The sequence below is a fragment of the Chenopodium quinoa genome, unplaced genomic scaffold (assembly GCF_001683475.1).
Source record: "Chenopodium quinoa cultivar QQ74 unplaced genomic scaffold, ASM168347v1, whole genome shotgun sequence".
Classification (NCBI taxonomy): domain Eukaryota; kingdom Viridiplantae; phylum Streptophyta; class Magnoliopsida; order Caryophyllales; family Amaranthaceae; genus Chenopodium; species Chenopodium quinoa.
The window spans coordinates 2,510-74,598 of NW_018742864.1; the positions used below are offsets into that span (position 1 = coordinate 2,510).

At 37.5% G+C, this 72,089-nt stretch overlaps 1 protein-coding gene and 1 long non-coding RNA gene across 3 annotated transcripts; one reads left to right on the plus strand and one right to left on the minus strand.

Moving 5' to 3' along the window:
- The first annotated feature begins 17,344 nt into the window (after positions 1-17,344).
- LOC110726166 lies at positions 17,345-22,889 on the plus strand. Of its 2 annotated transcripts, none has more exons than XR_002512330.1 (4): positions 17,345-17,548; positions 18,916-19,046; positions 21,886-22,000; positions 22,658-22,889. It is a non-coding gene; the product is annotated as an uncharacterized LOC110726166 (long non-coding RNA). The 2 variants fall into 2 exon arrangements; XR_002512331.1 differs by having other exon boundaries at positions 21,891-22,000.
- A 4,158-nt stretch (positions 22,890-27,047) lies between these two features.
- On the minus strand, positions 27,048-29,937 carry LOC110726155 (protein FAR1-RELATED SEQUENCE 5-like). Its single transcript, XM_021905619.1, has 4 exons — positions 29,660-29,937; positions 29,430-29,523; positions 29,009-29,293; positions 27,048-28,471 (listed from the first exon to the last, which is right to left on the minus strand). Exons 3-4 carry the CDS (start codon positions 29,057-29,059, stop codon positions 27,461-27,463), a joined length of 1,062 nt encoding a protein of 353 aa, XP_021761311.1. The 5' UTR covers positions 29,060-29,293; positions 29,430-29,523; positions 29,660-29,937; the 3' UTR covers positions 27,048-27,460.
- Positions 29,938-72,089: the final 42,152 nt, after the last annotated feature.

Below are 72,089 nucleotides of genomic sequence, written 5' to 3' on the forward strand. Positions count from 1 at the left end.
TTGTCGCCTGATCGGCTTAGAAATCTTCCCAAGGCCGCCAGACAACCTGTTAACTTCTGAACCTCTCGGACGGTACGAGGCGACTGCATGTCAATGACCGCCTGTACCTTCTCAGGGTTCGCCTCTATTCCTCTCTGGTTGATAAGGAATCCGAGGAATTTCCCAGACTCAACTCCAAATACACATTTCTTGGGATTGAGCATGACATGGTGCCGCCTGAGTGTGGCGAAAGTTTCTCGGAGGTCCGTCAGATGATCTTTCTGAAGTTTAGTCTTAACAATCATATCATCAATGTATGCCTCGACGTTTCTCCCAATCTGATCAAAGAACACTGTGTTTATCATTCGTTGGAATGTAGCCGGGGCATTCTTAAGACCAAACGGCATGACCGTATAACCGTATAATCCCTGATCAGTGACGAAGGCCGTCTTCTCCTGATCTTTCTTCCACAAAGGAATTTGATGAAAACCAGAATAGGCGTCCATAAAACTCATCAAGGCATGGCCGGCTGTTGAGTCGACCAGGTTATCAATTTTGGGCAGAGGGTAACTGTCTTTGGGGCACGCCTTGTTCAAGTCTGTGTAGTCTACACACATTCGCCAGGTGCCATTCGGCTTTTTAACAAGTACCACATTTGCAACCCAATCTGGGAAGTAACATTGCCGAATGAACCCTGCATCAAGTAATTTTTTGACTTCGGCGGCGGCCGCCTGACCTCTTTCTTCACCATGGTTCCGCTTCTTTTGCCGTACCGGCTTCTTTTTCGGATCCACAGCGAGTTTGTGTACTGCCAGATCAGGACTAATGCCTGGCATTTCATGGACTTCAAATGCAAAGATGTCCTTGTATTCTTTCAACAGGTTGTGAAAGTCATCACCAAGGTTTCTCAGAGCAGTCGTCCCAACTTTGACTGTTCGGTCAGGGCGGGAGTCGTCTAATATCAGGTCCGTATGCTCACCAGCCGGCTGAGGGCGGAACTCATCCGGCCGGTCCTCTGCCAATGATTGCTATTTTCTTGCCTTTCTGGCGGACTCTGTCTGGGACGCCTTTCTTTTTCTGTCGCCTGTTTCTTGAACAGGCGCACTTTCCTTGACATTGTCAAGGTCTGTTTTTTCTCCACTTGACCCAGTGGCCTTAGCAGTGGGTTTGACATCCGAGAGATAGCACTCTCGGGCCATCCTCTGATCTCCCCTTAGGGAGCCGACTGTTCCATTGTCCCTTTCAAACTTAAGCAGCATAAGTGACGGGATTATAACAGCCTTGGCACTATTCAGGGTTGGGCGACCCAGAATCATGTTGTAGGCAGAGAGTTCCTCTACAACTAGGAATCGGACTACCATGTGTCGTCCTTCCCCTTTTTCGCCCAGGCGGACGGGTAGATCAACTCGTCCCAGTGGGTGGACGACTCCTCCTCCAAACCCTATTAAAGGGTGGGAGGCCGGATGTATGCAGTCCGTCTGATATTTCAGTTTTGACAGACATTTGCTGCTGATGAGATCTGAAGAGCTCCCAGTATCTATGAGGATTCGACCAACTCTCTGGTTGGCCACTTTACATTCAATAACGAGAGGGTCGTCATGCGGCCCCCTTATTCCTCCTAGATCCTCTTCAGTGATGACAATCTCAGGAAATGTATATTTGGACGGTCGTTCTTGGTGAACGGAATTTACATCTAACCGCCTTATATTATCTTTGTTGCCCCTAATAGTGGGGCCGCCTCCTGAGAAGCCGCCTGCAATGGTGTAGACGACTGCATCATCTGTATCGGAACTGTCGGCCTGTTGATTCTTTTTGGCCGACTGCTTTTTTGAGGAAGTATTCCCCGTAGATTTCTTGACATAAGTGTCAAGATCACCTTGATCAGCCAAGCGGTCTAGGTACCGCATGAGACTAATGCAGTCATTGGTGTGATGACCAATGTCATCATGATAAGCACAGATTTTGTCTTGGTTCCGGTTGCTCGCAGAACCCTTCATGGGGAGCGGTTTCTCAATTGAGAGCCGTCCCTTTATTTCTTTTAGGATAAACTGGTTATCCTTGTTAAACACATACTTTGGGGAGTATGGTTTGAATTCCTTTTTCTTCTTGGCCGGCTGTTTAGAGGAATCAGCCGCCCAGACCCCTTTTCTTTTTTCATCTTTGTTGGACGACTGTTTCTGTCGTCCTTCTCTATTGTCGAACCTCTTCCCGTCCGACTGTTTCATTGTACACAGATCAGTCGCCTGTATATAGGCTTCTGCTTCAATCAAGGCCTCTTGAAGAGTCGCCACCCTTTTTCGAACTAAATCAAATTTGAAGGTAGACCCGTCTTTGAGACCTCTAAAAAAGTCAGTATAAGCTACCTCATCCGGTAACCCTTGAATCTGTATTCTCATCAGGTTGAACCGCCTGATGTAGGAACGAAGCCCCTCCTTTTCACCCTGCTGAATTGTTCCCAAATCAAGGGTCGTTTTCTTCGCAGGGATGTTCATTGCAAAGTTGGAGGCAAATAAGTAAGCAAGCGTCCTGAAACTGTTTACACAACCAGTCGGCAGGTTGCCGAACCATTGCTGTGCAATTCCCTTGAGAGTTGCTGGGAAACACTTGCACCAAGTGGGATCATCCAACCCTTGAAGGTACATCAGGTTGGTGAATGCCATCAGATGGTCTTCCGGGTTAGTAGTGCCATCATAGGCGCCTACTAAAACATTTTTTACTTTGGCCGGCTGAGCGGCTTCAGTAATTTCCTTGGAGAAGGCCGACGGCTGTTCACCAAGTCTAAGCAGCCGTAGCTGCCAGTCCATAGGTTGGACGTTTTTTGCTGCAGGTCCACCAAATGGAGGTGGCTGCATAAAATATTGTTGTTGCGGCACAAATGGCAAATTTGGCACCGCCTGCGCACTATGAAAGCCAGACTGACGGGAGGTGCCGCCTGACTGACTCTCATGGTACGACTGAGTTGGCCTCATCGAGGCATTTCGCAAACTGTCCTGAAAATTTGAAGTAGAAGCCGACTCTGATAATCGGTCACTCTTCTTCTGCTCTATCAGGTGCCGAGCATCTGTGAACGTTTGCTTTGACCCGTCCGCCTGAATATGACGAACCGGTTTCCTACTTCCCGTAGGATAACGGAGTTTTGTGAAATCAAGAGCAGACGGCTCCCGCTTCTTAGATTTAGGATGGGGAGTCGCCTCTCGCCCTTGAACTGGCTTCCTCTTCAGTGAAGTGGAAGGTTTTTTGGCCGCCTGCTCTTTGACTGAAGCAGGCGGTTTTTTGTTGATCAACTCTTGGACCTCTCCCTTGAATCCCCTCATGAAGGTCATGAGTTCGTTCCTTGTGATGGGAGCAGACCCATCAGTCGGCTGTTGCCGAGCAAGCGGTGCGCCTGCTGGCTCGCTTCCTGTTTGAAGATACTCCCGTTCCCTTATTTCAGTATGACGGGTACGGCGGGCCCTTAGGGTCCCGTCTGGAGCTGTATGAGTTTCAACTTCAAATTCACTTTCGGTATCATGGTCCGACTGAACTTGAGGGTCGTCTAGGGGACGCCTCTCTTCTGGGGTCGGTACAGACTTGGATGCCATCTCTGAAGTACTCTCCCCACAGACGGCGCCAAATGTTTCGGGGTTTTCTGATGTCCTGCGGGAGAGTTACAATTCCGAGACTGGAACCGGACGCCTGTACCTGCAAAATAACGGAGACTCCTGAGAGCTCCGCCTCCAACGGTCAAGTTAGTACCTGATTAAGGAGTAATTAATACAGAAATTAAAGTAATAAGGTCTCTCTAGGTGAGAGTATTTAATGTAGGTAATCTGCTTTGCTAGCGAGATCAGCCGGTTATTAGTGTGTTCCGTAATGTATTCGGTCCCTGATTAATGAGGATTAATCGAGTATTTATAGCCTTGGGAAGCGTGCAACTCTCTAGGTTTAAGGTAAACCTAGGGCCGAACGGGCTTCTAGACTGAAATGGGCCTTGATGGCCGGTTGTCCCATTTGGCATGGGTGGACACGTGGCGTGTCTTAAGTGGTCCGTGGAGGACGCGTGGCGGATCCTGGTTGGTCCACTTGTCAAACGGCGCTTGGTGGATAAAAATCCCCTAATCAACAATAATGTTAATCAAAATTACGCACATGAAATACTTAGAACTTTTCGAGTCTCATCCACTCATTCTAAATCATTGCCGAAACAAATTCAGGAATTAAAATAGAAATCCTCCCCAGTGGAGTCGCCAAAAACTGTAGGGAATAATTTCAAGCCTTTAAAATCCCACTGCTTGAACCCCACTGTGATCATACACTAAAGTACGGTGGCGTCCAAAAAGGAAGAAGATAGAGCAAAAGAGTCGTCAACAAGTTTTTAAGGAACTTGTAAACCGTTCATAGGATGAAGGTTACACCCCTTAACGATTCAAGAGATCGTCAACTCCATAAGGTCATGAACCAAATAAGGGTTCGGGGATGATGGTACAAATCCAACCTAAAAGAGATTGAACCTGCCCTAATAATAGGCCTCTACTTTATTCTGATCGTATTCATGTGCGCTTTCTGACTAACATACAATCAATAGATCAACCCTAAACCTGTTTAATCTATGTTGGTTGAATTTAATGCACAAATAAACTATTATTGGCGATCACTTGAATTATAATCACAATTAACCTAACAAGATTATTAATATCTTATTAAGCGTGGTTGCAAATACCAATTCCCTTTAACCTGCAATAAAAGGTGATCAAGCAATAACAATAAATAATGTACATATCAAGCAACATAATCAATAATCAATAATTATAAATATTAAGAAGAGCATAGGAAGCATCATACTTTTAATCATACTTAATATTAAAGATACCCTAGACATGATACTAGGAATCATAAATAACAATCTAAGCATGATGTCTACATCATGATATCAATTAAACCATTAAAGTACTTACTTGGATGCCTCATACCTCTTTCTAATTACAAAATACACGCGTTAGTAACTTCAAGGAAAAATAATAATCGAAGCAATTAAATTAAATAATTGAAAGAGAGATTTGGGACCAAACCCTCAGAAATCAAAACCTTTCACGTCTAGGGCGAAGGCAACTTCGAATATGGCTAGGTGTTTCTAGATCTTGTGAATGCGGAATTTTGTGTGAAAAAGCAAAGTATAGAAAAGAATGAATGAAGAATAATGTTATTGAAAATTGATGAATGAAGGATGATGATGAATGAAGAGAGTTAATGAATAATGATTGTAGATGATAAATGAAAACGGAGTTTATTAAAACTTAAGAATAAAGAGAATTGGTGAACGATAGATGTAGATGATGAATAAAAACGGAGTTTTAGATACGATATTTATAGAGAAAAACATCCAAAAAAAGATAATTTATCAAAACAGATTCTGGAGATCGAAAAACTAACTTGGCGCCAGCCCTGACTCATTGGCGCCAGGACCAGTGGCTAGCGTCAGGCGCCAATGGCTGGCGTCTGGAGCCAATCCTGATTCCAGGTGCCAAGGCCTGGGGTTGGACGCCAAACCAGATTTTAACGCGTTTTCAAAATCTGATAAATTTACTGTACTGGAAGATAAAATAATATAATTTCAGTCGAAAATGCTATTTGATCTTGATTAAAACTCTGAAGAATCCTAATTGAATTAAGAATGATAAGACCTTCTAGAATGTTCTAGAAGACCAAAACCATTCCTAATTACATTAGGAATGATAAATCATATTAGGCCCTCCCCTAGATCATTGGGTCGTACTTAAAACTCAAACCGGGCTCAGTTTAGTAAATTGGCCATAAATTCCTCAATATTCATCGGAATTGGGCTTATAATATATCATTGGAAAGGTTTTTGCAAGCCCCATCCAACTACACCACTATTGTACCCATATAATGGACCAACCAAACTGGATTGACTGTTTTCTTAAAAATAAAGTTTTCAAAAACAGAGAGAAAAGAAAAGAAAAGAAATAAAACTTTTCGCAACACTAGACATTTCCACACTTTCGTTTCATTCGATTATGATTCGACGTGAAAGGCACTCATCACTGGGTTTGGTTTTGGGGAGACATAAATGGGTGTCTACAATTCCGGACTAAAATATATTAATTCCTGACTTAAAACTATTGGATCCTAACTAACATAAAAATTTCTAAATTAATATACAACCAAACAAGCATTCAATTCCATAGTCAATCTGAGATTAATAACATTAATGCACACATTTAAAAAAACAACACAAAGTACAGAGAACAACATAGATAATAATTGAAAATAAGGATATAAATGAAAATTCATATATAAAATCAGTTTCATTCCTTACAAAAGTGTTGTGATTGATATGACAATGTGTTTCAACTTCCACTCACATTTTCATCTGCAATCACAAACATTGTAGTGCAAATGTGTTCAAAAACTTATATATTCTAAAGAAGGATTTAAATTAAACATAGTTAAACTTATATATTTGCATCATATATCCTCTCCAAATGATCAATAGAATGTTTGTCATTATCATAATCATAATCCAATTCTTCAGACAATTGAACTGTAGAGTTGGGCTCATACCATTGCTCAATTCTCCTAGCTTTTTCCTTCCTCCTTCGTGAAATTTTCTTCTGCTTTGAACTCTTCTTTCTATTTCTTTCCTCATCCTCCCTTTGTTTCACTCTTTTTGCCATCTTCTTCTTTAAGTCTTCTTCTTTGAGTACTTGATCAAGCTTATCCTTCTTGCTTAAAATATCACTTAACATGTCCTGCATTTCATACCGAATTTGCTGAAGATATATTACATACCATTCACACTCCGCCAACAATTTCTTCTTTGCTTCATTATCATCCTTGCTTTCTTGTATCCTCTTCTTAATGTCTATGCAATTCTCCACCATGTTTCGATACCCATCTTCTGATCGAAGACAACAATAGACAACTTGAATTAAATGAGCAAAAAATTTGACTATCTCCCTTAGCCTACGATTATCTCCACAAGTTTCTTTGTCATTAGAGGAAGAAGCTTTTGCCATTGTTACTTTTAAGGGGGAAACAGAAGAAAATTAGTTGAATTCCAGTCGAAAAACAAATAAGGAACTGTTTTGGGTGTTTTTTGTCCCTCGGGAGAGTTATGTCACAAAGATTGGTCTGGTTGAGTTGTACCTGCAAATACAACAGAGACTCCGGGTGGTGGAGCTCCGCCTCCGAAGATCAAGTTAGTAACTTGAAAGGGAATAAAGAGTACGGAAATTTAGGTGGGGATCTGCTTGGATTCCAAGCTCAGATGTTTCTCTGATGAGAGAGAAAGTAGGTGTAATAAATGATTGAATGTGTTCCCAAAATGGGGAAATATCTCCCTATTTAAAGGGTCGTTGGTAGGTGTGCCCCTATCTAGGTCACTTGACCTAGGTTTTAGTGGGCTGCGCCGAATTATATTGCTTATTGGGACTTGGGCCCTAAAGGCCGCCATTTCAGAAGCTTTTCTGAAGGGGACACTTGTCAGGAGGCTATTGGGCCACTTGGGCTATCCTAAACTTGACACGTGGCCTCCTCTCATTGGTTCACATGCCTAGGGTATTTTTACCCTAAACATTTCACGTGAATGTCACGTGATGCCTGTGACTCGTGTCCACCTATCAAAGGTGAACAGTAATAACGAATAGTAAAATTTTAAATTCAAACGGGGATTCCCCTGTATTCACCTTCTATAAATAGAAGTTTACCCCCCTTTCTCTCACTTCATTTCATTGTCATTTGACTTTCTAGAGAGAGAAAGAGAGATTTTTAGAGAGAGATTCTCTGCTTCTGTCTGCGTCAAATTTTTCCGCATTTCCGTGTGCTAACCTTGCAACACCCGGTCACCGTCTGTAGGTGTTTTCAGATTTTTCAGAGTTAAACACAAGGTAACCGCCTGTACCATTTTAGCTTTTCTTTTCCAATCTTGTATACATTCTTTTTTCCGTCTGTATACATAGTCTTAGAAATAAAATGAGTTCTCAATCCACACACTCGGTACTGCCTAGGAACCTCAGCCGGTCTCAAGGAACGGCTGAGTCTAGAACAGGGGGTGCCTTTTCTAGACTGTCGGAACTGTTGTGCTCATCTCCGAATTCCTCCCTCTCTGTGTCTGTGCAGGACATAATGGCCAGAGTCAAACAGACGGCCAGAAAGTCTAAGAGCCGGCGCACTATGGAAGTGCCTACCGACGAGGTTGTTCCGGCTGGGGAACATGAGGATTTGGAGGAGAGCGGCAATTATGATGAAGAGGCTCCCCCGTCTTCCGGGAGCTCAAGCGTACGTGAGGTAGACGGTGAAGAGGTCGCCTCCTCTAATGGATAGGGAAGGATCCGGCGGTGCTGATGCTGCTGAAAGATCGGGAGCCGAGGCTTCTGGCTCCGATCAAGATGATTTCGCGGCTGACTATCAGCAGCCGGCGAAAGTTGCTGACAACCCAAACCCGAAGAAAATTAGGATTCTTCTGGGTGACATAGCCCTGCTGAAGAGTGGCTTCAGGGCTTTCAAGGAAAAGCACCCCTTTGGAAAGGGGTGGGAGATTATCGTCCCGCCTGCTGATGCAATGATGGCCTGGGACGACGAAATAAAGAATGCAGACAACTATTTTGTCTGCTATGAGACGGTAATAGAAGTTGGCCTCCGGTCCCCCCTCCATACCGGGATTAGGAAAATCCTGAAGGGGTATGATCTGGGAGTTTGGCAGCTCACCCCCAACTCATGGGTGAATATTCTGAGCTACATAGCCGCCTGTGAGCTCCAGAACTTAGCTCCCAGCTTCTCTACCTTCGCTCATATGCATTACTTGAGCAAGGCCCCAGGCGGTCATGGGGAATGGTACACTCTTTCCACCTTGCCCCTGTACTTGATGAGTTTGGACAAGGTGTCCAAGTGGTTCGGGTGGAAAGACAAGTTTTATTTAATTTCTTCACCAACCCTGAGAACAACTGGACACTGCGCCGGTACAATCAGGAACCGATTCTTCTGGGCAGGAAATACCCTCTCCCGGCGCTCTTTACTAGGGCCCAGGAGCAAATAATGGAGCCGGGTTTCTTTGAAACCACTAATGAGCCCTTGGGGGATGAGACTTACATAATTGTTCCGAAAAACTAGATCCCCCACCCGGACTACTTCAAGGATGAATGCTTTATGTCCGCCTGTGGGTTAAGCCCCATGTTTCCCAAGGGTAGATCCACTTGCATCCGGCATTTTTGTAGTTTTTAGTTTGTACTTCAAACTTTTTACGATTTTTTCTAACTTTTATTTTCTCCTTGCAGCCGACGCCTTGAAAATGGTTAACCTGGCCAAAACTCTGGCTAAGTCAGCAGTGCAACTGCGCAAGGAAAACGCGCTCTCAAAGAGAGTAGCCGTTGAGGCCAAGAAAGGCAGGGTAAGACCGCCTGACTTTAGTTCTTTCTTTACATTTCTTGCAAAGGTTTTTGCCGGCTGGAAACATTTAACTCTTAATTTGCAGGATACAGCCAAACGCGTTCCACTCTCCATCTCCAAGCTTTTCAAAAGGCAAAGGGAGGATCTGGAAAAGACTCCGGCTGCCAAAACCACCAGGAAAACCCCTCCCAGTCAACCTCTACTGCCAACCCAGATCGTCCCACGACCGGAGGCAAATCTCTTCTGCTATGCAAATTCTGAGTGAAAGCTCAGAATTTTCGCAGAAGAATGCGCCGGATGCCTCTACGACATCAAAGGGTGGCCAACCACCTAATGTTACAGCCGGTGTGGCAACAACTGGGGAGGAGGAGATTCCTAAGCCCCATCCGGAGACCCAAGGTAAGGACAAGATTGAAATACCTTGGCCACTTGACTTCATGAGAGTCAAGACTAAGGTAGACCCCTCAGGGGGTTCAGTCAGCCGCCGACAGTGAATGAATGCCAACTATGCTGCATCCTTCTCACCAAGTACTTCTTTTGGTGCAGATCTTACATCCGACGAGCCGGATCTTGTTGGGTTTGCCAAACGGATGGTGAGGACCCTCACCCGGTCGGAGAAAAATTCCATACCTGATCTGTAGGTGGTGCACTTTGACCGGATAATGGGCCAACTGGTTGAGGTAAAAGATTATTCAACTCAATTTTGATACTTTTTCTTCATTTTTATCAAATATTTCATAATCCGGCTGCCCTTTTTCTCAGGTAATGCTGAGGGTGGATGGGCTCCGGGGCCCCTTCAGGCGGAAGTAAGAAGAGGTAAATGAAGCCAAACGGAGGACCCTTGAAAATCTCAACTCTACTAAATATGCTAATTATATGTGTGATTTAAAGATTAAAGCAGTAGAGTTGAAACAGGAGGAGCTGATCCGGAGCTTGACGGCTGCGAACGATGAAGCTACCAGCCGGGCTAATGACCTTGATCAAAAACTGAAGGATTCCAAGGCTGAACTCAAGGCATTAGAAGACGCTGACAAGGAGAACAAAAAGCTCCAGGCAGACGTCTCCCGACTGGGGGTGGAGATCGTCAATCTAGTATATTTAATATAATCTAATTTCTGACAAAAATAAACCAATTACTGACTAAAAACTATTTAAGCCTGACTATCATGATCTAATTCTTGAAAAAATTAAACCAATACCTGACTAAAATAATATAATTCCTGAATAAAACATACTAATTACTTACTAATATTATCTAATTCCTGATTAATATTATCTAATTCCTGACTAATATTATCTCTTACTTGATGATGATTCCGTACCTGAAAACTTTAATTCCTTACTAAAAAAGTTTAATTCCTTACTAAAATATTGTGTCAGATATCTCTTACTTGATGATGATTCCGTACCTGAAAACTTGGACATCATGTTAGCAGCTTGTGCAAATAAACCTTTGGCCCGTTTACTTACATTTTTGGATGTTTGAGAAGGGGCAAATCGAGACACGGTTCCATATTTACTTTCATAGGTGGATTATAAAGAAAAAAAATCATTTGTCACCTTAGTTTTAAAAGCTTCAACATCATCTTCAAAATTCATGTTACTATAATAAATATCAATTAATAAAAAGGTGCCATCATATTTTTGCCTAGGATCTAAAATAGAAGCAAAAATATAAATCATAGGAATATCGGTGTATTATTTACGCCATTTTTCCTCCATGGATGGAAGATATCCACGATAAACATGTTGAGATCGGTGTTCCGCAAAAAGTTGTGCAAGTAAACATGCATTACTAAGAAAAGAATGAGAACAAGGATTATATACAGAAGAAAAACAATGTGTCATACCATATAGTAATTGTAAAAACTGCATATATTTTTCACAATTAACCCAATCATCTTCTAGTAAAGCATTTTGTGGAAATTTCATATTATAAAAAAGTGTTAAATGAACCTTGTACTCGATTGCCCGACTCAACATTTCATAGGTGGAGTTCCACCTAGTTGGACAATCCGGTGCTATTTTTATGGTTTTTATCCGTTGTTGCCTACAAAAACCTTTCCATTCTTGATATCTCATGTTAGAGCTATTAATAGACATAATAGCATTCCTTATTTTGTGATAAAATGGATCAATTACTTGTGTTCCATCCTTCACACACAAGTTAAGAACATGACAAATGCATCTAACATGAAGTGCATTTCCATCTAATATAACATCGGTCAATTGGTTTTTGACCAAATTCGCACTATATGTCATAGAAGTTGCATTATCGAAAGTCATTGACATGATTTTATCCCTAAGACTATATGCATCAATGGCTTCCATTAAATGATGTGAAATGTTAAGACCGGTATGAGGGTATTCAAGCATTTTGAAATGAATGATGCGTTTTTGTAACATCCACTCATTATCTAACCAATGACAAGTAACACATAAATAGTGGAGTCCGTAACCACCATCCCATGCATCGGCGGTTAAAGAAACTCTACTAGGAAGATTAGCTAATTCATTTACTAATTTCAATTTGTACTCTAGATAACTCTTCATGGCAGCAGATCGAACGGTTTTTCGGGAGATTTTTTTGTGTTTTGGTTGTAGTGCTCGGTTAACATAGTTTTTGAAGGCATCATTTTTGGCGAAAAGAAAAGGTTGTTCCGCATGTACAATCATTCTCCCAAGTTCATCCCTATCTCTCTCGTAATTGTAAATGAAGCCTTGTGGATGGAATTGAGAAATTTTGGGTTGGGTTGGATCACTAGATGGTCCACCACATTTTTTTGTATGTCTATTAAGGTGTCCCGTCCCTCCCTTGGTATCGACCGACAAAATTTTACCACAAGTCCGACACTTGGCCTTTTGTCCATTTTTACTTAATTGATAATGTGACCAAACTTCACTCTTTCTTTTGGTTTGAGCAAAATCCTCTTCGTTACACCACTCTAATATGTTAGGATTTTGGGTGTTGGGCATTTGGGTGGATGGTTCACTCGACCCACAGGCTTGTGTTTGGCTACCTTGGGAAGGAAGAGGAAAAGGAAATTCATGTTGTTGAAATTGGCTTTGTTGAAATTGGGTCCAAGGAGCCATATCATCCATTTGTTCTTGCCCTCCCGTGTTTTGGGGATGAAAGAAAGGCGTGGAAGTGTTTGGAAAGGGCATGTTAGGGGAGGGAAAGGGCATGTTAGGGGGGGCATAGGCATTGAAGTGTTTGGATTTGGTGATTCCCTACGTTTTGACTTGGATTTTCTAGAGGAGGAGGAAGCGTTCGGGTTTGATGCCATGATTAATTAATAATAATAACAATAAAAGTAACAATAACAATAATAATAATAATAATAATACAAATAACAATAACAATAATAATAACAATAAAAGTAACAATAACAATAATAATAATAATACAAATAACAATAACAATAATAATAACAATTCACAACAATAATAATAACAATTCACAACAATAATAATAACAGTAACAATAAGAATTAGTAAGTAGTTTTTATATAAATTAAATTTTTAAAAATAATTATAATAATAGTAGATTACTTGGATCAATGAGATCCCAGGTAGGAGAGGTTAGGAGCGACGTTGTCCAGAGCCCAAGTCCCGCCTTAGACAGATTTCAACAATCCAAATAACCCACAATTAAAATAGAAAGTAGTTTTTATATAATTAAGTAGTTCCAACTTCCAAGAATACAATAATAATAATAATAATAATAATAATAATAATAATAACAATAATAATAATAATAATAATAATAATAATAATAATAATAATAATAACAAGATTAACAACTAACAATAACAAATTAAAATAAAGTTGAGTTAGATCTTACAATGACGCTTCAATGCTTTCCCAAATTTATAATTTCCCGAACTTATAATTTCCCGAATTTATAATTTCCCGAATGTAAATATAATTTTTTTTTTTGGTAGTAGACTAATAAAGGTAATAATAGTAAAAATGTAAAATTTATAAGAGAGTATGAATTTTTTTTTTTCACAAAAGAGAGCAAGATTGTAGGATTTGTAGGAATTTGAGAATTGAGAATTTGGGAGTAAGAAAATTAGAGAATAAGAGAGAAGAGATGAGTTGATGAATTGTGAAAATTTTGGAGGAAAATATGAGGTATTTATAGGGAATTTGGGTGGGAAAAGGGGTGGAAAACTAGCCGTTTATAGCTGTTGAAAAACGGCCATAAACGGCTAGTTTTCCAATGGTATGGCACGGGTCGTGCCGTGCCGGGCCGTGCCTTGCGAGCTCGTGCCGTGCCGTGTCGTGCCCGGCCGTGCCACGTGCCGTGCCGCCGGGTCGTGCCAGCGTGCCGGCCCACGTGCCGGCCACCGTGCCGCCCGGCGTGCCACGTGCCGTGCCCGTGCCAAATCCCACAATTTTGTTCACGGCACGGCCCACGGCCCACAGGTGGGCCGCCGTGCCGGAGTCGTGCTGGGCCCGTGCCGCTCGCGTGCCGGCACGGCCCGTGCCCATGTTTATTTGAAGCTACTGTGAGAAGATGGAGAAGCACTAAAAAGAGTGACAACTTCAGATGTACTACTGAGAAACCAAAAACAACAACAAAAATATTAAAACATGTAGCTGAAGTTTATACTCTAAACTTATACAAGGATTTTAAGTTGGAAGTTGATACAAGTCTAGGAGCATATGCAAGAGAAAAGACCACTTCAATGCAATATGTCAAATTCTTTGATGTGTCTCTTGATGAAGATTATAAGCACATCTATCAAGTCATATATCATTGTCAACACCATAAGTTTGTGTGTTATTGTATGTGCTTCACATAGATCGAATTGCTGTGCTTTCACATCCTCAAGATAATGCTTATGTACATCATACATGCTATACTGGAGTGATACGTTCTGAAACATTGGACAAGGCTTGCAAAATCAATGATATAGGATGAAAATGAATTAGGTACGTACATACTTTTTTTTCTATTATTTGTTAATTAAATATAAAATAAAAATATTATTATTCCTAATTAAATAGAACTTATTCCTGACAAACACTATCTTATTCCTGATAAATATAGTCTTTTCCTGATAAAAAATATTGTTATTTATGATAAAATAACTTATTTCTGAAAAGCATAATCTTATACCTGATTAATATAAACTTATTCTAGATACAAATATTATTATTTCTGATAAAAAAAATGTATTTCTTACAAACATAATCTTAATAATAGAACTTATACATTAATACCATTTTCAGCTTCAGGTAGGAAGCCTTTCATTACCCTCAGCATTAAAAGCTCTAATGTAAAAATTTGAATCATTATCGTGATAAATATCTAGTCTTTCTCCAGCAACAATATTATTGGATGCTACAAATCTTGTCCATCCATCATCAATAAAACAGCCACCACGACTTCTTGTATTTTGTGGTACGCTTATCACTCTTATCTCCCAAAATCTGCCATTATTCCCATGATAGACTCTAACTGGACCTGTGAATCTTAAAGGCAAACTTTTCCATTCTGCAGGAAGCGGCTAAAATAAAAAAAAAACACCAAAAAAGAATGAAAACATTAAATTTTTACTAAAACACAAATCGAATTTATAAGCATAAAGCTTAATGTATTTACCAAACTAGCCCATAAATTGGTCTGAAATTAACAGAACATTTTGCCATATTTGCATAAAAATCAGCCATTGTCTTCAAAATTGTATAGAAGAAATAAAATATAAGTTAATGATATATGATTCAACCTTATATAGAAACAATAGAGGTTATTAACAAAAGTCTTTGTATAGAAAAAATTTAATTTAAAATAGCCTTTAAATAGAGAATAATTATGTATGAATAGCAATAATTAATAGGAAAAAATCATTTTATAAATCCCAACTTTGGGCGGTTGACTTTAAAAAATCCCAACTATGTGTTATCCTGGAAAAATCCTAACTTTCATACCCATTTTCTTTTAGAGGACCCAACATGTCACCAAACCTACTACTCTAGGTTTCTAGGCCACGTGTCACACTTTAATTTGTCCAAAAAATTCAGAAAATTAAAATAAATCAGAAAATTAAAAAAATCAGAATTTTTTTTACAAAAATCAGAAAATTCAACAAAAAAAAATCAGAAATTAAAAAAAATATCTGAAAATTTAAAAAAAAATCAGAAAAAATGTAATATAAAATAAAATAAATTAACAACCAGCAACCCTTACCCTCAAAACCACCAGCCCCCCTCCCCCGCGAAGAATCCCTCCCCTGCCAGAATTCCCCCATCCCGATACTACCTTCCCCGACCCTCCGCCTCCTTTAGTTTCCGGAAAACAACCCTCGCCGTCGAGAAACCCTCCCCCTCCCTAAATCTATCCCGTAAAACCACTCTCCCCTAATCCCCCACACTCGAAAACGCCCCACCTCCCTTCCCCCACCCCTGAGATCGACCCACGGGGAGGGAGGGGGCGTTTTTAGAGGGTGGGGGTTTGGGGAGGGGTGGTTTTACGGGGAGGGGGGAGGGTTTCGAGGGTGGGGGAAGGAAAAAGGGTGGGTTTCGAGGTCGAGGAGGGCTGGGCGCCGAATTTTAAAAAATGACTATGTGACACATGGCAATTTTAAAAAAATTAAAAAGTTAACCTTTTATTCAGGTAACAGGTCATTTGGGTCCTATGAAAGAAAATACCCCTAAAAGTTGGGATTTATTAGGGAAAACGCGTAGTTGGGATTTTTAAAAGTAAAATGCCCAAAGTTGGGATTTATAAAATGAATTTTTCCTAATTAACATGTATTGTAAGAGAAGAAATTATGACTTTAGTAAGATTTGTATGAATTTTTTATGATGCAATCAATTACTTTTTCAAATTTGTATGACTTTTTGATGATGCAATAAACTAGTTTTTTCAAATTTGTATAACTTTTTCATGACTTTAGTCAGATTTGTGTCACTTTTTCATGATGCAATAAATTAATTTTTCAGATTTGAATGACTTTTTTTTCACGACTTTAGCATTTGTATAACTTTTTATGATGCAAGAAAACTTATTCCTGTTAGAAATATTTTTATTCCTAACAAATTTGATCCCTCGACAAACAAAATCTTATTCCTGTTAGAAAACTTATGGCTCATGTAGAAAACAATATAAGTATTGTTATTCCTGATAATAAACTTATTCCTGACAAATATCATCTTATTCCTAACAAATTCAAAAACTTATTCCTAACTTGATGAAATTCTTATTCCTGACTAAGTTTATCTTATTCCTGACAAGCATAATCTTCTTCCTGGCATTTATATTGTTATTACTGACAATTATAATTTCATTCCATAATATATATATATATATATATATATATATATATATATAAATATATATATATATATATATATATATATATATATATATATATATATATAAATATATATATATATATATATATGTGTGTGTGTGTGTGTGTGTGTGTGTGTGTGTGTGTGTGTGTGTGTGTATAATTGAGATCATGTGAGAACCAAGGTGAATAATAAGAACTAGGAACCAATCTCAACCATTAATCAACCTACATCCGACGGCTCACATCTCACCAACATTCATTAATGGCATTTTTGTAATTTTGCGAATTTTTAAACTTTTTTCCTAGTTTTTTAACCTTGAACGTAATTTCATCTACTTTATGACAGATTTCATTTACTTTTACTAACTTTTCATTTACTTTTTAGAAATGTAACTGGAAATCACTTTATAAAGTTGAAATATTACGACAATGCCATTAATGAAACGGGAAGCATATTGACCGTCTGATTATCATGATCTAAGGGCCTAAATTAGTTCCTAGTTCTTATATGTATATATATATATATATATATAATCAAGATCATGTGAGAACCAAGTCCTATAATAGGAACTAGGAATTCATCAAAACCGTTGATCGCTCTCAATCCGACGGTTTGTGTTTCACCCGCCTTTTTCAATCTCATTAAGAGCATTTTGGTAATTTTGCCTGTTGAATGACCTTTCTCCTGTTCTTTTGGCAGTTCTTTTGTTTCTCTCTCCTCTATTGTACTTTCTCTCTGTACCTTCAACTCTCTCTGTAATTTGGGAGCCGGCGCCTTTCAAAGTACTTTCTAGTCGTTTCTCTTGTATCGAAACGGGATTTTCTTCTTCGCTCATCAGTTTTTTGTTGTGATTCTTTGATTTTCATCATTGTTTGAGGTAATTCTTTTTTATTTATTATACTTTTTGCGACTTTGTAAATTTTTTTTATCAATTTGCGATCTGTTTAGTTCGATTTGAGATTTTTTGTTTTTTTGTTCGATTTATCATTTTTTAATTGTTGTTTTTGTTTTCGTTCGATTTTTCAGCTTATTCTTGTTTTATTTAGTGTTATTTTGTTATGATTTTGTTTTTTTTTGAAGTACTTTCTACGATTGATGGTTGATATACTACGATTTGGGTATATTTTGAATTACTTACTGCATTTTAGGGTTTTATATTACGATTTGGTTTTTTTTTTAATTTTTTTTATTTTGAGTCTAATTGTATGATTTTGTGTTGTTTTGAGTCTTATATTATGATTTATTGTTCTTTTCATGATTTCCTCTTTGGTCAAGGTTCTGAAATAAATATTGCTCCATTTACTTTGTTCTATGTTCTGAAGAAACATTCGTATTAGTGTTGCTGTTTAATTCTTCTTAATTTTCTTTCATTTCGTTTGTTTTACTTTTTGTGCCTTTTAATTTACTTTTTGCTTTGTGTCATTTACTTTTTGTGGAATTTAATTTACTTTTTTGTGGTTTTTTAATTTTGACTTGCTGCATCATTGGTAATAGATAGTTTCAAAATTTCAGGGGAATTGTTACTATTCTCCTCCCTGCATCTTTATGTGCGTATGTGCATTCATTATTTAAGGCACAACTTACATGCCTCTAGTTAGTAAAGACTATAGACTGAATGTTACACACATCTAATTATAAATTGTGTTTACTCTATTCTATTATCTTGATGTGCAATTGGGCAGAAGTAAAGGCATGGTTTATCAGATTTTGCTTTCCATGCTTATGTATTGGGCTTGGTCTTGATTTTGATTGTGCCTTCACTAGTATTCCGTTTGATGCTTTTTATAATAACTTTGGCGTTGAACTTGCATCTGAGGCACCCTTTTCAATTCCTCATTTTTTAATGTAGTTGGAAACTGCCCTTGCTAGTGGTTGTAATGTAGTCAGAATTTTTGGCTGGCTTAAGCCTTTGCTAATTACTCTGGGTTATATAACTGATGCCTGAGTTCTTAAAGTAGCTTGGCTAATTGAGCAACTAAGCTTTACAGTGCCTTGCTTTGTGTGACTCATCCATTTGTTAGAATTGGTAACATATAGCACTTCTTTGTTGTTTTGGTTTTATGTCGTAGTCTCTTGTGATTATTTGATACATAATGGGGTACCTCTTTGATGTGCTGTGTTAAGCTTATATCACACTCACAAACTCCTTACCATGCCCAAAAGCTTGAACCTCACAATACGGTCTATTGTAATGTTAGTTATATATATACTTTTAGTGTGATACTACGTATTTGTTTTGTGAAGGTTGCTGCCCTGCCGCTGCTCCCCTGCCTGCCAAGGTTGCTGCTACTCCCCTGCCAGCCAAGGTTGTCGCTCCTACCCTGCTAGCTAAGGTTACTGCTGCTCCCCTACCAGCCAAGGTTTCTGCTTGTCAGGTATCTTCTCTGCATCGCTGTAGTATATCAGGCATATTGGATGTATAGAGTATAGAAAAAGGGATTATAGGGATCTGAACCTTAAATGTATAGAACCAATCTACATGTTATACTACAACAACACCCTGAATTCTTCTGTCTTCCCCTAATGCCTAAGAAACCATCTTCAAACTCATGATTCAGAGTTCTAGACTCCCAGACCCGATTGAGGCAGCTGCCCTTGAAAAGGGTTCAGCCCTTGAAAAGATATGGGTTCAACTCCCACGTAGGTTTATTCACTTTTGAGAACTTTTTATTTACTTTTGAGTGATTTTGTTTTACTTTGAAGGATTAATATACACTAGCCTACTAGCTCAACGGTTAGAGCATTATGCAAATGCACAAAAGATGTGGGTTCGAATCCCACATAGGTTCATTCATTAGACATAGCTATTTTTTTTATTCACTCTACTTTTGAGATTTATTTTTCTTTACTTTTAGAATATTTTGATTCGATTTACTTTAAATTCAATTTTATTTACTTTATAGTCTTTTTTATTTACTACAAAGACCACGATTTTTTTTTTTTTATTCTCTACTTTTGAGACCTTTTTATTTACTATTAGAATTTCAATTTACTTTAAAGACATTTTTATTTACTTTATATTCTTTTTTATTTACTTTAGAGACCATAAAACTATTTTTTATTCACTCTACTTTTGAGATTTTTTAATTTACTTTTAGAATATTTCAATTTACTTTAAAGTCTTTTTTATTTACTCTATATTCTTTTCTTTTATTACCGTAGAGATCACTCTATTTACTCTATATTCACTCTACTTTTGAGATTTTTTTTCTTTACTTTTAGAATATTTTGATTCGATTTACTTTAAATTCAATTTTATTTACTTTATAGTCTTTTTTATTTACTACAAAGACCACGAAACTATTTTTTTTATTCTCTACTTTTGAGATCTTTTTATTTACTATTAGAATTTCAATTTACTTTAAAGTCATTTTTATTTACTTTATATTCTTTTTTTATTTACTTTATATTCTTTTTTATTTACTTTAGAGACCATAAAACTATTTTTTATTCACTCTAATTTTGAGATTTTTTAATTTACTTTTAGAATATTTCAATTTACTTTAAAGTCTTTTTTATTCACTCTATATTCTTTTCTTTTATTACCGTAGAGATCACTTCAAATTATGATCGTGTTTTATGAAATTTGACAATTGAGAAAATACACATAGAGAATAGAGCATCAATATTAGAGGAACTTATTTCTTTGTTTCAACAAGTAGAACATAAAATATGTGGGTTCGAATCCCACCTAGGTTTATTTATTAGATAAAATTAATTTTTATTCACTCTACATTTGAGATTTTTATTTACTTTTAGAATATTTCAATTTACTTTTTATTATTTAATATTTACTTTTATATTTATTATTTTAGATAACCTATGTAGGAATCGAACCTACACCTCTATGCATCCGCATAGTGCTCTACCAGTAGAGCTAATAGGTTTACTTTATTTAACTCATGTTCCATATCTGATCCTATTGTCTAGAATTTACTAGCTCTTGAAATATATTATCACCTGTTCTTCTGATTTTAACTTATGTAGATGTGCGTGCACTTTCTCTGTAGCAACATGTATTCCTTCCAGTTTTAACGCCCCCAAGCATATAATTCACCTTATTCAGCTCCCTCTTTAAAATATTAATCAATCTAAGTGACACAGTAGCCCCTCAAATAGGTGTTGTCAGCACTACACTTTTCCTCTAACATTTTTAATATTGGCTTCTGCTAATACACTATAAGAAATATAATTTTGGGCGACGACATTGTTTTGTATGTGCAACGAAAAACAACTTCATTGCCCTTATCTCATATTTTAGGCAACCAATACGAACTCGTTGCCCATTACAATAATTTGGGCGACGAGTTGTTAGATTTGTTGCCCATAATAACTAATGGGCGACAAACTATTGTTTTTGTTGCCCAAAGGAAATAATAGGCAACGAAAATATAATTTATCGCCCAAAAGATTTTATTATGCAACAAAGGTTCTTCATTCGTTGCCCTTAATCACGAAAAAAACGACAACTAGCTGAAGTCGTCGCCCCAAATACTGAAAAAATGGCGGAAATTTTGTACGCCTAAAATTTGGCCCAAAAATTCTAATTTTGAAAAACCAAACAATAAAAATTGGATATACAGTATACTTTGCATCCCCCATTTCCTCTAGAACCCGCACTTTCTCAACCTTAATTTATCATCTTTATCTTTTTCCTCCATCTTCTTCGCTCTCTCCCAACACCATCTTTATCCTAGATATTGTTAATGGCGACATGCAAGGAATGGACGCCCAACGAAAGATCTAGTAATTGTTTCTCTTTTATTTATTTATTTGATTTTATGTCCCCAATCGTTGACAATCTGGTAATTGTTGCTTCTATATAGATCTGATTTTTAGGAGATGCCAATGTAATTCAATTGTTATTCAGAGAAAAAAAAGGTAATTCAATTGATCTGAAAAATATCATTTGCTCAATCTTGTTTTGTGAATCTATGAGGTTAGTTATTATGTTTAAATGTAAATATTTTGACCCAATATTATAAAACTCAATTCATATACTTCTATAGGATATAGGGGAAAAAAATCTACTCTTTAGTTTTGTGGTACAATTTAAAAGGTATATTGTTGGATACAATTTTAAAATTTTCAGCTATTGAACGGCTTGTTCTTTATTTGTTTTTTAAATATTTATTTTCATTTATTTATTTTTTGTTTCAATTGATGGATGTATTCTGAATACTTACGAAGTATCTTGATTTTTGGGTAAACAAGGATAGAATATTGTAGTACAGAGGCGAGAGTTAGATTTTGGAGCAATGAAACTGCTTTCGATTCTTTTGTCTCTAATAATACTTTTGAGCTCAATACTAGCCATATTCTTCGCCAGGTATAACTTCTTTGTTCATTGTTTATGTTAATCCTATTCTTATTAGTATTTGAGCTTTAATTCATAGTAGTATATCAATTCTTGGCGAATTTAAGTCTTGTATTTGTTTCTTGAAAAACTTTTCTTTACGTTGGGAATCTCGAATTGTACGGTCAATAGTTACATTGCTAATTAAATGGATGCTAGAATATATCAACATATACTCTTGTGAAACTTGATCTTAGAAGTAGGATGCTGCGGATTTATTTACTGCTCACATTTGTGTAGACTACCACTTATAGGTTGATTCTAAAATGATACTATTGTTGATAGAATACCATTTAAGAATGAGATTGAAAGGGTATTGCTCGTTTTTTTTTTTTTTTTTTTTTTTTTTTAAATATTCTTTTGCATCATGCTATGATTAATAGTTTATTTAAAAAGGATGTAAGAAGAAGTTCTATTCACACAAGCAAAATAAAAGCATTATTTTACATTCCATTCCTCACCAGTAATAACTTTTTTTTTATAAAGAAATAGTAGTGCAAGATGGCAAGGTATTTTTTATAACTTGAGAATTTCACTAACTAATTTGTATATGCTTTTACACTTTGATGATATTATACTAATTCTCTTTTGCATGACCTTATGATCTAATATTGGTTTATTGCCTTTCAGGAACTAGAGGTCATTATTTTATTTTGTAACAAATCGAAGAACGTAAAGTACATTTTGGATAAATTTTTTATCTTTATTATGTATAGTGAGTATTTTCAGTGATTGAAAATTTTAACTTTGTATGTATCAATTTCCTTGTAGAACAATATAAATATTGTAGATGTAATTTTGATTTCCTTGGATTGAAGTTGGAGAAGCATGTAATACTTAAAAATGCGTATGATTGTTATTAGGTATTTTTAGAAAATAACACCATAAATTTTGCAAAAAATGGATTATAACACCAACAAAAAAAGAACTTTGATTATAACACCACAAAAAAACACAAAAAATGGATTTCACCATCACTTAACGGTTCTTTGGATGAAAACTGTTAGTATGGCCCTCAAACTACACGTGTCAATAATCTAATGGTTTAAAATAAATTAAAAAACCCTAATAAAAATAAAAAGAAAAAATCTTAACACAACCAAGCCCCACCACCGGCACCACCTGCCCTCAACACCGACAACCCAAACCCAGTCGCCAGCACACCCTTGCCCCCACCAAAACCAGCGACTCAACCCGTTCTCCATCCCCAAAAACCAACCCAGCCACCTCACGCACCGCATCAACCCACCAAAGCAAAGCAGCACTTCGCGCCCCGCACCGACCCACGCTACTACCTCGCGCACCGCACCAACCCACATAACCTCCTGGCGCACTACACCTCCACAGCAACCTCGCGCACTCAAGAGAGCAATTTGAATTCAATTATCGGCAATTATGGTTTTAGGTTATGTCGATTTCGATTGTTTTAGAGGTGGAGGTGGCTGATGCGGTGGTTTTCGGAAAGGGGGAAAAGAGTTAGGAAAGGGTTTGTTGATTTGGAGAAAGGGAAGGGCGTGGCTGAGTGTGACTACCCGTGAAGCAGCGGGTTTCGACAGCAGTGGAGAGAGTTCGGCTGCCGGCAATGTAAAATAGGGTTGCCGGCGGTGGAGTATGGCTGGGTTAGGTTTTAGTTTTTTTTTTGAACCAATAAAGCATTGACACGTGTCCAAAGTGAGCCCCATTAACGGATTCCATCCAAGAATCCGTTAAGTGGTGGTGAAATCAAATTTTTGTATTTTTATGTGGTGTTATAACAAAAATTTGAGATTTTGTGGTGTTATAATCCATTTTTCGAAAAATTTATGGTGTTATTTTCTAAAAAAACCTTGTTACTATTATATTGAATATATTTTTTTATGTCATATCTTTGAACAACTACGAAATGTAAATGTTTGAGTAAGAAAAACAGGTTTGAGAAAGGTGAGAACAAAATGCATTGCACATTGTATAATGAAATTGCCGTTGCATTCAAGCATGGGGCAACAAATAAACATTTCGTTGCCCAAAATGCTTTTCGGCGACGACATTATAGTTGTCCTTACCATTACGCATGAATCTGTGACATCCCCTTTAGGCGACGACAAATAGAAGTCGTTGCCCAAAGTTCATCAGCATAGGCAACGTAATGATGTTTCGTGGCCCAAATATGTAGTAAGGGCAACAACCTAGCCCGTCGCCCAATATCTGTTTGTGCAATAAAAGAACAATTCGTCGCCCAAAAATGCATGGGCGTCGACCCTAGTGTGACGAGCTCACGACGACTTGAAATTCGTTGCACATGTGTTTGGGCGACGAAAAAAGAGTTTTAGGCGACGTTTTTTTTTTGTTGCCAAAAATTATTTTTCTAGTAGTGATATTTAATGTTCTACCTTAATAGAAATCTCAAGATCACCACAATTTCTATCTCTAGTAGCTTTCTTCTTTTCTGTCTCAATGTTGCTATTAACCTCATCTAATTTATAAGCATGGGCAGATTTTTTAGATGAAACTAGTTCCTGCAATTCCAGTTCACCTTATCTATTTTTGATTTATTTACTTTTTAGTGTTTTTTATTTACTTTTGAGTGTTTTTCATTTACTTCAATGTTGTTTAATTTCCTTTGAACGTTTTTCATTTAGTTTTAGAGATAACCTATGTAAGAATTGAACCTACATCCCCTACGCATTTACATAGTGCTTTATCACTTGAGCTAATAGGTTTTAGTACACCTAGTAACAATCTAAAGCATAATCGATAATCTAACTATTGGAAATTTTTTATTTACTTTTGGTATTATTTTATTTACTTTTAATATGAAGACTTTAACGTTAGAGCTCAATATACTTCTATCTAATAACTTGACTAATCATGTAAGGATATAAAAGTTATGAATGCTATAACAAAGTTGTCATAGTCACTAATCACTAAAATCCAAATATTTATTCATACACCTTAGAGCTAATATGAGTTACTTTTTAGTTATTTTGATTTACTTCAAATTGATTTATATTTACTTTTAGAGATAACCTATGTAGGAATCGAACCAACACCTCTATGCATATGAATAGTGCTCTACCACTTGAGCTAATATGTTTACTTTAAAGTCTTTTCTTATTTACTTTATATTCTTTTTTACTTACTTCTAGAGAGAACCGATGTACTTTTCCTATGATTAATAAAAAAAACTGATGTGAATCATGTGATTCTCCTCATATGAGAACAACGCTGATAAAGTAGAGTTTTAATCGGATGAGAACAATGTTGATAAAGTAGAGCTTTTATTGTATGAAAATGTTAATAAAGTAGAAGAAAAACAAGAATACCACAAGAAAGAAAGAAAGAAAGGAAAAAAAAAGATGCATCATTTGCCATCAAAATCAATTTGCAATTAAAACTTATAGGAACAATCAGCAAATGAAAAATCTTGCTTGCATCATTATCAAATTATTAATGCAGCAAAAATCAAACAAAACCCAACCTTATCATTATAGAAAATAAAGTATTATTAAGGCAAAATGGTCTTCTTGCAGAAGTGCAACACCTCCTTTATATATCTAAGAACAATTGGATCATTATTAATAGGGTGATATAGAGTGTACAAAGGCATCATTGATTGTAGAGCTTCAAACTCAAACTCATTTTTTTTTAACAAAGAAACCGACCATATAACATTATAGGGTTAAAAAACACATAGAGTAGTTCATATAGTAGTGACCCAAAATTGTGCTAGTGGATAAAATAAGCAATCATGTAGTCACCCCAGATGTAAAGCAACCAAATCAACTAGACTATAAGGAAAGCAATAAAGCACTGAAAATAGAAAACACAAAAGCTAATGAAGGAGTCTAAGGGAGGCCCTTGGAGAGCAGCAGCATCAGGTCGAATGGGAGTTCAAGCTCGTATTTGATTTACTTTAACTTTTTGTATCTACTTTTATTACTTATAAAGTCAAGCTCACTGTCCAAGGATTATAAGATATAACAGAAGGTTTTGAATTTTATATCATAAAAATTCATAGTAATTTCTTGATTTTAGAAGTAGAAAAGGTAAATTACATTTCTATTTACTCTTAGAAATATTTTATTTACTTTAATTTATTTTGTATCTACTTTCGTAAGCCCATTTATAGTAGATAAGTAATTAATTAATCATCTCTTTAAACTGTACAAATCAATATCCAAAATTCAAATAAAAAAAGTAGTAAGAAAATGTCAAATTCAAACACAAACATCTCACAAAACTCCTCATAATTCATTAATTTACACAAAAATCAGTAACAAAAATAATGGGTGTTGTTATTCATCGCTCCCATTTTACCGGGTAACGCTCCCTTTTTGTTTTGAAATTCCAATTTTACCCCTAATATATAAATACGGTTTTTTCCTTCCCAACCAACATTTATCACTTTCTTACTTCTCTCTCTAACTTTCTTACCCTCTAACTCTCTAAAACACTCTAAAAATTTTAAAAAAAAAATTTCAAAAATTTTTCTTCATTTTTTAAAAAAACAACAATCATCAAAAACACAAAAAAATGGGTGATTCGAGGCGGATTAGGCTGAATTTCGGAGGGAGGAGCTTCGGCGACGCTAGTGGCAGCCGCCGACGAGGTAATTTTTTTTTTTAATTACGGATCCAGGAACTTCCGCCCAAAAATTCCGGATGTTCCATGGAGGATCCGGAAATTCCAGGCGGATCCTCCATGGAACTTCCGGAATTTTTGGGCGGAAGTTCCAATTTTTTTTTTTCGTTCTTTTTTTGCCCGTTAATAATATGGTTTTGTTGATTTTAATTATTAATAATATGGTTTTGTGTTATTATTATTGTTATTATGGTTATTGTTGTTGTTGTTAATTTGTATTTGTTGTTGTTGTTGTTGTTAATTTGTATTTGTTGTTGTTGTTGTTATTATGGTTATTGTTGTTGTTAATATTTGTTGTTGTTGTTGTTGTTGTTGTTATTTTTATTATGGTTATTGTTGTTGTTGTTAAGTTTATTTGTTGTTATTGTTGTTGTTATTATTATTATTATTATTATTATTATTATTACTAAAATCGGATTATTTTCTTATTTTATGTAGATCGAGGGTTCTGGTGCTCGACATGCAATATCAAGATGTCTGAATGCGTCTGTTAGGAGACAGACATCTCGATCTACACCGCTTCAGCCCGAGCAGCAGCAATACGGGTCTACTAGTGGTTGGTCGGGAGACCAACAGTCTGGTAGTAATCGGCCCTTGTACCTTGCAAGTGGAGCACCCATATCTGACGAAGAAGACGAATGTTCGGCTAGTCATGCTGGTGACCGGGATGAAGAATAGGACCCTCAGGATTTCCATATGGTATATAGGGGTCAGTTTGGGAGATTTGTTGGTAGTGGATCGAGTCAGCCTACTTCCAGCTCTGCAGAGGCAAGGTAAGTGCAGGAACCGATGCCGGGTGGGCCTGAGGATGGGTCAGTTATCCCTAGTTTTGGCGGTCACGTGGCACGGTATATCTGGATGGAGCAGGAGCGTAGTGTTTTGCGCTGTTTCTCTCAAAGCCGCACATAGTCCAAGATCACTGTCTAAAATAAATACAGATGGCTCTTTATCAAACCCAATCAACTCCCTTAATCTTTGCAACACCCACCAATAGCTAGCCGTGCACTCGTCGCGCATGAAAACATATCCAACTAGAAAATTCTGGTTTGTCGGTGTCACGCCTACTATCTCAAAGAAAGGCATGTTATATCGATTGGTCTTGTAAGTAGAATCCATACCTATGACATGTGGGTATGTGCGGAGTATGTTGACCATGATCGGGTGCACCATAAATGCATGTTGCAAAACGTTGTGATCATCGTTCGTGACCCAGTAAATGTATTTACTCTCTCTCGCCAGATGAAGAAATTGCTGAACAACTCCTCTTCCTTCGGACATCTCCATCCAGAAGTCATTTCGACAATTGTAAATGTGTCGGATGTTTGGATGATCATCAGGAAATTGCTCGGCAATAGAGGACATGATGTTACGGGGAGCAACCTTGGACTTTGTCATGTCCCGCACAACCCGTTTTGCACCCGGACTCAATCCGCTCACTTTACGGTGACCCTCTGGGTACACAATCATTGGGTGGTTATGTGTCCTGGTGTGATCATTTTTCTCAATGATTTTCCAACTTTCGGTGCTGACATCATAATATATCTTGATGTAGAATGGACAACCATTAGCTTTGGTTTTGGTGTCCTTCCGTATCGCGTTCTCCAAATCTCTCAGCTTGCTCCTTCGTGACCGATCACATCGCAAATACCGATACGACCGACCATCTCTGGTTTTGTTATAAGACGATTTCACCAATATAAATCTCAATTTTATGGAAACACCATCAGCCCATGTAACTGCATCGTCAAATGTAGGAAAAAATGTATCGGTGACAAAATTCCCACTATAATTCACACTGTCACCGCCTTCCTCAGATTCCATATCCTATACAAATTAAACAAAACATGGTTTATGTCAAAATAATAATAATAAAAACAATAATAATAATAAAAACAATACTAATAATAATAATAACAATACTAATAATAATAACAACAAATACAAAACAATAACAATATTAATGATAATAAAAAATTAAACCAACAACTACAAAACAATTTATAAGACCACAACATTAATTAATAAATAATAATAATAATAATAACAAAAAAATTACATTAATTATCAACTAAATCACAACAATAATCACAAGACCACGAAAAAAAAACATAAAAAAAAAACTTAATTAACATAAAAAATATTAAATATAAAATTTTTAAAAAAATTAAATATGAACAGGGACATCCGCCTAAAATTTCCGGATGTCCCTTGGTACATCCGCCTAAAATTTCCGGATGTACCATGGAACATCCGGAATTTTCAGGCGGATCCCAACTTCCTCTTGAAATTTCCGGATGTTCCATGGTACATCCGGAAATTTTAGGCGGATGTCCTAATTGCCGAAAATAAAAAAAAACTTACAGAATGATCCGACGCATTCTCCGGTGTACGTATGTTCCACTCGCCGTCCATGACCCAAGACCCATCGAAATTTCACGATTTTTTAAAATATAAAATTTAGGTGGTCGAGGGGACCGATTTGGTTGCAAGGTCGTGGGGACCGATTTTGGGAGGCTCGGGACAGCAATGTCGTGAAGTGAGGGGACTGTTTCATGTATTGTGTCCAAATGGGGAACAAGGTCCTTTTTATAACACAAATTGCATAAAGAGCATAGTGGTCCATTCAAGTCAAATAGGGAGCGTTACCTGGTAAAATGGGAGCGACAAATAGCAGTTGAGAAAATAATTGAATAATCATACAAAATTAATTTGCAAGGAACTGTAAATTACTTCAATTGTTTAGCTAAAAACTAATATCAAACTTATAAAATGCTAATAATACCTAGCTTTGAGCTTCATATTGCAGATTAATGATGGATTCATTGTTGCCGAAGAAATTGCACTTGAGAAATCGGATGAAGTCCGAAATTGTATAACTGAAAAAATAAAATTAAACGTTGGCAAATACAATTTTGTGATAAATCAAATTTTAAAAACAGTTCAAACTCTATAACCCTCTAAGATTATCACAACAGTATAAATTTGGCATAAATTAAAAATTTGAAATTATACCTAGTTTTTCGACCTTTCATCGAGTGATATATTTCAAAACGAGCAAAAATCAATGAGTAATTTCATCACCAACAGAAAATAACAAACGAGAAAGAGAATTTATGGCAGTTTTTGAGTAGAAGAGTAGTTATCAATGGCGATTTTTAGCGAAAATGGAGTGAGGAGAGAGAAAATGCTTAAGGAGAACATAGAATTGGAAATGGTGTCAGTAAGGTTGAAGAGAGAGAAAATCACGGTTGATTTTTGGTGAAATTCATCTAATTTGTTTGAAATAATCACAACCGCTCATCATGCGCGAATTTAAGTTAGATCTGACGATTCACATCAGTTCTCAGTTCTTATTATTTAATTAGTTCTCATTATAACTTGGTCTATATATATATATATATATATATATATATATATATATATATATATATATATATATATATATATATATATATATACCTGAGAAATATTATCTTATTCCCAACTACCGATCATTCTTTAATAAACACTCCTAGGAGATAGTTAATAACAAAGAATTTCTACAACCTTGTAACAATATGTCAAGGGAACGAAGATACATAAAAAATATTGTGATGATGTTTTGGAACAAATGTACAAATCTGGAAGAAAAGTGTTTCAAACAAATGAAGAAAAAATTCGTGAACTTGATGAAGAAGAAGAGAGAAGGAATACAGTAAAAGATCCAAAACGAACAAAAACAAAAGGAAGGCCAAAGAGAACAAAAGAATTAGAGGACATTTTGAAAGAAGAAGAACAACAACTAGAGATCCAAATGAGTTTGGTACAAAAACTCCAAATCCACAACTTATTTAATATAGGGTCATTCATCAAATAATTTTTTTTATTCAAAATAATTGTAAAATTAAAAATACTATGTTCTGATATTTTGATTATGATATTTTTACTTTTTAATATAAATTAAGTTTTGATATGTTTTTTCTTATTCCTGACAGAAGTAATCTAATTTCTGAATAAAAAACCTTATTCTTGACTGATATAATTTATTTCCTGGAAAAAATGACTTATTTCTAGAATAAAATAATCTAATTCCTAACTTTTATTTTCTTATTCCTGGTAAAAGTAATCTAATTTCATTCTAACATAAACAATCTTATCTTGACTGAAATTATCAAACAAAAGAAACTTAATATCTGACTATAAAAAGAAAATATATACATATAAATAATCGTAAAAACAGCTTACAAAAACAAAATTTATATGTAATTATACTTAAATATTATCAAACAAAAGAAACCTAATATCTGATTGCAAAAAGAAAATATATATACATATGAATAATCGTAAAAATATAATTATCTAACTTTCAAAATTTAACTAAATTCTATTTGCCTCTATTTTGCTGGATGTATTTTTTTTTTTGTGTTGCTCCAACAAGAATCTCCTCTCCTTTTCTTTCTGTATGACAACCTTTTCCTGCCTATATTTACTCTCAAGATTTTTCCTTGCAGGCTGATGTAGACACCCATTTGTGTCTCCCCAAAACCAAACCAGTGATGAGTACCTTTCGCGTCGAATCATAATCGAATGAAGTGAAAGTGTGGAAAGTCTAATGTTGCGGATAGTTTTAATTTCTTTTCTCTTCTCTCTGTTTTTGAAAACTTATTTTAAGAAAACAGCCAATCCAGTTTGGTTGGTCCATGATATGGGTCCAATAGTAGTGTAGTTGGATGAGGCTTGATAAGAGCTTTCCAACGATATATTATAAGCCCAATTCCGATGAATATTGAGGAAGTTATGGCCAATTTACTAAATTGGGCCCGGTTTGAGCCTTATATGCGGTCCAATGATTTAGGGGAGGGCCTAATAGATTTATCATTCCTAATGCAATTAGGAATGGTTTTAGTCTTCTAAATTCTTCTAGAAGGTTCATTTCATTCCTAATTCAATTAGCGTTGATAAATTGACTTTTGTTGACTTTTCAGAGTTTTAATTAAAATCAAAGAGCATTTTTGAGGGAAATACGATTTTATCCTCCTGTACGGCAATTTTTATCTGATTTTAAGAAAACGCGTGAATTTCCAGATCAGCGCCAAACGCCAGTTGTAGCGCCTGGCGCTATGCTTGGCGCTAGCATTGGCGCCTGGCGCCAATAGCCAGCGTTGGCGCTGATCAGGTTTTACGTGCGCCAAAACTCTGTTTTGATATTTTATCTTTTTGGCTGATTTTCTTTATTAATAACGTCGTAAAAACTCCATTTTAATTCACCAACTCTCATCAAGATTCTCTTGATTACTCTCTCTCTCTCTCTCTCTCTCTATTTTCTAAACTAGCTTCTCTCAAATATAAAAATTTCGCATTCATTAGATCTAGAAACACCTAGCCATATTCGAAGTTACCTTCGCCCTAGACGTGAAAGGTTTAATTTCTGAGGGTTTGGTCCCAAATCTCTCTTTTAATTATTTAATTTAATTGTTGTTTATTATTTTCCTTGAAGTTACTAACGTGTGTATTTTGTTATTACAAAGAGGTACGAGGCATCAAAGTAAGTATTTTAATGGTTTTTATTGATGTTATGATATAGATGTTGGGGTTTGGTGAGTCCAACTCACCGCGGAAACAAACCCCGACCCAAGGAACCACTCGCAATAATTAAAATCATAAAGCATAAATAAATAATTACTAAGAAAAGATAACGAATCTTACCCTCGAAGCGAGCTTCGCCCAAAAACCGGGGCTCTTACTTGAAAGCTACGAGCACGTCAAGCGCCGCGCCTCCAACGGTATCCACCCGCAAAAGGGCGAACACAACTTTAAGGTCTACTACCTGGGGGTTAGCGAGGTCCGACCAAAACCCGAGTGTTATATGAGTTTAAGAGTTTTTCCAATATTATGGAATGCTCTTTTTAACTCCCACTTAAGCATCATTTCCTATGCCCAAAGTTGGGTATTTATAGGGAATGATGGAGTATGAAAATCTCTCCCATCAATGTGGGACAATGAGATTTTCTCATTTTATTTTAAAGCTAAAATAAAATTATTAAGCAAACTAGTAATAAATCAACAAGTGTCAAGCATACATGAGAGAGTAGGTGAGGACCACTTGGAGATGGGGACCAAACTTGCTCCCCACTCTCTCCCTCACCTTGTGCCACATGGCAACCCACTTGCTCCCAACCTCCCCCTTATACACGGCCCTATGGCCCGAGCCAAGCCACGAGCCAAGCCCGAGCCCGGCCCGAGCCCGGCCCGTAGCCAGCCCGTAACCAGCCCGCATCTGGCCTGCACCCAGCCCGCACCTGGCCCGAGCCCAGCCCGCACCAGCTGCTGCTGTGGCATGGTGCGGCTGCGGCTGCTGCCGTGGTGCGGCGCGGCTGCTGCTGTGCCTAGCCGCGGCTGCAGCACGGTGCGCCGGCTCGTCTTGCCCCTAGCATTCGGATGCTCGGGGCACTCCGATGCTAGGGTATTTTCGGGAATATTGTTGATTTATTATTATTTTGCGTGTCTCGTCTTTTATTATTTAGACTCGACTTCCGACGATCGGTTTCGACGCTCTAAGCTCGAAATACCGACGTCTAATTATTTAACACTCGGGCGACGAATTAATTTCTTCCGAATTAATTCGTCGAGTTGGTTCGCATATATTTGCTTGGGTGTGACCCGAGGGGTTCAGTCAAGATTAAGCTGTAATATTAATTATATTAATATTATTGATCGGAAGCGACCTCCACCCAGGCATTCCGATCACTTGACCTTACTGAATATATTAGCTTTGAAATAATTCTGAACCCGCTATCAGAATAATACACTTGTTCGAAGGACACTATTCCTTTCAATCTCCCACTTGTCCTTCCGGACAAGTGTGCATTTAGTGTATAGCCCTTATCCTATGTCTCTTCATGTGTCTTCATGAACTACAGAGTAAGATTACTAGTCATCTCTGTTACGTCCAGAAGTGTTTCTCGAAATCCGAGTTTGACTGTCAATAAGCAGATGATTTCTAAAATCCATCTGAGCACGGCCATGCATTTTTCACAGTCTCGCTCTTCGAGAGGCCTTGTAAACAACAAGACATGTTCCCTATTGTTAGTAGGGGGACATTTCCAGTTTTGTAATGTAGCTTCTCTTACTAAGAGGACTCACCCGCCCAATATCTGTCTTTATAATCCCCAGTTACGGCGAACGTTTGGCGGATACCAAAGCGGATCAGTACTCAAACAAGAGATCTCCCACTACTCATGGTCAAAGGAAAAGAGTTCCGATAGTAATAATGAGAAAATACTTATGACGATTTTAAATCTCTTAAAGTATCCTCATAGGTCGATCCAGTATGGTTCTAAACCAATACCTGTGCAAATGATTTATATCCTCATAGCACAAGAAACGGTGCTATAAATCATACTACACACTAATCTCTGATGGTCATCAATCGTCCACAAAATATGACCTTGATTAGGGATAATTTTCGATTAAAATATTCAATGTTCACTTTAATAGGTGTTTCTTTATCCAAGCCATTGACTTGATACCCTATTTTGAATATTTATTAAAATCGAATGGACTCATTATTTAATTCTAAACCACAATTAAATAGAGACGGAGTGATTTAAAATGCATGAAAATTTTAATTACTCCAAAACTGAATGGTTCATCATAGTGCTTTACATCAACATTGTTCAAAATTTGATTAAAACACTATAAAATGGAATTCAAAGCCAGTTCATGACATGTTTGATTCCCATTGCCTCAATGTGTTTGTTGTGCTTCACTTGAGGCAAAGGTTTAGTAAGTGGATCGACTACATTGTCATCCGTTCCAACTTTGCAAATTCTGATTTCACCTTCTGACTTCCATTCTCGAATCATGTGAAATCGCCTCTGGACATGTTTGACCTTCTGATGTTCTCGTGGCTCTCTAGCCTGAGCAATAGCTCCATTGTTGTCACAATAGAGGTCTATTGGACCCTTGATGGAGGGTACAACACCAAGTTCATCAATGAACTTGCGAATCCAAACTGCCTCCTTGGCTGCCTCAGATGCTGCCAAGTACTCGGCTTCAGTTGAAGAATCAGCGGTTGTGCTTTGCTTTACACTCTTCCAATTAAACGCTCCTCCATTGAGACAGAATATGTATCCTGATTGTGACTTAAAGTCGTCTCTGTCTGTCTGGAAGCTTGCGTCGGTATATCCCTCAACAACCAATTCATCTTTACCACCACAAACCAGGAATTTATCTTTGTTCCTTTTCAGGTACTCTAGAATATTCTTGGCCGCAGTCCAATGTGCCTCTCCTGGATCTGATTGGTATCGGCTCGTAGCACTTAAGGCATACGATACATCAGGCCTAGTACATATCATGGCATACATGATCGATCCAATAAGCGAAGCATATGGAATTCGACTCATCCTTTCTCGCTCATCAGGTGTCTTTGGACACTGCTTTCTGCTTAAGGTTATGCCATGTGACATGGGTAGGTGCCCTCTCTTGGCTCCTTCCATTTGGAATCGAGCCAGTACCTTATCGATGTAAGTACTTTGACTCATTCCAATCATCCTTTTTGATCTATCCCTATAGATCTTGATGCCTAATATGTACTGAGCCTCTCCCAAGTCTTTCATTGAAAAACATTTCCCGAGCTAAGTCTTTACAGACTCTAGCAATGGAATGCTATTTCCAATGAGCAAAATGTCATCGACATATAAGACTAGGAAGGCGATGTCACTCCCACTGACCTTCTTGAAGACACAAGACTCATCTGGATTCTTGATAAAACCAAACTCACTGATGGCTTCATCAAATCGCAGATTCCAACTTCTGCTTGCTTGCTTTAATCCATTAATGGACTTCTTAAGCTTGCATACCTTCTTAGGATTATTCTGGTCGACAAAACCTTCAGGCTGTGTCATATACACAATTTCTTCCAAAATCCCATTGAGGAAGGCGGTTTTGACGTCCATCTGCCATACTTCATAATTGTAATATGCAGCAATCGCTAGAAGAATTCGAACGGACTTAAGCATAGCTACTGGAGAAAAGGTTTCATCATAATCAACGCCGTGGATTTGCCTGTAACCTTTTGCTACCAGCCTTGCTTTGTAAATGAATACATTTTCATCTTTGTCGGTTTTTATCTTGAAAATCCATTTACATCCGATAGGTGTATAACCTGCGGGTAAATCAACCAAGTCCCATACTTGATTTTCAAACATGGAGTCCATTTCGTATTTCATGGCCTCTTGCCATTTTGCAGAGTCGGGGCTCGTCATAGCTTGCTTGTAGGTTGCCGGCTCATCTCCATCCACTACTAGGATGTCCAGATCTTCGGTTAATACAGCACCGAGATATTTGTCAGGTTGAGATCTTGGCCGAGTCGACCTACGTAGGGTAATGGATTGAGCATTTGCATTGTCGGGTTGACTTTGCATATTTTGACTTTGACCAATGTCAACAACTGCTTGGTAAGCACTTTTATTGTCAACTTGTCCTTTTTGCTCGTCCTCTCGAACTTCGTCGAGTTCGATTTTCCTCCCACTTGTCATTTTGGAGAGATGCTCCTTCTCCAAGAAGACACCATCACGAGCAAAAAACACTTTGTTCTCGGATTTGTTGTAGAAGTAATACCCTTTGGTTTCTTTTGGATATCCCACAAAGTAAACCTTGTCATATTTCGGATGAAGTTTGTCAGAAATGAGTTTCTTGACATATGCTTCGCATCCCCAAATCTTGAGAAAAGACAACCTTGGCGGTTTGCTTGTCCATAATTCATATGGAGTCTTTTCCACTGCTTTTGACGGAGCACGATTTAGAGTGAGTGCCGCAGTTAAAAGTGCATGTCCCCAGAAAGAGATTGGAAGTTCACTAAGACCCATAGTAGATCGGACCATGTCTAACAAGGTTCGATTCCTCCTTTCAGATACTCCATTCCATTGAGGAGTTCCCGGAGGCGTCAATTCTGAAAGTATTCCATGTTCTTTCAGATGGTCATCGAACTCTTGGCTCAAATATTCGCCACCTCGATCCGATCAAAGCACTTTGATTTTCTTTCCGAGTTGGTTTCAACTTCTTTCTGAAATTCTTTGAATTTATCAAACGATTCAGATTTGTGCGACATTAGATAGACATAACCATATCTACTAAAGTTGTCCGTGAAGGTTATGAAATACCGATAACCACTCCTTGCGGGTGTACTCATTGGTCCACATACATCGGTGTGTATTAGTCCCAACAAGTCACTGGCCCTTTCTCCTAACTTGGAAAATGGTTGCTTTATCATCTTGCCTAATAAACATCCTTCGCAATTCTCAAAGGATTCTAAATCAAATGAGTCAAGAATGCCTTTTTGTAGAAGTTTCTTGATGCGTTTGATGTTAATGTGGCCAAGGCGACAATGCCACAAGTAAGTTTGACTAGACTGTGTAGTCTTAGCTTTCTTTGTAGGATTATTAACGTTATAAATTTCCTTTTCTAGTGATAACACATAAAGACCATTTTCTGAATGTGCCGTACCATATAAAACACAATAAACATTGTCAAGTTCCAAAACTAGCCCCGTGGGCAAAATGAACATGATTGGTCTTTAACTCGAAATTCAAAACCTTTGGCGTCCAACGCCGAAATTGAAATGAAGTTTTTGGTAATGTTGGGAACACAATAAACATTGTCAAGTTCCAAAACTAGCCCCGTGGGCAAAGACAAACTAAGAGATCCTATGGAAATAGCACCAATCCTTGCTCCATTTCCTACCCAGAGCTCGATCTCTCCCTTTGCTAGCTTCCTAGTGTTCCTTAGTCCCTGTGAATTGGAACAAAGGTGTGAGCCACATCCGGTATCTAATACCCATGAAGCCGAGCTAGTGAAGTTAAAGTCTATAACGTAAATACCTGATGTAGAAGCAACGGTTCCGTTCTTCTTATCTTCCTTGAATTTGAGGCAGTCTCTTTTCCAATGTCCCTTCTTCTTGCAATTGAAGCATTCGGAATCAGACTTAGAAGATTCTACCTTTTTCTCCTTGTTGTCTTTGGTAGCTTTCGGCTTAGGCAGAAAGTTCTTCTTCCCTTTCCCCTTGAAGCCCTTCTTCCTTTTGCCTGCCCCTTTGAACGGCTTACCCTTCTTGATCATTAGAATATCATGCTTTCCCTCATCCTTGAGTGTCTGCTCAGCTTGCTTCAACATCCCATGAAGCTCAGTGAGGGTTTTCTCCATGCTATGCATGTTGTAGTTCATCTTGAACTGGTCATAGCCTTTGTAAAGGGAATGAAGAATGATGTCAATAGCCATTTCAGTTGAATACCCCGCATAAAGACTTCCCATGTTCTCAAATAATCCAATCATTTTGAGCACATGTGGGCTGACTGGCTCTCCTTTCTTGAGCTTAGTCTCAAGGATCTGCCTGTGGGTTTCAAACCTTTCAGTTCGAGCCTGCTCTTGAAACATATTCTGTAACTCAGAAATGATCTCATAGGCCGATTCCTTCTCGAAGAAGGTTTTCTGAAGTTCAGGAGACATAGTGGCTAGCATTACGCACTTGACATCCCGATCTGCTACTTGCCATCGGTTAAGGGCCGCTTGAGTTACCTCCTCATTTGGAGAGTCAGACATTTCCTCATCAAGGACATACTCTTTCTGTTCTTGCATAAGAACGATGCGCAAATTCCTTTGCCAATCAAGGAAATTGGTACCACTCAAATTCTCTTTGTCGAGAATTGAGCGTAATGAAAACTGATTGTTTGGGGTTGAAGACATGATTCTACAATTGAAAGAATTTTAATGAAAAACCATTCAAAATACTTAAATAAGATTGAATTTTATTCATGCAAATTTTCAATACTTATTTAACGTCTTACTCACACGTAAAAAATGTCCTATTTTTTGTGAAAATAAGGCGATTCCAAGATCCGAAGAAACAAAGACTGGTTAAGCATGCTTTTGCTTGTCTTAAACACTCAATCTTCTTGGGTAAGCATTGCCTTGCTAATGGCTCTAAGCCACTCTTGGTTAGATAATCGTCGCATCTAATGCATCTTTGACGATGTATCTCTTTTGCCACGGTATGTGAGGACTCCTCACCCATACCGATGAGTTAAACCAAAACCAACGTGCACACCCGGTGTGCCTTATGCCCCTTGGAGAAGTGATGACACCTCGCTTTGGCGTAGCCTACCATCACTCTCGTTCGGTTAATAAGTGTTGTTTGGAAAGGCAAGTTTGACTCAATATTGTTAGGGACCTAGGATTTCTATGTTGGTTGATTTAAGTGAACTTAACTAATCATCGCAACATCAAGAAAACCTAAACATGCATCTAACGAATAATTCACACATATATATAAGCATAAAATATAAATCGAAATTATAGATGCATATTAGCAACTAGCATGACCCCTTGAGATCTTCATACCTTCAAAAGGTCTTCATTTGCAATTCGAGGCTTTGTCTTCCAAGATACGCCGTCTTCAAGACTTAACCAAACTATGCAAAAACTAGTGTCTACAACTAGGAATAATCTAAATATTAAAGTACAAAAATACTTAACGGTGCGTAGACCGTATTTAGATTTACAAAAATACATAACGGCACGTAGTCCGTATTTTCTATCCTAGTCGGGTCCCACTAGTTGCCATTTCATAAAACCTGTGAGAGAGAATATATATATTCCATTCATCCATTCACTATTTGTGAATGGCCCATGCAATTTACAAATTAAAACAAAGTAAAATGCATTTAAACAACGCGCGCACTAGTAACTAATCTAGGTGGTTAACCCGATTAACACGCCTAATTAAAACTAGTCAAAGTTGTTTAACCGATTATATAAATTACGTCATTAATAATTGAAGCTCCCACTAAATTCCGCATTTCCTTAATTAATCCAATTAATTAAGTCGGTAGCACCCAAACTTGTCAAAATGAAATTTTGCCAATGCCGCTCAAAACCGAAGCCTAACCTCCCAAAATTTTAATTAAAATAAACAAAGTTAATTAAAATAAGTAAAACGGCAAAATAAGCAACTTCAAGCCTACTATGGCAAGCCACCTCACCGCACCAAGTATATAGACACGCCAAGACCACGAACACACGGCCCACGGCACACGGCCGCGAGCTGCTGCCACGGCACAACCGCGCGTGGCTGCTGCAGCCCGCACCTGCTGCCGCGCGTGTGCTGCTGCCGCACGTGTGGCCGCAAGTAAGGCGGTGATGCCACCTTGGCAGCCACATATGGGCTGCTATGCAGCCCGGCTCGCCAAGGTGATGCAATGCCTCGTTTTGCGTGCCACGACCTCGGGATTTGATTCCTTTTCGCAAGACAACAATAATTAATTCTAAATTAATTTTAGAACTAATTTAGAGAGCAAAATAAAATTTTAAACAAGTCTAACTTAATAAAATTTTTAAAGTGCAAATAACCAAAATAATTCCAAGAACCATTCTTAATTAAATTGGTTTAGCTTGGTGCAACATAAAATTGAGGCAATTTCTCACTTTTAATTTAATCAATTTAAATTAAACTTGAGAATTTGACAAAGTAAAGGGAAGTTGGAAAAAATATGAACTTTAATGTTCAAATGAAAATTCCAACATCTAAATTTTGTGAATCCTTGAAAATTATATCTTCCAACATGAAGATAACCAAATTTCTATCACAAAAATCGAAACTTTATGTTTCCAAGCAACTCAAAATGATTAAAACATCAAAGTTTAACACAAAATAACATGGAATTTAGTGGTTTTTAAAGTTTCAATCACTTATCACAAATAAAGATTGAATCTTTAACACTTATGGAAGCCTCAAAATTAAAACTTTCACACTAAAAAGCAATTAGTTTGCAATTATGTGAAAATAAATCAACCTTTAAGCATCAAATACTACCAAGTAAGTGTGCTTTAAGGGGACATAAAATTGCAGAAAATAATGCAAATAATCAACCATATAATCAACAATTTATGCCATTAATTTCAAGGTTAGAAAAGACTTAAAATTTATCGTCAAAAACGAAAACCCCCTCGAAAAAGGCATTTTTGGTCAGAATTTGGCTAAAATCACAGTCCCCTTTAGGGATAAAAACCTTTTCAGAACACGTTTTCCACCCAAAATTCACTATTCTTGGGCGAAAATCTGGGTTCTGGGCCCAAATCGACATTAAAAACGGGATTAAAATAAATAAAACCGAGCTACTAATCTAATTAGCAACTTAAACCAGAAAATTAAGCCAAAATAAACCTTGAAAAGCATGATTATAAAAATAAACGAGCGGGGCTCCGATACCGCTGTTAGGGTTTGGTGAGTCTGACTCACCGCGGAAACAAACCCCGACCCAAGGAACCACTCGCAATAATTAAAATCATAAAGCATAAATAAATAATTACTAAGAAAAGATAACGAATCTTACCCTCGAAGCGAGCTTCGCCCAAAAACCGGGGCTCTTACTTGAAAGCTACGAGCACGTCAAGCGCCGCGCCTCCAACGGTATCCACCCGCAAAAGGGCGAACACAACTTTAAGGTCTACTACTTGGGGGTTAGCGAGGTCCGACCAAAACCCGAGTGTTATATGAGTTTAAGAGTTTTTCCAATATTATGGAATGCTCTTTTTAACTCCCACTCAAGCATCATTTCCTATGCCCAAAGTTGGGTATTTATAGGGAATGATGGAGTATGAAAATCTCTCCCATCAATGTGGGACAATGAGATTTTCTCATTTTATTTTAAAGCTAAAATAAAATTATTAAGCAAACTAGTAATAAATCAACAAGTGTCAAGCATACATGAGAAAGTAGGTGAGGACCACTTGGAGATGGGGACCAAACTTGCTCCCCGCTCTCTCCCTCACCTTGTGCCACATGGCAGCCCACTTGCTCCCAACCTTCCCCTTATACACGGCCCTATGGCCCGAGCCAAGCCACGAGCCAAGCCCGAGCCCGGCCCGAGCCCGTCTCGCACCCAGCCCGCATCTGGCCCGCACCCAGCCCGCACCTGGCCCGAGCCCAGCCCGCACCAGCTGCTGCTGTGGCGCGGCTGCTGCTGTGGCATGGTGCGGCTGTTGCTGCTGCCGTGGTGCGGCGCGGCTGCTGCTGTGCCTAGCCGCGGCTGGCCGTGGCTACAGCACGGTGCGCCGGCTCGTCTTTCCCCTAGCATTCAGATGCTCGGGGCACTCCGATGCTAGGGTATTTTCGGGAATATTGTTGATTTATTATTATTTTGCGTGTCTCGTCTTTTATTATTTAGACTCAACTTCCGACGATCGGTTTCGACGCTCTAAGCTCGAAATACCGACGTCTAATTATTTAACACTCGGGCGACGAATTAATTTCTTCCGAATTAATTCGTCGAGTTGGTTCGCATATATTTGCTTGGGTGTGACGCGAAGGGTTCAGTCAAGATTAAGCTGTAATATGAATTATATTAATATTACTGATCGGAAGCGACCTCCACCCAGACATTCCGATCACTTGACCTTACTGAATATATTAGCTTTATAATAATTCTGAACCCGCTATCAGAATAATACACTTGTTCGAAGGACACTATTCCTTTCAATAGAAATCATGCTTAGATTGTTATTATGATATTCCTAGTATCATGTCTAGGGTAACTTTAATATCAAGTATGATTGTTATGATGCTTCCTATTTTCTTCCTAATATTTATATTTGTTAGTATCATGTTAGGGTTAAAGCTTTGATTTTATTGTTTAGTGACATGCTAGGGTTTGTTATTAATCTTGTTAGTATCATGCCTAGGATCTTGCTATTATTATGCTTTAACATGATTTATGATTATTTTTATGATTTATGATTGTGATTATTATAATTATTGATTATTATGATTATTATGTTGCTTGATATTTATTTTTTATTGCTTGATCACACCTTTTTATGCATGTTTAAAGGGAATCTATACTTGTAATCACGATTAATAAGATAATTAATAATCTTGTTTAAGGTTAATATGATTATAATTCAAGTGATCGCCAATAATAGTTTATTTGTGCATTAAATTCAACCAACATAGATAAACTGGTTTAGGTTTAAACCTAATGATTGCATGTTAGTCAGAAAGCGCACATAAATACGATCAGAATAAAGTAGAGGCCTATTATTAGGGCAGGTTCAATCTCTTTTAGGTTGGATTTGTACCTTCATCCTCAAACTACCAGTCATGGTTCCAGACCTATTGGAGTTAACGATCTCTTGGATCGTTAAGGGTGTAACCTTCACCCTGTGAACGGTTTACAAGTTCCTAAAACTTGTTGGCGACTCTTTTGCTCTATCTTCTTTCCCTTTGGACGCCACCGTACTTTAGTGTATGATCACAGTGGGGTTCAAGCTAGGGGATTAACGCTTGAAATATTCCCTACAGTTTTTGGCGACTCCACTGGGGAGGATTTCTATTTTAATTCCTGAATTTGTTTTGGTAATGATTTAGAATGAGTGGATGAGACTCGAAACGTTCTAAGTATTTCATGTGCGTAATTTTTATTAACATTATTGTCATATGCAAAAAAAAAGATCTCATTGGAAAGACCATCCGTAATGAGTTAAAAACATAGGATAATACGCGTAGGAAATTTGAGAAATATCTTTCACAACTAGGACCGAAATAACACTGCGCGAAACTGGAAAATTTTATCGAGCACAGAAAGCTGCTGAGGCATGTAGGAATTAGCGTCAGCAACCAGAGCATTGGCGCTCGAATTTTAACTGTAGCGCCAGACGCCAGCATTGGCGCCAGGCGTTACAACTAAAACTTGGCGCCAAATTCTTCCAGTATCGAGCTAGAAATATGCGTTCTAATTTCGACCAGTTTTTCGCATTGTTTGCTCGATCCTACTTCCTGATTGAGTTTTTCTCACTTTTCTGAAACCCATATGGACATAACCATATGGGAATTCATGCTCCATCTACCTGATTGAACGCTCTGAGCAACAAAGGGTACATCCGAGAATGTTGAATTCACCAAACCATGGAAGCGAGTTTTTCTAAAACTCGCGGTGTCCCATCCACTCGCGCCAACCCTTCACGGTTAGGATTCCGCGCGGTGCATCCAGACAATTAACCATGGACCTTCTATTGACTAAACCATATCCTGAACCTTTAGAGAACTAGAGCCATGGTTAGGTTGCAAAATCATTGCATCATATTGTGCCTACTTGACTAATTGTGCATTATTTGTTGTGCATATATATGTTTTCTTAAGCGTTTGTTTGACTTGTGTTGAGATTAAATAAATTAATGACTTAAAGAACTTTTCCCAATTAATTAATTAATTAATTAATTAGAGTCAATAAATTCTAATATTTTAATCAGAATTGACCTAATACGACTTTAGGCATACCCCTGTTGATTAATAACACCGAAAACAGTCTCAGATTGAAGTTCCAGCATTGGCGCCAAAGTCTAGACTGTAGCACCACTCTGTGGAGTGTGGCGCCTAGCGACAGCTCTGTCGTATGGCGCTACACTACACAGTGCGACGCCAGTCCTGTCGTTTTGTCGACAGTTCGGATTATTGGTCGAGTCATCACCTAGTGTCTAATTAACCAGTTTACTAAGCAATTCGGTTAATTTTCTCTGTCAATAACACTTTGTTAAGTCATTAATCGAGTTTAGGCACTAAGTCCCATGGTCATAACACGAGTCTTAACATGTCACCTACACTCACTAGTCTTAGCACACACTTCGAGTATATATCACCATGAACATGTCTTAGGTTCATGCACGAGTCGGTCTTTTCCGTCATTTGAGTTGGGGGTACATTCTATTCTTCATATCCCTCCATCTACATCATTTTTCTTCACATTCTATTCCAATCTTTCTTCACTTCCTCCATCTATTGCATGTTGAATAGAGTTTGAGTCAAATAATTAACAATGAATATCCCCAAATTCCTTTTCCACAGTACTTGGTCGAGGAGAGAAGGGCGATTAATCAAGGACAACCTCTTTATTAAAGTTTCACTTTTTGATAAACCAATTCGTCAAAAGAGGAAGGCTAAAAAGATAATGGCAAGTCAAGAAGAGGTGAATGAACTTAGGAATCAATTGAATGACGTGACTGAGGTGTTAAAGGCATTAACCCTCAAAATTAATGACCCTGTGAAGCAACAACAAATGAATCTTATGCAAGAAAGCTTGAGCAAGCTATCTAGTGACTATAAATTTCAGGGCATTAGTTCACAAGGGGTCTCGCTGAACAAGGAACTTCTTCCGCATAAGTTCAATGCCACTGAAATCCCTAAATTCAAGGAAACAGATAACCCTTACTTTCATCTAAGAGATTTTGAAACTATAATGAACATTCAGGGTATTGATAAGAAGGTTTTCCCCTCTCTGTTCCCACTATCGCTCAAGACCGTTTTCCAGCAATGGTTCTTTTCTCTCGAGAAAGAAAAAATCTCCACTTGGGAGTCCATAGAAAACGCTTTCATAGATAGATATAAGTGCAACATCCAAGACGAGACGGACCATAGACAACTCGAGATGTTAAAACAAAAAGAAAACGAAGGGTTCACTTCTTTCTTCAACAAATGGAGGGAAACTTCCGCTAATATGGTCAAGGCTCCCACTGAAAAAGAATCTGTGAGGATGTTTATCAAGAATCTCCAAGGGAAGTATTCAAAGCACTTAAAGTATCAACACAACTTGAATACTTTCAAGGCTGTCTATAATATAGGCATTGACATTGAAGATGACCTTCTGAAAGATAATAGTGCGAGAGGAAAGAAGAACGACCATCCATCTCCTTCCTCTTTCATTAATGAGGTACATGCCACGAACGCCTCTAAATCACGAATCCAAAGGTCAAAAAGAGTGTTCACCCCACTTGGTATGAGTTATGAAACAACTTTCGAGAAGCTACATCACAAAGGACTAGTCATGCCCATAGGGCCCATCAAAGATCTAGTTCCAGAAGCAAGGCCACCCAAGTGGGACCCTAATAAGCACTACAAATATCACCAAGGAAAGGGTCACGACACTGAGGAGTGTTGGAAACTCAAATAAGCTATTCAAGATCTGATCGATAATAATGAAACTTCCGAGATTCTAGCCATCGAAGATGATCAAACATCCTTTGATCCATCACTTCTTATCACACCTGTAGGAGAGCCCATGATCGAGATAGCTTATAAAACCTCTCTCGATAAAGTGGCCATGATTGGGGAGGATGAAAGTCTTTTCTTAGATAATACCAGGGAAGACTCGTCAAGTCTAAAAGAGGGCGTTTGAAAATTGCAAGATTTTGTTGCCATGCTCTTGAATGTGGTAGAAGGATTAGCAACTCGGGTGTAGACACCTAAAAATGTCTCCCCAAAACCAAACCCGATGATGAAAAACCTTTCATTGCCATTATTGGTCGGGTTGAGTATTTAATCTTAGAGTGCTTAAATCCATATTTCCATTTCATAAACCAACCCAATTCCTATACCATTTCCGCAAACCATAATTTATTTTCCTCTTTTCGTGCCTTTAAACCCAAAATAATTCATTTCGTGTCCTTTAAAATCATTCATTTCGTGTCCTTTTTATAAAAACGTTTAATCCATTTTATTTTGGTCCATAATATGGGTCCAATGATTAAATATTTGGATGGGGATTTAAAATAGCTTTCAAACGATATATTATAAGCCCAAATCCGAGTTATAACGAATACGTTATGGCCAAAATATTAAACTGAGCCCAAACTGAACCTAAGCCCACCTTACCTACGACCCAATGATCAAGTGGAGGGTCCAAATGATTTAATCCAATTACTAAACCAATTAGGATTAAATAGTAGCTTCTATAAGTTTCTAAAAGATATTAATTATCCTTTTTGAAAAGATAAGATTAAAGAGTTTGAAATTGAAAAAAACTTTTCTTTTTGAAAATCCTATTTTTATCCGAATTGAAAGACATTCAAAGATAGACAGATATGAATTTCGTGACTCATATTTTTTATCCAAATTTTATATGTTTGGATGGCCCTTGAAATTATCTTTCCATTGATATATTATAATATCAATTCCGAGCTATAACGGAAAAGATATGAATAAAATGTCAAACTCTATCCAAAACTGACACCGTCTCACTATTTCGGTCATATCTTTTATTCTATAAAATATTTTAATCGGATTCTAATTGGGTTAGAAATTATAATTCAATATATTTCTAACGATATCTTATTCATCTTATTCCGAATTTTGGATCAAAAGATATGATAAAAACAAAAACCGCAAAAACTGCTGTCTATCGCAAGAGTTTTATCCAATTCAAATTCTTATATTTTCTTGATTCTTCGACCTTCTTTTTTCTCTATAAATAGAGTTCCTATCTCCCCTTTTTCAATAATCAACAAGGTTGATCACAAAATAATTCTCTTCTCACTCCTTAGCCTAAACACTAGCCATCCTATTTTCTCATAATACTTCCCCTAAGCGCTCCAAGGAGTCCATACAATATCCGAAGTTCTATACTTAAACCAAGGCGTGAAAGTTATACTTAACTGAGGGTTTGGACCAAATTAAATCTACATTTATTTAATTTAATTTTCATTTGATTTATATTTTTATTGAAGTTACTAACAATTTATTCATGATGAAGCGATTTAAAGGAACGCGCGGAATGTGAGTAATTAATTAATTTAATTATTCTTATTTTATTTCCATATTGCTAGCATCATGATTAGGTTATTATTATTATTTGATTTGACTAACGCTATTATTGTTGAATTGCTTTCAATATTAATGTTTATTCTATTATTTTTTATGATCACCATATTGCATGTTAAAGGGAATATGTAATTGAAAATCACGACTAATAAGATAATTTGGACAACCGGTTTAGGTTCCTTTTTAATTTTGTTATTTAATCAAGTGATCACGATATTTTAGAATTATGTGTTGCAGTAATATTCAACCAATTTAGCATAATAATAGTTTGGAGCAAATTGAATTTTTGTTTGTATGCCTTTGAGATCGCAGGAATCATTTTTCACTATAAGAATCGAGTAGAGGCCAATACGGCGAATGTGTCTCCATGACTCACTTCGTACCATCATCCCCGATCCTCCTTTCGTGGTTTCGAACCATATGGAGTTAGTAATATCATGGATTATGAATGAGGTGTAACCTTCACGGGTCAATCGTTGTTGCCTTCGTTGTCCCTTATTCGTGGTTTCCTTTTATGATCTGTGAACGGTTTACAAGTTCCTTAAAAACTTGTTGGCGGCTCCCTACTTTATTTGTCTCTAATCGTTGTCCCTAATCGTAATGTCAATTCCCACTTCCTTTGAGTGCCAAGCATATTCACACATGCTTTAACGTAGGCGCACTTCAAACGACGCCTACAATTTGGCGACTCCACTGGGGAGGATTCTTGGTTATTTATCGATTTGAGTGATCGGTATTTAATTAAGATGAGTGGATGAGACTTGAAAGATTCTTGAATTGTAGTCATGCGATTTAATTGGCATTGTAACATATGCATATGGTTTTTTTTAGGTTACCTATTTTGCCACAATAGTACGTGTTCTACGTATGTGGCTAGCCCGGGGGATTTGTGCTCTATCAACCCGAAAACGCTCATGGCAATAAGGGTTCATCCAAGTTTTTAAATCCACCCAAACCATGGAGTCGAGTTCGATTTCATCAAAAACTCGCGGAGCCGCCTGTTGGCATACACCCTCAAGGGAGGCTGCCTTGCTAACGCATCCAAACTCTTAACCATGGTAGCCTTTGACACCCAAAAGCTTGACCATAGTCGAACATAGAACTTGACTTTAGGTTGCAAACTTCATTGCATCATGCGTGACAATATGCTTATATGTGCATTTTTTTATTGACTTTTTTTAATCAAACCCTTTTTATTTTTTTAGAGTCGAGTCATAGATTTTTTTTAAAATTTGAGTCAACTCGGATTTTTATTCCCGTATACTGCACAAGAGTCAACTTGTTTTGGTCATAGACGGAGTTCTAGAAAGAGTTACGTGTCGTTACACCTATGGATCTGTAGCCCCGAGTTTTATCTTTGATTTAGAGTTGGTTTCGTCCAAATCAGAGTCACAGATCAAAAGTTATAACCGATATACTACAGCATGCCCAGTTTAGATGTCTTTTTAGCGTTACTTTTATTTATTTATTTTTTTTAAAAAAATCGTGTCAAGCTAGTCTTACCCGGTCCCTTAATCCATGTCAACTCGTATAACATAGAATTATAGATTTTTTATTTTTTATTTATTTTTTTTATACCCATGAGTCTTAACTCTTCTAGAATTCTAGTCCTCTTCCTAGTTTCTTGTGATCGATTTTTGTGCTAACCTTAACATGTGTTCTTTGTCTTTGATTATGGTTGATCTTATTTATGACTAATGATTGCCAATGGACCGTTTTCACCTAGTAAATAGCATAAACATTAAAATTGGACAAAATTAATCAAGTTAGTTTGTCTTTTAGTCTTCCGTGCTATTTGGTCATTGGGTCCTTTGTTTTTCACAACGTTCTTATGTCTAGCCATACGATCATACCACGAGTCTTAATAAACACACCTAATCATACATGTTGAGTCATTGCACACACTTTGTCTTCGAGTAATGCACTATATTGTTTATGATCGTATATTAGGACCATGCATGCGTCATTTTCCGTCGTAATAGGAATGAGTGGAGTATTTCCCATCAGATTTCAAAATTGTTTCATACACTCTTCCTTTCCAATCCAAGTATTGAGTGAATGAATTAAGTGAAATCATCCTTACACAGTACTTGAGTCTAAAATCACTAGGCAATAGTTGGAAGAATAAGGGGAACGTCACTCCTTCCTTCTTTCCTTCCAATCAAAACATCAACAACATGAAACTATTTTCCTCAGCAGGTAGCTAGAAGTAACTCATAAACAGCAATGAAGACAATGCACAATGCAAGCTTCTCACCAAGATTTCATGTTTTCTTCTTCTTTTGTTTCAAACCCTTCCCCCTAAAAAGTCTAGCATAGGTTCTCCTTATCCGTGTGTCTATGTGTCACGTTTCTTACCTTCTTCATAAACGAGCATCTCTTTCTTAAATTCGATCATGTGATTAGCAAAAAAAAAAAAAAAAAAAAAAAAAAAATCAATTACCGAACTAAACACAAGGTACACCGATGACTTGAGGCACCTTTGCAACCCTGTCATTCCCTATTAACTGTTCAATCACATTCCATTTCTTCATCAACCACTTTGAGCCTCGTCTAACGGTTGGCCTCATTTATTAAATCCACATTCACTTAACCTTGGGATTGGAAGATGTGTAATTGTATAACATTCAAAAGGCAAGTAAAAAAAAAAAAAAGCTGAAAAGCAACAATAAAACAATGTCTAAGGGAAAGTGTTCCAATGTCTTTGATATAAACACGTCTCAAATTGCGTCTCTCATCGAGTGCTTGGTACCGTGCCTGAGAAACATGAATGCTAAGTGAGTGATGGACCGCATGATCTGAGATTTCCCACATTGATTCAAAAGAATGAAAAAAAAAGAAAAAAAAAAGAAGAAAAAATGAAAATAAACTTGCAAAATTCAAAACAAAAAAATATATGAAAAATAAAACTTGCAAAGTCTAATACACAATTGCATATCTTAGGGGCTTCACTCGGGTCTTGAGCCTTTTACCCCTTTCTTCCTTAAACCTTCAGCTTAACCACCTTACAACCCTTGAAAGACCTCTTTGAGGTGTACACACACTTGTGCAAAGTTCGGTTAGAGCTACGTTCGGCCTGATTCCTAACGGATACGTAGGCAACCTCACATCGAGGTGCGGCCACATTCATATTCATATCCATGCATGATCGAGTCAAAGAATATCCAATGCTTACCCCTACCCATTTAGAGCTAGACTTGGGGCCTTGAACCCACATAATTTAGCCTACCTAGCCTAAAGAGTCATCATCTTTGACTCTTCTCACATCTCTTTCCATCGCCATAACCCTTGCAGCCAGCCTTAGTATCACATTCACACACTTCACTCACACATCCATATCCATATCATCCTTCTCTTTAGGAACCCTTTATCATGAAATCTTGTTTCCCTACTGCACATGTTTCATCATATTTAAAGACAACATTCATTAGAAGAAACATTGTATACTTGCTTAGCTTCCTGACCCAAGCAATATTCATTGTTTCATGCATCGCATAATGTGCTGAGAAACATTTATATATCGATGATTTTTAATCATGCAAAGCATATCATGCTTAGCTCCTTGACCTAAGCAACGTTCATTATGCAATAATCACTTCATTTGTACACGTGCTTAGCTTCCAGACCTAAGTGACGTCCAAGATCGTTTCTTTACACCATATGTGATGCTTAGCTCCATGACTTAAGTTCATTCATCTATCGTGTCACATGATGTAATTGTCCTTAGCCTCCTGGCCTAAGAACATGCATCATGCATACATTATTTTCAAGACAAGCAATTCAATCCATACAATTCATTTCGTCTTGATCAAGGAGGAAGTTCAAAACTTCTTCCCTTTTTCATTATTTTATTTTGGGGAAGTTCAAAAACTTTTTCAAAATTTTTATCGAGGGAAGTTCGAAAATAAAATTTCATTTTTCACGTCTTTCTTTTTCGGGAGAAAGTCGGTACCCTCCACTCATCTCATGAAAAAAATGATGGAAAATTTTTGCTTTTGCATTTTCGGTTTCTTGAGTCTGCACACACACACACACTCAAACTATACACACACAATCACAAGTCATACTCATGTCGTGTCAAGTCAAACTTGGTCAAGTCAGTTGGTGAAGTCAATCATAGTCTATACGAGTCCCCTGAAAAAATTTTATTTTGCAGGTCTCATTTACAGCCCACGTCCGGGGACAAGCGGACCATTTACAACCATCCCACGTCCGAGGACAAACGGACCATTTACAGCCCACGTTCGGGGACAAGCGGACCATTTACAGCCCACGTCCGGGGACAAGCGGACCATTTACAACCGGCCCACATCCGGGGACAAGCGGACCATCTACAACCCACGTCCGGGGACAAGCGGACCATCTATAGCCCACGTTCGGGGACAAGCGAACCATTTACAGCCCACGTCCGGGGACAAGCGGACCATCTACAGCCCACGTTCGGGGACAAGCGAACCATCTACAACCCACGTTCGGGGACAAGCGAACCATCTACAGCCCATGTTCGGGGATAATGGAACAACCATCATTTCATGACGCAAGGTTCTCGATACATAGAGACTTGCAATCTCATCATCTGTCGACTTTCCTCAAGCATGGAAAGTATTATCCAGTGGATTTCTTCAAGCATAAAAAACCGCCAAATTCCTTTGTCGGCTTTCCTCAAGCATGGAAAGCATTATCGGTGGATTTCTTCAAGCATAGAAAAACGCCAAAATCATATGGACTTTCCTCAAGAATGGAAAGTGTCATCCGGTAGGTTTCTTCAGGCTTAGAAAGCTACCAAACTCATATGTCGGCTTTCCTCAAGCATGGAGAGCATTTCAACAAACGTCATCCGGTGGATTCCTTCAAGCATAGGAAAATACCAAATTCATTTGTCACCAATACACTGGTGTCAGATAAGCGTTCTATCCCTTTACTCTTTTATCTGTGGAATTAACATTTTTTGCAGGTATCGGCGTATACAAAGTGATTTAGGATCGCATAACGTCTTAAATAATTCTCCGTCCCTATTGACTACTTTGACTATCGTTTTCGAAATTGACGTTTCTACAAACTCAGTCAAAGTGGGGGCTTCTGTAGACACCTAAAAATGTCTCCCCAAAACCAAACCCGATGATGAAAAACCTTTCATTGCCATTATTGGTCGGGTTGAGTATTTAATCTTGGAGTTCTTAAATCCATATTTCCATTTCATAAACCAACCCAATTCCTAGCCCCTTTCCCCAAACCATAATTTATTTTCCTCTTTTCGTGCCTTTAAACCCAAAATAATTCATTTCGTGTCCTTTAAAATCATTCATTTCGTGTTCTTTTTATAAAAACGTTTAATCCAATTTATTTTGGTCCATAATATGGGTCCAATGATTAAATATTTGGATGGGTATTTAAAATAGCTTTCCAACGATATATTATAAGCCCAAATCCGAGTTATAACGAATACGTTATGGCCAAAATATTAAACTGAGCCCAAACCGAACCTAAGCCCACCTTACCTACGACCCAATGATCATGTGGAGGGTCCAAATGATTTAATCTAATTCCTAAAAAAATTAGGATTAATTAGTAGCTTCTATAAGTTTCTAAAAGATCTTAATTATCCTTTCTGAAAAGATAAGATTAAAGAGTTTGAAATTGAATAAAACTTTTCTTTTTGAAAATCCTATTTTTATCTGAATTGAAAGACATTCAAAGATAGACAGATATGAAATTCGTGACTCATATTTTTTATCCAAATTTTATATGTTTGGATGGCCCTTGAAATTATCTTTCCAGTGATATATTATAATATCAATTCCGAGCTATAACGGAAAAGATATGAATAAAATATCAAACTCTATCCAAAACTGACACCGTCTCACTATTTCGGTCATATCTTTTATTCTATAAAATATTTTAATCTAATTATAATGGAGTTAGAAAGTAGAATTCAAGATCTTTCGAACGATATCTTATTCATCTTATTCCGATTTCTGGATCAAAAAATATGATAAAAACAAAAACCACAAAAACTGCTGTCTATCGCAAGAGTTTTATCCAATTCGAATTCTTATCTTTTCTTGGTTCTTCGACCTTCTTTTTTCTCTATAAATAGAGGTCATATCTCCCATTTTTCAATCATCAACAAGGTCGATCACAAAATAATTCTCTTCTCCCTCCTTAGCCTAAACACTAGCCATCCTATTATCTCATAATACTTCCCCTAAGCGCTCCAAGGAGTCAATACAATATACAAAGTTCTATACTTAAACCAAGGCGTGAAAGTTATACTTAACTGAGGGTTTGGACCAAATTAAATCTAAATTTATTTAATTTAATTTTCATTTGATTTATATTTTTATTGAAGTTACTAACAATTTATTCATGATGTAGCGATTTAAAGGAACGCGCGGAATGTGAGTAATTAATTAATTTAATTATTCTTATTTTATTTCCATATTGCTAGCATCATGATTAGGTTTTTATTATTATTTGATTTGACTAACGCTATTATTGTTGAATTGCTTTCAATATTAATGTTTATTCTATTATTTTTTATGATCACCATATTGCATGTTAAAGGGAATATGTAATTGAAAATCATGACTAATAAGATAATTTGGACAACCGGTTTAGGTTCCTTTTTAATCTTGTTATTTAATCAAGTGATCACGATATTTTAGAATTATGTGTTGCAGTAATATTCAACCAATTTAGCATAATAATAGTTTGGAGCAAATTGAATTTTTGTTTGTATGCCTTTGAGATCGCAGGAATCATTTTTCACTATAAGAATCGAGTAGAGGCCAATACGGGCGAATGTGACTCCATGAATCACTTCGTACCATAATCCTCGATCCTCCTTTCGTGGTTCCAAACCATATGGAGTTAGTAATCTCATGGATTATGAATGGGGTGTAACCTTCACGGGTCAATCGTTATTGCCTTCGTTGTCCCTTATTCGTGGTTTCCTTTTATGATCCATGAACGGTTTACAAGTTCCTTAAAAACTTGTTGGCGGCTCCCTACTTTATTTATCCCTAATCGTTGTCCCTAATCGTAATGTCAATTCCCACTTCCTATGAGTGTTAATCTTTTCACACATGTTTTAACGTAGGCGCACTTCAAACGACTCCTACATCGGGTGATGGTCATCGAACAAAATTCTCGCCAAGGGTTTAATGAAGAACTCAATGCTCCTAAGCCACAGGCAAAACGGACCATTGAAGAATACACACCAATAGAAATGACTTACAATGAAGCTTTTGACTGTCTTTATGATCAAGGTCATATTCACTCCATTGGTCCCAGTCAAGACCCTCCATCTGAAAAACGTTTTCCCAATTGGGATACAAATTCCTATTGTCGATACCATAAAGGTCGCAGTCACACTACTGAAAAGTGTCTCGCCCTCAAGGATCGTGTCCAAGACTTCATTGATTCAAATCTCCTTCATGTTCCTCCGCGCGACAAGAAGGCCAAGATTAGTAACAATAGTAACAGTGGCTGTAAAGGGAAGAAGAACGACTATCCTTCTCCTTCCGAAAACACCTACTCTAGCAACAGCGTTGGTACTTTCGACCTTAATGAGATCTTAGGATTTAGAAAGCAACAAAAAAGGGATTTTACCCCTATTGGAATTAGCTACGATGATGCTTTCGATCGACTCCATGCCAAGGGACTCATCACTCCTATTGGACCTCTTCAAGATCCCTCACTTGAGAAGAGAGTGTCTAGTTGGAATCCAAATATGCGCTGCAAGTACCATCAAGGTAGGGGTAATGGTACTGAAAGCTGTTGGAAGCTAAAGGAGGCTATCCAACATTTGATTGATAATAACAAGCTTCCCATACTTCCAGTTAACAAGAAGAACGAGTGATGATAAAGCAAACAATACAAGACAAGAGGCGAGCTTCAACGACGAGATTTCATGATATCATTTTTTCTTTTTCATTTTTTCCTTTCCCCAATATGTCTAGCATAGGCACCTTCCTTCTCCCTTAGATGAATTTTGTAGATTCTTTCTTTTTCCCTTTTTAATAAAATGAGCATTTATTCTTTTGCACATGATCATTTCATTACATTGCATCAAAAAAAAAAAAATTCCATGTCGAATTAAGCACAAGGTATACCAATGATTTGAGGCACCCCTTGTAGCCACATCATATTACCTTTCACCCTTCAATTATACATCCTTTTTTGGTAAACCACTTTGAGTCTCGTCTAACGATAGACCCTTCATTTTTTCAACCCATATCTACCTAACCTTGGGATGGGATGGTGTGTAACTTATGCAATTTCAAAAAAGCTTGAATGACTTCAAAAGATTAAAATAGCAAAAAAAAAAAATAAGCAAAAAAAAATAATAATAATAAAAGTGTACAAATGGGCAAGTGTTCCAATGTCTTTGACATGAACATGTCTTTGATATGAACACGTCTCAGATTGCGTCTCTGTCGAGTGCTCGGTATCGTGCCTGAGAAAAATGAATGCCAAATGAGTGATAGACCGCATGATCGGGATTGCCCATACTTATAAAAATAAAATAGATGCTAAAGCAAAAGAAAAAAAAGAGAGCTAAAAAAGAGTCAAAAGCCTCAAGCATAAAAATATAAAGATTTAAAGGCAAAGTTGCACACCTTGGGGGCTTATCTAGGGTCTTGAGCCTTTATCCCCTTCTTCTTCAAACCTTTAGCCTAATCACGTTACAACCCTCAAAAAGATCTTTTTGAGGTATACACGCACTTGTGCGAGGTTCGGCTAGAGCTACGTTCGGCCTGATTCCTAACGGATACGTAGGCAACCTCACATTGAGGTGCGGCCGTAATAAACATGCATTCATATTCACATTCACACCATGATCATATCAAGGGATCTCCTATGCTCATCCTTATTCATGTAGAGCTAGACTTGGGGGCTTGATCCCTACATCATTAGCTTACCTAGTCTAAGAGTCACCGTCATTTGAATCTTTTAAAAATAATATCTTTCCACACACTTAGCTCTTGCGGCCTAACCTTAGTGTCACTTTCACACACCGCACAGATACATGACCAAATATACTTCCCTTAGGAACCCTTTATCATGAAATCTTAACATAACGCTGAAGCATGCCTTGTCATATCAAAATCACTCATAATCATCATTGCATCGAAGTATGAAGTGCTTAGCTTCCATGCCTAAGTTACCCAAATACTTTCATCATTGAGTCAACCATTGAGATAGCTTAGGATGGATTAATCCTTGCACCTTGAGAGATAGTATCGAACAACATTTGATTAAGCTCATTCGACATGCACTTTCAAAACTTAGGTTTTTTTTCGTGTCTTTCTTTTTCGGGAGAAAGTCAGTACCCTCCACAAAAATGACGGAAAATTTTTGCTTTTTTGCATTTTCGAGTCGCACAATCAACACTATGCACACACAGGTCATGAGTCACACGTGTCATTTCACTTCGAGTCGAGTCAACCTCGAGTCAACCACAACGAGTCAAGTTTATACCTTGAGTTGTGTCAAGTCGATGAGCCAAGCGACGTTAGACCTTAGGTCAACCCTAAGATAATTAAAGAGAATAGCAAAGTTTTATAGTAAAAAATAAATACAGGTGCAGTAGAATAGGGAAGACCCTACTTCAGCGCTAGACGACAACATCTAGCGTATGGAAATAGATTTCAGCGCTTGGCGCTAGATCTCAGCGTCTGGCGGCATAGTCAATTCTTGGCGCCAGAGATATTTTAGCAGCGACAGAGCTCGAAGCTTCTCTGAAGGGTGATTTCGACCTCATACAACAATTTCGGGTTCCTTGGTGCGCCAGTTAGCCCCTATAAGAAATTTGACATGATTAAGTAGTCGGTTTAATTACAGTATAAGTTATCGACCTGATGAAAGATCGTCTCACTTAGCTTAAAGAGCCTAAGCGTTGGCTTATCACGTACTGGCATAGCGGAAGCAAAGTTCAAGCGAGCTTTAGAGATCGGCAAGCGTTGGTCTTCGGAAATTTTCTTCGGAATATTATCGCAACAAACATTTAATCATTCAAGCTGTTTTGTTCAAAGATGCGTGGACATATCATCAAAAGCTCTATTGTTCAGAGACGCGTGAACATTTCCATCAAGCTCTTTTGCTCAAGAGACGCGTGGGCATCCTATTATCAAGCTCTTTGTTCAGAGACGCGTGGACACATCATTAAGAAGTTCAAATTAAAAAAATAAAAGGAGAAGCTCTTTGTTCAGAGGCTCGTGAACATATCCAAAAAAAAGAAGCTCTTTGTTCAGAGGCGCGTGAACATATCAAAAGAATATAAAAGGAGAAGCTATTTGTTCAGAGACGAGTGAACATCGAAACAACAAGATGACGTTCCCTAGATTGTGGAGAGTTGTCAAAAACAACTGAGGATTGTTTCAAGTGAAGCAATCTTCGATAGTATTCCCTTGGACGTGGAATATTATCAACACGGAAGAGGATTGTTTCAAGCGAAGCAATCTTCGATAGTATTCCCTTGGACGTGGAATATTATCAAAGCGGAGGAGGATCGTTTCAAGCGAAGCAGTCTTCAGTATTGGAAACAGTTACAAGCGTAGCGGTTTTCAAGCGGGATTGCATTCTCTTGGCAAGAGGTCATCAAAACAACACTAAAGCAGCAACAAGTCAGTTACCTTCAGAGACGTGTGCTCGACGGTGCAAGATACGCGTTTCTTAACTCTTTTATATGTTTAACTAACGCTAGTTTGCAGGTATCGGTGTTACAAGGGTGATCTAGGATTGCAGAACGTTCTGAATCATTCTTCGTCCCTATCAATACTTTGACTTTTGTTCTCGAAACTTGCATTTCTCCAAACTCAGTCAAAGTAGGGGCTTCTGTACACACCCATTTGTGTCTCCCAAAAACCAAACCCAGTGATGAGTACCTTTCGCGTCGAATCATAATCGAATGAAGTGAAAGTGTGGAAAGTCTAGTGTTGCGGATAGTTTTAATTTCTTTTCTCTTCTCTCTGTTTTTGAAAACTTATTTTAAGAAAACAGCCAATCCAGTTTGGTTGGTCCATGATATGGGTCCAATAGTAGTGTAGTTGGATGGGGCTTGATAAGAGCTTTCCAACGATATGTTATAAACCCAATTCCGATGAATATTGAGGAAGTTATGGCCAATTTACTAAACTAGGCCCTGTTTGAGCCTTATTTGCGGTCCAATGATCTAGGGGAGGGCCTAATATAGATTTATTATTCTTAATGCAATTAGGAATGGTTTTAGTCTTCTAGATTCTTCTAGAAGGTTCTTTTCATTCCTAATTCAATTAGCATTGATAAATTGACTTTTGTTGACTTTTCAGAGTTTTAATTAAAATCAAAGAGCATTTTTGAGGGAAATACCATTTTATCCTCCTGTACGACAATTTTTATCTGATTTTAAGAAAACGCGTGAATTTCCAGATCAGCGCCAAACGCCAGCTGTAGCGCCTGGCGCTATGCTTGGCGCTAGCATTGGCGCCTGGCGCCAATAGCTAGCATTGGCGCTGATCAGGTTTTACGTGCGCCAAAACTCTGTTTTGATATTTTAACTTTTTGGCTGATTTTCTTTATAAATAACGTCGTAAAAACTCCGTTTTAATTCACCAACTCTCATCAAGATTCTCTTGATTACTCTCTCTCTCTCTCTCTCTTTTCTAAACTAGCTTCTCTCAAATATAAAAATTTCGCATTCATTAGATCTAGAAACACCTAGCCATATTCGAAGTTGCCTTCGCCTTAGACGTGAAAGGTTTAATTTCAGAGGGTTTGGTCCTAAATCTCTTTTTTAATTATTTAATTTAATTGTTGTTTATTATTTTCCTTGAAGTTACTAACGTGTATATTTTGTTATTAGAAAGAGGTACGAGGCATCAAAGTAAGTATTTTAATGGTTTTTATTGATGTTATGATATGGAAATCATGCTTAGATTGTTATTATGATATTCCTAGTATCATGTCTAAGGTAACTTTAATATCAAGTATGATTGTCATGATGCTTCCTATTTTCTTCCTAATATTTATATTTGTTAGTGTCATGTTAGGGTTAAAGCTTTGATTTTTATTGTTTAGTGACATGCTAGGGTTTGTTATTAATCTTGTTAGTATCATGCCAGGATCTTGCTATTATTATGCTTTAACATGATTTATGATTATTTTTATGATTTATGATTGTGATTATTATAATAATTGATTATTATGATTATTATGTTGATTGATATTTATTTTTTATTGCTTGATCACACCTTTTTATGCATGTTTAAAGGGAATCTATACTTGTAATCATGCTTAATAAGATAATTAATAATCTTGTTTAGGGTTAATATGATTATAATTCAAGTGATCGCCAATAATAGTTTATTTGTGCATTAAATTCAACCAACATAGATAAACAGGTTTAGGGTTAAACCTAATGATTGCATGTTAGTCAGAAAACGCACATAAATACGATCAGAATAAAGTAGAGGCCTATTATTATGGCAAGTTCAATCTCTTTTAGGTTGGATTTGTACCTTCATCCCCGAACTACCAGTCATGGTTCCAAACCTATTGGAGTTAACGATCTATTGGATCGTTAAGGGGTGTAACCTTCACCCTGTGAACGGTTTACAAGTTCCTAAACTCGATCATAATTAGGCTTAAAGCCGTGCTTAAAACCCAATAATGAAAAATTTAGGAGCGCCTAGGTTAAATTTAAGTGCTGCCGCAGAAAAAGCTGCGCGCATCTCAAACAGTCGCGCTGGGCTGCCGCGCGCAACTAATTTAGTTGCGCGCGATACCTACGCAACCTCTAGAGTTGCGCTGCAGAAGATTAAGAATTATACGGAAAATATAAAATCGAATCTTACCATAAAGTCGCGCCCAAGACAATTAGTTGCGTTGCCTAAAACTAATCATTCACTAAGAGCTTAAACTGAGGCTTAAACAAACATAAAATAACCTAAAACTCTGGCAAAATACTTGTGAACTTGTGCAACCTAGCCCCTCCTCTTGTCCTAAACACTCACCCCTTTTGATAATTTGTTACTACGGTACGTGGAAGTTCCCCAACAAGGAGTCCATAAGTATTCTAAACGGAGATCTAGCAAAGAGAAGTGGTAAATTCCCGAGCACTTAGTTAAATCACATTTATTTTCTTGTTTAAAAGAACTCTAATTAATTAATTAGTGTTGTTTGATCACCTTTAAAATAATTTCAAGCCTTTAAAATCCCACTGCTTGAACCCCACTGTGATCATACACTAAAGTACGGTGGCGTCCAAATGGAAAGAAGATAGAGCAAAAGAGTCGCCAACAAGTTTTTCAGGAACTTGTAAACCGTTCACGAGGTGAAGGTTACACCCCTTAACGATCCAAGAGATCGTCAACTCCATAAGGTCTTGAACCAAATAGGGTTCGGGTATGAATGTACAAATCCAACCTAAAAGAGATTGAACCTGCCCTAATAATAGGCCTCTACTTTATTCAGATCGTATTCATGTGCGCTTTCTGACTAACATGCAATCAATAGGATTACCCTAAACCTGTTAATCTATGTTGGTTGAATATTAATGCACAAATAAATCTATTATTGGCGATCACTTGAATTATAATCAAATTAACCCTAAACAAGATTAATAATTATCTTATTAAGTGTGATTACAAGTATAAATTCCCTTTAAACATGCATAAAAGGTGTGATCAAGCAATAATAATAATTTTAATCAAGCAACATAATAATAATCATCAAAATAATAATTATAATAATCATCATAAAATTATAATAATAATAATATTCATAACCATAATCATGAATCATAAAAATAATCATAATCATAATTAATAATCATAAATCATGTTAAAGCATAATAATAACAAGATCCTAGGCATGATACTAACAAGATTAATAACAAACCCTAGCATGTCACTAACAATAAAAATCAAAGCTTTAACCTAACATGATACTAACATGAATAAATATTAGAAAGAACATAGGAAGCATCGTAACAATCATATTTAATTTAAGGAACTTATTTTTTACCCTAAACATGATACTAGGAATATCATAATAACATAATCATATCAATAAAAACCATTAAAGCACTTACTTTGATGCCTCGTACCTCTTTCTAATAACAAAATACACACGTTAGTAACTTCAAGGAAAATAATAAGCAAAACAATTGAATCAAATAATCAAAAGAGAGATTTGGGACCAAATCCTCAGAAATTAAACCTTTCACGTCTAGGGCGAAGGCAACTTCGAATACGGCTAGGTGTATCTAAGTCTAATGAATGCGGAATTTGGTATGTAAAAGGCTAGTTTAGAAAAGAGAGAGAGAGAAAGATCAAGAAAATCTTGATGAGAGTTGGTATATGATTATTGAAGAGAATGAGAGAGAATTGATGATTGTTGATGATTAGTGATGAATGAAAACGGAGTTTATACGACGTTATTTATAAAGAAATTCAGCCAAAAAGATAAAATATCAAAACAAAGTTCGGGCACACATAAAACGATGTTGGCGCCAACGCTGGCTAATTGGCGCTAGACGCCAACGTTAGCGCCATGCGCCAATGCTAGCGCCAGACGCCAAGCGTAGCCCCAGGCGCTACAGTTGGCATTTGGCGCTGATTCAGAAATTCATGCGTTTTCTTAAAATTAGATAGAAATTTCCGTACAGGAGGATAAAATCGTATCTTTCCTCAAAAACATTCTTTGATTTTAATTAAAACTCTAAAAAGTCAACAAAAGTCAATTTATCAATGCTAATTGAATTAGGAATGAAAAGAACCTTATAGAAGAATCTAGAAGACTAAAACCATTCCTAATTGCATTAGGAATGATAAATCCATATTAGGCCCTCCTCTAGATCATTGGGCCGCATATAAGGCTCAAACCGGGCCCAGTTCAGTAAACTGGCCATAACTTCCTCAATATTCATCGGAATTGGGCTTATAATATATCGTTGGAAAGCTTTTGTCAAGCCCCATCCAACTACACTACTATTGGACCCATATCATGGAACAACCAAACTGGATTGGCTATTTTATTAAATAAGTTTTTAAAAACAGAGAGAAGAGAAAAGAAATTAAAACTATCCGCAACACTAAACTTTTCACACTTTCACTTCATTCGATTATGATTCGACGTGAAAGGTACTCATTACTGGGTTTGGTTTTGGGGAGACACAAATAGGTGTCTACAGAAGCCCCCACTTTGACTGCGTTTGGAGAAACATGAGTTTCTAAAACAAAAGTCAAAGTATCGATAGGGACGGAGAATAATTCAGAACATTGTGCGGTCCTAAACCACTCTTGTAACACCGATACCTGCAAACTAGCGTTAGTTAAACAAATAAAAGAGTTAAGAAATGCGTATCTTGCACCGCCAAGCACACGTCTCTGAAAGTAACCGATTTGTTATTGTTGTTTTGATGACATCCTGCCAAGAGAATGCCAGCCCGCTTAAAAACCGTTACGCTTGTAACTGCCTCCAATATTGAAGATTGCTTCACCTGAAATGATCCTCTTCCGCTTTGATAATACTCCACGTCCAAGGGAATACTATCGAAGATTGCTTCACTTGAAACAATCCTCTTCCTCTTTGATAATATTCCACGTCCAAGGGAATACTATCGAAGACAACTTCGCTTAAAATTAACTTCAGTTGTTTAGGACAACTCTCCACAATCTAGGGATCGCCATCTTTCTGTTTCGATGTTCACTCGTCTCTGAACAAAGAGCTTCTTTTTTATATTCTTTTGATATGTTCACGCGCCTCTGAACAAAGATCTTTCTTTTTTATTTTTGGATATGTCCACGCGTCTCTAAACAAAGAGCTTGAAATACATGTTCACGCGTCTCTGAACAATAGAGCTTGATAATAAGATTATATGAACTTCTGAATGATGTGTCCACGCGTCTCTGAACAAAGAGCTTGATAATAGGATGCCCACGCGTCTCTTGAGCAAAATAGCTTGAAAGAAATGTCCACGCATTTCTGAACAAAAGAGCTTCGAATGATATGTCCACACGTCTCTGAACAAAAGAGCTTGATTAATATGCCCACGTGTCTCTGGAGAAAAAGAGCTTAATGATATGTCCACGCGTCTCTGAACAAAAGAGCTTTGATGATATGTCCATGCGTCTCTGAACAAAAGAGCTTTGATGATATGCCCACGCGTCTCTGGAGCAAAAGAGCTTGATGGAAATGTTCACGCGTCTCTGAACAAAGAGCTTCGATGCTTGAATGTTTGTTGCGATAATATTCCGAAGAAAAATTTCCGAAGACCAACGCTTGCCGATCTCTAAAGCTCGCTTGAACTTTGCTTCCGCTAAAAGCAGTATGTCGGTGTCTCCGTGATGAGCCAATTCTCAGGCGCTTTAAGCTAAGTGAGATGATCTTTCATCAGGTCGATCACTTATTGTGATTGTAATCAAACTGACTACTTAATCATGTCAAATTGCTTATAGGGGCTAACTCGCGTACCAAGGCACCCGAAATTGCTGTATGAGGTTGAAATCTATTTCCATACGCTAGAATATCTCTATCGCTGCTGAAATATCTCTGGCGCCAAGAATTGATTCTGTAGCCAGACGCTATGATCTAGCGCCAAGCGCTGAAATCTATTTCCATACGCTAGATGTTGTCGTCTGGCGCTGGAGTAGGGTCTTCCCTATTCTGCTGCACCTGTATTTATTTTAGAACTTTGCCAATCTCTTCAATTATCTTAGGGTTGACCTAAGGTTTAACGTCGCTTGACTCATTGATTTGACATGACTCAAGGTATAAACTTGACTCTGTGTGATTGACTCGAGGTTGACTCGACTCGAAGTGTTTGACACATGTGTTAGACTCAAATCAAGGTGATATGACACGACATGACTCAATGTGTACATGACTCATGTGTGCATTGTAATATGATAGCAAAAATTTTCCGTCATTTTTGTGGAGGGTACCGACTTTCTCCCGAGAAAGAAAGACGCGAAAAAGGATCGAAGTGTTGAAGGTGCATGTTGAATGAGCTTAGTCAAATGTTGTTTAGTCAAATGTTGTTTGATACTATCTCAAGGTGCAAGGATTAATCCATACTAGGCTATCTCAATGGTTGACTCAATGATGAAAGTATTTGGGTAACTTAGGCACGGAGGTTAAGCACTTCATACTTTGTGATGCAATGATGATTATGAGCGATTTTGACATGACAATACATGCTTCAGCGTTATGTTAAGATTTCATAACAAAGGGTTCCTAAGGGAAGTATATTTGGTCATGTATCTGTGCGGTGTGTGAAAGTGACACTAAAGTTAGGCCGCAAGAGCTAAGTGTGTGGAATGATATTATTTTTAGAAGAGTCAAATGGTGGTGACTCTTGGGCTAGGTAAGCTAATGATGTAAGGATCAAGTCCCCGAGTCTAGCTCTAAGTAGATAGGGATGAGCATAGGAAATCCCTTGATATGATCATGGTGTGAGTGTGTGAATGTGAATATGAATGCATGTTTATTACGGCGGCCGCACCTCGATGTGAGGTTGCCTACATCTTCGTTAGGAATCAGGCCGAACGTAGCTTTAGCCGAACCTCGCACAAGTGTGTGTATACCTCAAAAAGGTCTTTTTAAGGGTTGTAACGTGGTTAGGATAAAGGCTTGAAGAAGAAGGGGATAAAGGCTCAAGACCCTCGATAAGCCCCCAAGGTGTGCAACCTCGCTTTTGAATCTTTATATTTTTATGCTTGAGTTTCTACTCTTTTTTAGCTCTTTTTTTTTGCTTTATTTATTTTATTTTAATAAGTGTGGGAAATCCCGATCATGCGGTCTATCACTCACTTGGCATTCATGTTTCTCAGGCACGGTACCGAGAACTCGACAGAGACGCAATCTGAGACATGTTCATATCAAAGACATGTTTATGTCATTGACATTATAACACTTGCCCTTTTGTACACTTTTATTTATTTATTTTTTTTGCTTATTTTGATCTTTTGAAATCATCAATCTTTTGAGATTGCATAAGTTACACACCATCCCATCCCAAGGTTACGTAGATGTGGGTTGAAAAAAGAAAGGTCTATCGTTAGTCGAGGCTCAAAGGGGTTTATCAAGAAAGGATTGTAAATTAGAAAGGTGAAAGGCAATATGATGTGGCTACAAAGGGTGCCTTAAATCATCGGTATACCTTGTGCTTAATTCAACATGGATTTTTTTTTTAATGCAATATAATGAAATGATCATATGTAAGAAAATAAATGCTCATTTTATTAAAAGGGAAAAAGAATGAATCTACAAAATTAATCTAAGGGAAAAGAAAGGTGCCTATGCTAGACTTATTGGGGAAAGGGAAAATAAAGAAAAAGAGAAAAGATGTCATGAAATCTCGTCGTTGAAGCTCTCCTCTTGTCTTATGTTGTTTGCTTTATCATCACTCGCTCTTCTTGTTAACTGGAGGTGTGGGAAGCTTGTTATTATCAATCAAATGTTGGATAACCTCCTTTAGCTTCCAACAGCTCTCAGTAGCATGACCCCTACCTTGATGGTACTTGCAGCGCACATTTGGATTCCAACTAGACGACCTCTTCTCAAGCGGGGGATCTTGAAGAGGTCCAATAGGAGTGATGAGTCCCTTGGTATGGAGTCGATCGAAAGCATCATCGTAGCTAATTCCAATAGGGGTAAAATCCCTTTTTTTTTTGCTTTCTAAATCCTAAGATCTCATTAGGTCAAAAGTAACAACACTGTTGCTAGAGTAGGTGTTTTCGGAAGGAAAAGGATAGTCGTTCTTCTTCCCTTTACAGCCACTGTTGTTATTGTTACTGATCTTGGCCTTCTTGTCGCGCGGAGGAACATGAAGGAGATTTGAATAAATGAAGTCTTGAACACGATCCTTGAGGGCGAGACACTTTTCAGTAGTGTGACCGCGACCTTTATGGTATCGACAATAGGAATTTGGATCCCAATTGGGAAAACGCTTTTCATGTGGAAGGTCTTGACTAGGACCAATGGAGTGAATATGACCTTGATCATGAAGACAGTCAAAAGCTTCATTGTAAGTCGTTCCTATTGGTGTGTATTCTTCAATGGTCCGTTTTGCCCGTAGCTTAGGAGCATTGAGTTCTTCATTAAACCCTTGGCGAGAATTTTTTTCGATGACCATCGCCCGATTTGCTAATCCTTCTACCACGTTCAGGAGCATGGCAACGACATCTTGCAATTTTCGAACGCCCTCTTTTAGAATTAACGAGTCTTCCCTGGTATTATCTAAGAAAAGACTTTCATCCTCCTCAATCATGGCCACTTCATCGAGAGAGGTCATATAAGCTGTCTCGATCATGGGCTCTCTTACAGGTGTGATAAGAAGTGATGGATCGAAGGATGCTTGATCATCTTCGATGGCTAGAATCTCGGAAGTTTCATTGTTATCGATCAGATCTTGAATAGCTTCTTTGAGTTTCCAAAACTCCTCAGTGTCGTGACCCTTTCCTTGGTGATATTTGCAGTGTTTATTGGGGTCCCACTTGGGTGGCCTAGCTTCTGGAACTGGATCTTTGATAGGTCCTATGGGCATGACTAGTCCTTTGTGATGTAGCTTCTCGAAAGTTATTTCATAACTCATACCAAGTGGAGTGAACACCCTTTTTGACCTTTGGATTCGTGATTTAGAGGCGTTCGTGGTACGAAACTCATTAATGGGAGAGGAAGAAGAAGGATGGCCGTTCTTCTTTCCTCTCGCACTATTATCTTTCAGAAGGTCATCTTCAATGTCAATGCCTATATTATAGAAAGCCTTGAAAGTATTCAAGTTGTGTTGGTATTTTAAGTGCTTTGAATACTTCCCTTGGAGATTCTTGATAAACATCCTCACATATTCTTTTTCGGTAGGAGCCTTGACCTTATTAGCGGAAGTTTCCCTCCATTTATTGAAGAAAGACGTGAACCCTTCGTTTTCTTTTTTTTTAACATCTCAAGTTGTCTATGGTCTGTTTCGTCTTTGATGTTGCACTTATATCTATCTATGAAAGCATTCGTTATCGACCCCCAAGAAGAGATTTTCTCTTTGTCAAGGGAAAAGAACCATTGTTGGCAAACGGTCTCAAGAGATAGAGGGAACAGAGAGGGGAAAACCTTCTTATCGATACCCTTAATGCTCATTATAGTTTCAAAAGCTCTTAGATGAAAGTAGGGGTTATCTGTCACCTTGAATTTTGGGATGTCAATGGCATTGAACTTATGCGGAAGAAGTTCCTTGTCGTTCGAGACCCCTTGTGAACTAATGCCCTGAAATTTATAGTCACTAGATAGCTTGATCAAGCTTTCTTGCATAAGATTCATTTGTTGTTGCTTCATAGGGTCATCAATTTTGAGGGTTAAAGCCTTTAACACCTCAGTCACGTCATTCAATTGACTCCTAAGTTCATTGACCTCTTCTTGACTTGCCATTATCTTTTTAGCTTTCCTCTTTTGACGAATTGGTTTATCAAAAAGTGAATTTTGAATAAAAAGGTTGTCCTTGATTAATCGCCCTTCGCTCCTCGACCAAGTACTGTGGAAAAGGAATTTGGGGATATTCATTGTTAATTATTTGACTCAAACTTTATTCAACATGCAATGGATGGAGGAAGTGAAGAAAGATTGGAATAGAATGTGAAGAAGAATGACGTAGATGGAGAGATGTGGAAAATAGGAATAAAATGTGATCCCAACTCAAATGACGGAAAAAAACCGACTCATGCATAAACCTAAAACATGGTCATGGTGATATGTGTACTTAAAGTGTGTGCTAGGACTAGTGAGTGTAGGTGACATGTTGAGACTCGTGTCATGACCATGTGGCTAGACTATGTGACTAGACTCAATTAGTGACTTAACAAGGTATTATTGACAGCGAAAATCAGCCGAATTAATTAGCAAACTGGTTAATTAGACACTAGGTGATGACTCGGCCAATAATCTGAACTGTCGGCAAAACGACAGGACTGGCGTCGCATTGTGTAGTGTAGCGCCAGACGACAGAGCTGTCGCCAGGCGCCATACTCCACAGAGTGGCGCTACAGTTCAGACTTTGGCGCCAATGCTGGAGCTTCAATCTGAGACTGTTTTCGGTGTTATTAATCAACAGGGGCATGCTTAAAGTCGTACTAGGTCAATTCTGATTAAAAATAATAGACTTTATTGACTCCAATTAATTAATTAAATAATTAATTAGGCAAAGTTCTTTAAGTCATTAATTTATTTAATTTTCAACACAAGTCAAACAAACGGTTAAGAAATCATAGTATATGCACAACAAATAATGCACAATTAGTCAAGTAGGCACAATATGATGCAATGAGTTTGCAACCTAACCATGGCTCTAGTTCTCTAAAGTTCGAGATATTGTTTTAGTTAATAGAGGGTCCATGGTTAATTGTCCGGATGCACCGCGCGGAAGCCTAACCGTGAAGGGTTGGCGCGAGTGGATGGGACACCGCGAGTTTTAGAAAAACTCACTTCCATGGTTTGGTGAATTCAACATTCTCGGATGTACCCTTTAATGCTCAGAGTGTTCAATCAGGTAGATGGAGCATGAATTCCCAGAGGGTTATGTCCATATGTAGAACACATATGGGTTTCAGAAAAGTGAGAAAAAACTCAATCAGGAAGTAGGATCGAGCAAACAATGCGAAAAACTGGTCAAAATTAGAACACATATTTCTGGCTTGGTATTGGAAGAATTTGGCGCCAGCAAACAGAGGTTGGCGCCAGGATTTAGCTGTAGCGCCTGGCGACATGCTATTGTCTGGCGCTACGATTAAATGTCTGGCGCCAACTTCTGTTCGCTGACGCTAATTCCTACATGCCTCAGCAACTTTCTGTGCTCGATAAAATTTTCCAGTTTTGCGCAGTGTTATTTTGGTCCTAGTTGTGAAAGATATTTCTCTAATTTCCTACGTGTAAAATCCTATATTTTTAACTCATTACAAATGGTCTTTCCAATGAGATCTTTTTTATGCATATGACAATAATGTTAATCAAAATTACGCACATGAAATACTTAGAACGTTTCGAGTCTCATCCACTCATTCTAAATCATTGTCGAAACAAATTCAGGAATTAAAATAGAAATCCTCCCCAGTGGAGTCGCCAAAACCTGCGGGGAATATTTCAAGCGTTAATCCCCTAGCTTGAACCCCACTGTGATCATACACTAAAGTACGGTGGCGCCCAAAGGGAAAGAAGATAGAGTAAAAGAGTCGCCAACAAGTTTTTTAGGAACTTGTAAACCGTTCACGAGGTGAAGGTTACACCCCTTAACGATCCAAGAGATAGTCAACCCCATAAGATCTTGAACCAAATAGGGTTCGGGGATGAAGGTACAAATCCAACCTAAAAGAGATTGAACCTGCAATCAATAGGATTACCCTAAACCTGTTAATCTATATTGGTTTAATATTAATGCACAAATAAATCTGTTATTGGCGATCACTTGAATTATAATCAAATTAACCCTAAACAAGATTAATAATTATCTTATTAAGCGTGATTACAAGTATAAATTCTCGATAAACATGCATAAAAGGTGTGATCAAGCAATAACAATAAATTTAATCAAGCAACATAATAATAATCATCAAAATAACAATTATAATAATCATCATAAAATTATAATAATAATAATATTCATAACCATAATCATGAATCATAAAAATAATCATAATCATAATTAATAATCATAAATCATGTTAAAGCATAATAATAACAAGATCCTAGGCATGATACTAACAAGATTAATAACAAACCCTAGCATGTCACTGTAGGGAATAATTTCAAGCCTTAATGCCACTAGCTTGAACCCCACTGTGATCATACACTAAAGTACGGTGGCGTCCAAAAGGGAAGAAAATAGAACAAAAGAGTCGCCAACAAGTTTTTTACGAACTTGTAAACCGTTCACGAGGTGAAGGTTACACCCCTTAACGATCCAAGAGATCGTCAACTCCATAAGATCTAGAACCAAATAAGGGTTCGAGGATTGATATGTCGATTTTATATAGTATTTTACCCCCGTCCCTTGGTCATAATTAGTAGTGTTTTTGGCTCCTTAGGGCCACTTTTATTACTAATATGTGTTTTCTAGTGTTTTCGTAGTTTTGGTTGTGTTTTGTAGGGAATTGCACCTTTGGAGCATTTTCCCGGGATTTTTATGAAGCAACTACGTGCATTGGAGGAGCACGACCGTCGTTGAAGCCCAAGGCCGGCTAGAGCCATCGAGCCGGTGATTAAGGGCTCGGTATTTGGAATACCGAGGTTTGGACCGAGTATTCAAGACCCGAAGAGGAGATCCGGATTGGGCCGAGGAGTCGAGCCCAATCGGAAGTCCAAAGCCTCGAGGAGCCACAAGGGCCCGATCGGGCAAGCTTAGCTCGATCGGGCAAGGAGCGCAGCAAGCCAAGGACGAGTGGCCCAAGGTGCGCCCGATCGTGCGAGGGTTAGCACGATCGGGCGGTGCTGTTGAGGAGAATGTGCTAGAAAAAAGGCGCGCCCGATCGGGCGCGTGTTTCTGGAGAGGTGTTTTTGACGAGCAATTAGTTTCTAATTAGGAGTTTTTTTTTTAGTTTTGTTTAAATACGTTTTTGTACGGATTTTAGGATCTTATTCTTCTACCTCTTCTTCTTCTCTTAATCCTTTCTCTTAGTTTTCTCTCTCTACTTAGTCTTCTCTCTCTAAACTCTATCTCTAAACCTTTGTTATTAACTCTTTAATTAATTCCAGATTTATTTTGGTAACGATTTCTCTTTCCTTAATCTTAGTTATTTATTTTATTCCTTTGATCATGAGTTATTTTATTATTTTGATTAGTTTAGTTTTTAATATGTGTGAGTAGTTCAATTTCTAGGGTTTGTGGGGATCCATAAATAATATGAAGGGGTAAATTATTGTTGTTGATTATCAATGCTAGATTAATTTCCTATTGATTGATTTAATGCTCTGTGACTAGATTAGGCCTATTTTTTATGCATGAGTTTGACAATATTGATTTAAGAATCGAGAGATGAGAATTAATGTTTAGGTCTAGTTTCAATAGGCGAGTTAATTTATAAATGGTTAAGTCAAGAATCGAGAGATGAGATTTAATACCGATAAATTAATTGAGTGATTGTAATAAGTAGCGAGAGCCCTTTACAATCTGGTTAATTGATGCATTGATTATTGACTATTATTGATTGTTGGTATTGCATGATGATTTCTTATTGGATTGTTTTAATGTTTTACAATTGCGGCTTGTAAAAGTATGGCAATATTAAATTGATGAATCGAGCAGATGTTAATTTGATATTAAAGGCTATTTTCAATAAGAACTTAGGTCTAGTAAATTGCGAGAGCCTGTTAGATCTACGTTGATTAATAAATTGCGAGAGCCTGTTAATCATGTTATTTATGCAATGTCAATGATTGGTTACCCTATTTTACCCCGGAGTATTATTTATTGGTGAACCTATGCCCTAGATCCTTTTATATATTATTTTCTCCCTATTCCTACTCTTTTTAGTTTAGTTTCTTATTCATTCATAAATATTGGTTACTTAAATAATTTAGATTATAATATTTAATTAGGAGTAAAAAGACTTGTTTCCCTGTGGAGATCGACCCTACTTCCCTATCTACTTTAGTTAGTGATTTAGGTAATTATTTTTTATTAGGGGATACGACTTTACCCTGTCAAAATTTGGCGCCGTTGCCGGGGAAACGGTTTTATTTTTATTTCTGATTGTTTTTGTAGTCTAGATTATTTCCTTTTTGTCTCAGAGAGCATTAGTTCTCTGAGACAAATCTTATATTTGCTTCTAGTGTTTGTTTATGCCCAGGTGTTCCAGATCA

What these genes read in the sequence shown, in the direction of transcription:
- LOC110726155 (XM_021905619.1), bottom strand. Translation starts at nt 29,059, where the DNA reads ATGGACGGCGAGTGGAACATACGTACACCGGAGAATGCGTCGGATCAT. An exon ending in AGAATGCGTCGGATCATTCT is followed by an intron (nt 28,472 to 29,008) that starts GTAAGTTTTTTT and finishes TAATTTGTATAG; the next exon opens with GATATGGAATCTGAGGAAGG.